The sequence below is a fragment of the Macaca mulatta genome, chromosome 11, assembly GCF_049350105.2.
Source record: "Macaca mulatta isolate MMU2019108-1 chromosome 11, T2T-MMU8v2.0, whole genome shotgun sequence".
Lineage (NCBI taxonomy): Eukaryota > Metazoa > Chordata > Mammalia > Primates > Cercopithecidae > Macaca > Macaca mulatta.
The window spans coordinates 49,603,585-49,675,673 of NC_133416.1; the positions used below are offsets into that span (position 1 = coordinate 49,603,585).

General features: G+C 41.0%; 1 long non-coding RNA gene across 1 annotated transcript; it reads left to right on the forward strand.

Moving 5' to 3' along the window:
- The first annotated feature begins 22,845 nt into the window (after positions 1-22,845).
- LOC144333233 (uncharacterized) lies at positions 22,846-48,112 on the forward strand. The gene is made up of 4 exons (XR_013401744.1): positions 22,846-22,910; positions 24,523-24,622; positions 38,764-38,968; positions 47,469-48,112. It is a non-coding gene; the product is annotated as an uncharacterized LOC144333233 (long non-coding RNA).
- Positions 48,113-72,089: the final 23,977 nt, after the last annotated feature.

Sequence of the window (72,089 nt, forward strand, 5' to 3'; positions counted from 1 at the left end):
CAAATGAATGAAAGGAGCCTGATTACTAACTGGAGAGTTCACCAGGTTACTTTTTTCTTTTTTCTGGTTAAAGATGCATAGCCACAATTTATTGTTACTTGTTACCTGTCTCCATCCTCAGCATTATCTGGTGATCAAGTTGCACTAAGAGATGCTATTTTTGTATAATGCCACAGGACATATGCATAGAAGTTTTTTCACATCTTACGTTATGCAACTGAAAAGCATTAGAGCTAGTTCCAAATGAATCTTTTTGTTTAACCAGTTCCTAAAGAACTCATCTTTTATATGTGCCAGCTGTATTGTACAGTTGAACAATTACAATTCTTAGAGGTCACTGTGTGTCTCATTTACCATATAAATAGCAGTGTGATGGTCTGGAACAGTTCGATTTCTTATTTTCCTTATATGCCTTCTTTCTGGTGTAAAAGCATTAAGGAATTTTGACATAATGATAAGCTGCTATTTAAAGTCCTCACTTGTGAAGGTTGGAATGCAATGCATTCAGAAGAAATTTACAAGCAACGCATTCATACAGAGGTTAGAGCCAACAACACTGAGCATTGTTTGAAGGCAGGAAACAATTTACATTTCAAATTTCTGTTATCTTGATTACTTTGACTATGGAGGTGATTATCAGAAAAATTTAATAAGGTTTTTAAGATTCATATACAGTCTTATAGGAAGCAAAATATCTTCGTGATAACTAAATACTTCGTGATAATTAAATAATTGCTAACCAGATGTTTTGTTTTTGTAATGCCAAACAGCTGGATGTTAAGAAACATTGGATAATTGTGTTTTTGAAGTTTTTTTTTTTTTTTTTTAATGTGAATGTATGCTTGCCATAATGTGGTCATAGTTACACAGTCAACATCAGAACATGGCTGTTTTGTAGTTTTATATCATAATACTAATACACAATCTCAAAAGTATATCTGGAAAAGATTTCCTTGCCATGTAGAATTCTCCCTGATTTCTGAAGAAATTACATCCAGTTGTATAGGGATGTTTATAAGAATAATACAAAGACAAGTGATCATTATCCAATTAAACTGGTATTTTGCAGGAGAGGACCTAACAAAGCCAGGGTTATACATCAAGATGGAACTACAGAAAGCTTAATTTCAACTAAAGAAACTGGAGAATCGGCCAGGCACGGTGGCTCGTGCCTGTAATCCCAGCACTTTGGGAGGCCAAGGTGGGCGGATCACTTGAGGTCAGGAGTTCAAGATCAGCCTGGCCAATATGGCAAAACACCGTCTCTACTAAAAATACGAAAATTAGCCGGGTGTGGTGGCAGATGCCTGTAATCCTGCTACTCAGGAAGCTGAGGCCGGAGAATCGCTTGAACCCGGGAGGCAGAGGTTGCAGTGGGCCAAGATCGTGCCAATGCACTCCAGCCTGGGTGACAAAAGTGAGACTCCATCTCAAGAAAAAAAAAAAAAAAATATGAAACTGGAGAATGAACTGAAGAATTAACTTATAGGATAACTTCATCACCTAAAGTGAGCAAAACAATCTCTTGTGGCAGTTGGACTACTTGGTAATAATGGGCACATTGGATGAAATTTCCACTAAGTGAAATTGCTGCAACAATTAATATTTTAATAATATAATGATTGGATTTAATATATTTAATAATATAATGATTTAATATAATATTGGTTATATATAGAGATCTATCTACGTATGTATCTATCTATATAAAATGAGACTCTACACACACACACACACACACACACACACATAGTTGGAGACAGGGTCTTGCTCTGTCACCCAGGCTGGAGTACTATGGTGCCATCACAGCTAACAGCAACCTCAGCCTCCCGGACTCAAGTGATCCTCCAGCCCGGCTTGCCCAGCTAATTAAAAACAATTTTGTTTGTTTGTTTGTTTGTAGAGACAGAGTCTCCTTATGTTGCTCAGGCTAGTCTTGAACTCCAGGGCTCAAGCTGTTACTAGTGGAAGTTATCCGAGTTTCCAGTAGCGAATCCAGTTCTTGCCTCCTCAGAAGAAAGAATTCGACTGAGGGGCATAAAGCAGAAAAACAGACGGAGGCAAGTTTCAGAGCAGGAATGGAAGTTTATTAAAAAGCTTTAGAGCAGGAACGAAAGAAAAGAAAGTACTCTTGGAAGAGGCCCAAGCGGGCATCTTGGAGGTCAAGTGCGGCATTTGACCTTTGACTTAGGGTGTTATATGTTGGCATACTTCTGGGGTCCTGCATCCCTTTTTCCTTGATTCTTCCTTTAGGGTGACCTGCCAGCATGTGCAGTGGCCTACTGGCCTACTACTGGGAGGTGAGCATGCGTGGTGTGTTTACTGAAGTCTGGCGCATGCTTGCCTGAGGCTTCCTCCCTTTTCCGGTGGAATGCCTCGGGAAGATCATACTGCCGTTTTGGTTCTTAATGCGCATGCTTGAGCCCACTCGCCCAATTCCTGAGATCTTAATTGAGAAGCTGTCAATCGCCAATTTCAGGTGTTTTCTATCTATAGGGAAACTGCTTTTCCCTGGTGCTGGCTGTGTGACAACTGCCTGACCATCACCTGATGGTTGCCTGACTTTCCTGGTGAGGTGTGGTGGGGAACCCTCTCCTGCCCTGGTTATGCCTGACTAGTTACCGACTGTAACAAAGCAATCCTCCCACTTCCGCCTCCCAAAGTGCTGGGATTATAGGTGTGAGCTGCTGCGCCCCATGTATGTCGTTATATTTAAACAAAACTCTGTGTTGATGAGAATAGGAGAACCTTTTCCCCATTTATTTTGTATCCTCCTTTAGTTCTCTGAAGAGCTCTGTATACATTCTGGATACTCAGTTAAATGCTTGTTTATTTTAAAAATGTCCCAAAATTCAACAGCCAAGACTTTGGCGTTGTAATTTATGAGTTACCTATAGAGAAAAACAAAACATCTCCTTTCTGTATGCTAAATACCTCCAGGTACTTTTTCCCAGGCATGTTTTATCTGAATGAAAAAGTAACACAAATGAACAAAAGTCTCCAGAAGTTCTTATTTCAGTTACTCATTTATTTAACATACATTTAGTAAACAGATACCGTATGCAAAGCCTGTTGCTATGCACAGAAGGGGTATGAAAGGAAAAAGGGAAGGGGGGAATATTCCTTCTGGAGGAGATACAATGGCTGAAGCGCTGTGCTAAGCATTTGATATCTGTGGGGCTATCTGAAGACATAGCTACTGCCTTCAACAAGTTTGCAGTCTAGCAAGGAGGGTATGGGGGGTACTGTTCCTATAGCAAGGTAAAATGGGAGCATGTGCCACAAGACAAGTACAAACTGGATTGCACGTGAGAGTGGAGAGGAAGAGACCACTTTCAAATTGGGAGGTCAAGAAATTCCAGCTGAGAATTGGCTAGAATTTCAAGGATTTCAATAGGCGAACGTACTATGTGGCGGCAGAAGTTGGGGAATCTGGAAGTCAGCATAGGTAGATGTGTGATGTAAAGAGTATGGGTAGGAAAGAAGTGGGAACTAGTTGAGCAAAAAGAAATGGAGTTTAGACCAGGTGCAGTGGCTCATGCCTGCCATCCCAGCACTTTGGGAGGCCAAGGTGGGCGGATCTCTTAAACCAAGGAGTTTGAGGCTAGCCTGGGCAACATGATGAAACCTTGTCTCTACCACAAATACAAAAATTAGCTGGGCATGGTGGGAGGATCACCTAACTGAGCCCTGGGAAGTCGAGGCTACAGTGAGCTGTAATGGCACCACTGCACTCCAGTCTGGGTGACAGAGCGAGGTCCTGTCTCAAACAAAACCAAACGACAGAAAGAAATGCAGTTTAGGTGGCAAATAGGGCACATCAGAGCCTCCTGAACATGTCAGACCCAAAGAATTACTTCTGTAAGTGTTCGTATCTGTGGGAATTAAACAAACAAACAGAAAAGATGTCTTAGGCTTCGCCTAAATCTATTGATTCAGAATCTCGGGGGTACATTTTTTGGCAAATGCTTTTCTTTTTAAAGCAAATACTCTGAAGTGATTGCTAACAGGGAAGTTTGGGAAGCCCTGGAATGTGAGGACTGGAATGATAAAGGGAGGCCCTGCACTTGCATTGTATTCAGAAGGCAATCTGTTACGTGCAAGAATTCACACCTCTCTGGTCAATAAGCAAAATATTCCTAAATTGTCTTTGTCTGTATGCCTTTGACTCTTCAGTCACATTCTTTTAGACATTTGGGAACCCAGGTCGCTCAGGTAAATGTGACACAAGGCCAGCCCTACCCATGTTGAAGAACTGAGGAGCCAGAACGTGGATCCACGCAGCCCAAGTGGAGCAGGCAGCTGCCGCTAAGAGCTTCTCTTTCACTGAATTGGGCTATGTTCTCTGTGGCATGTTTAAATAGCCCTTGAAAGGCAGTAAAAATGGGTTTCTATTGCTCAGTCCTTCCTCTGTGGTTGCCCCACTGACAGGACTGAGACATGTATTGAGTGGATGGGAAATGTCAATCTGGCTTGATCTCTTCCATCTCTATTATTTTAGAAGTGAAAGCTCACAAGCTCTTAGGGAATGGATGAACAAAATGAAAAAGCACCGGTGCTAGATCCAACTCTTTTAATTTTTATTAACAGACACTCTCTTGTCTGGACCATAGGGCATGATGGCCTTTGGAATGCCCAAGGAGAGGACCTTCCCTTTTCATTTTGTCCGCTTCTCTTTATTTGTCCCCTTTCTGTTTTATCTTTCTGAACCCAAGTCTTCGTTTCTAAATGCATCTCTTCTTGGCTCTACCTCCCAGACTGGCTCCTTCATGCCTTCCCCTGGGTCTCTGGTCTCCTTAGCTGTCTGTGTCCCCTCTTGCTGCAGCTTCCCACCGCCTCATCATCTGAACTTGTCCTCAGCCTCTCCAGAGCAACGTCATGATCCCTTTACTCTCTCTCAACCTCCTTGCTTTTCACCGTTGCCCATGAACTCCATCAACCCATTTCCAGCTTCCCCTTCCTTGACTTCTTGTCCTTTCCTTTTGGTTCTGCTACTCTATGCCCGATTGTCCAGCTTCATTCCTCCTGTCTCCATGTTTCCTTCAACATCTCTGCCTCTTCCCATCCTGCTCCTGGCTGCCCTTGATCTGCTTAAAGTTACAGTAATATCGCTGAATTCTGCTTTGAGGTAGACTGGAAGAGTGGTTGGGACCAGAAATTAAGAAGAAAGGTGGTCAAGAGCATTCATTGGTTTTTGGGCGCCACTGCCTGGTTTCAAGGTCAGACTGTGTGGTCTTTGTAAGTGCCTCTCTGTGCTTCATCTTCATCTTTCAAATGGGCCTGCTAGCAGTATGCAAATTGTAAGGCTATAGTGAGCATCGAATAAGCTCATATACATCAAGCACTTAGAACAGCGCCTGGCATGCAAATACCATGAGAGTGTCATTTCTCTATTTATTTGGTCTGTGTCCTGTAACTGCTTCCTTTTTGATTCATACTGAATATGTCTGCACATTTCCCAGGTTATAACATTGGTATAGTATTTGCAAACATTTTTAAAAATATTATTTCTTGGCCGGGCACGGTGGCTCACACCTGTGATTCCAGCACTTTGGGAGGCTGAGGTGGGTGGATCATAAGGTCAGGAGTTCGAGACCAGCCTGACCAACATGGTGAAACCCTGTCTCTACTAAAAATGCAAAAAAATTAGCTGGGCGTGGTGGCATGCACCTGTAATACCAGCTACTCAGGAGGCTGAGGCAGGGGACTTGCTTGAACCAGGGAGGTGGAGGTTGCAGTGAGCTGAGATCATGCCACTGTACTCCAGCCTGGGCAACAGAGTGAGAGTCTGTCTCAAAAAAAAAAAAAAAAAAAAAAAAAAAAAGAAAAAGAAAAAGAAAAAAAAAAAAGAAGAAGAAAAAAGAAAAAAAGATTATTCCTTAAGATGAAAATCTTTAATGTTTGCTTTCTATGGTGTATGTGTAAGCTGATGTACAACAGAGAAGATGCAAGCTCCCTTTCCACTGCTTGTCTGCTCAAAAAATGACTAGTCTATTTTTGTGAGCAGAAAGTTCAAAGCCAAAGTTTGGTTGATTCAAGTAATTCCTTCTTGCTAATATACACTGAGAAATGGTGAGCTGTTCTTTTAACTTTTCTTTTTTTGTCTCTAGCTATATTCATTGACCTAAGCTTGACAGTTTGTGTTATGCTCATGGACTAGAAATTGAAATTACAGAAAATAAGGGAGAAGGAATTGAAAGAAGAGACTAGAAAGGGGGCTTTTTATAAATTGTGAAAGATGAATATCAGCACCTTGTTTTAAAACAAGAAATGGATCTCCACAGAGGAAGGACGGATCATTCTTTAGAGTAAAAGGTCTATAAACTGTCATGCATCAGATTCACCTGGAGGATTCTAGCCTCAGGCTTCTGACAATTTCAGAGTTGCATTTTAAACACACTCCCAGGTGATGCTGTGATATAGTTTGGCTGTGTCCCCACCCAAATCTCATCTTGAATGGTAATCCCCATAATCCCCACGTGTCATGAGAGGGACCTGGCGGGAGATAATTGAATCATGGGGGCGGTTTTCCCTCATGCTGTTCTCATGATAGTGAGTGAGTTCTCATGAGATCTGATGGTTTTATAAGCGTCTGGCATTTCCCCTACCGGCATTCATTCGCTCTCCTGCTGCCCTGTGAAGAGGTGCCTTCCACTATGATTGTGTTTCCTGAGGCCTCCCCAGCCATGCAGGACTGTGAGTCAATTAAACCTTTTTTCTTTATAAATTACTCAGTCTTGGGTATTTCTTCATGGCAGCATGAGAATACATGCTGCTATAGTCCAGGGACCATATTTTGAGAAATACTGCCATAGACTTTTCTTCCTGTCCCTTCATAACACTTTATTCTTTCCTTTTGTTCATTAAAATTAGTAGTATCTCCCTTAGTAATAGGGAGGTATTACTGCTCTAAAGTAATTTCTTTCTTCATTGGAGTTAATGCCATTTATTATACTTTCTTTCTATTATCTTTATTTGTAAAGTTGTCCTCATTCATATACAATGAATTCTTCTCTTCCTCCTGAGCCTTCATCCCCAGCCCCACCTGTCTCAGTCCCCAGCACACCCGAATCCCTGCTTCTTACTTGCACATCCTGCCCAAATGACCAATACATAACTGGAATAGAGACTTTCTACCAGGTTAGAGTATGGAAAAGAAGAGTCTTGAGGTTGAGTTAAAGCAAGAGAATTACCACCAAGAGTTTTCCAGGAGTGTGCTCAGCCAAGAGGGAGAGGAAAACAACAGGGTCAGAAACTCAAATGCTAGGTGACAGACATGGTGATGTATGGAGCTGAATACTAGCATGAGGACCATAATAGACACCTATTGCTTTTGCCTTCCTATCCCCCGATGTCTCTCTCTCTCTCTCTCTTTTTGTTTTTGTTTTTTGTTTTTGTTTTTTTTTGGTGGAGCGTCTGACTTTACCTTTAAGGAACTGTTTTTCTTTTATATTTTTGTAGGTCTAATAATTTGAGGCCCTACTTTCCCAGCCCCAGGTATGGGCTCTAGGCTTTTCCATGAGAGTAGCTCATGCTCTGGTCGGGGTGACTTGTGGCTGACTGGACATGTGGCCCCGGGGGGCTAATTCTGAGTCCTTCTTTAAAGCCTGAGATGGAGGGAAAAGGCCACTCTCCTTTGGAAAGTTCAGAAGCTAAGATTATGTGCATTAGGGCTGCCAGGGACTACATAGTCTTCCATTTGGAGGAAAGCATTCCTGAAGATGAAGTCAAGACTAAAGAAATCAGGACAGGGAGAGAGATGGAGAGGGAGAAGAAGAGGGAATTCAGTTATTTGAATCCCTAAATCTAGCTATGCCAGAAGCCAAAGTACTGTTGGAGTTCTCAGTTATGTGAGCCAATTCAGACTCTTTTTTGCTAAAACCACATAAATTGGGTTTCTGTCATTTGCAATAGAAAAAAAAAGTCCAGAAGGTCATTAAAACTGTTGCTTTGGTCTATGGGATATCCAGATCATGTCCCCTTGGTTTTTCCTTTGAAACCTCCCACATCTCCCTGCTCTCAAGCATATGGATAGTGACACTTGGCTTGGCCAATCTGTAACTTCCATCTTCTAGGTTACAGCAATTGGTTCAGGGATGAACACAAGATGTAATCCAGGTCTGGGAGACTCATTTCTGGATTTTTTTTTAAGGAAGTGTTGGAAATGTAAAGCTAATTTTTTTTCCCCTGAAATTGCAATACTAGAGGACATCAGCCTGGAGCTTTTGGGATGATTATATAGGAAGGGCTTGTGTGAAAGCAAAGCCCACAGAGAATGTTTGGATGTAGGGAGATCAAGGCTGATGACATCAAGATTCAGAACAGCTGAGGTTAAGAGGTTCCAGAAGCTTAAAAAACACATTAAAGAGAATTGTTAATCAGCTGCAGAGTGCGCATGTTTAGAATCTCAAGTAAATCGTGGTCAACTTAAGCAGATTTTCCCAATTGGCTTTGTGTTCCAAAAGATTTTAGTTGTAGTGTTAGCCAAAGTTTTCTGTCTTTTGCTCCATAACATATAAGGATAAAAACCATTCTTATTGAAAATTATGATAGAATCAGAGTTTCAGTACTGAAAGGGACCTTAGAGTTTAGCCTTGCGGTTTCCAAGTTATGGGCCACGACATTTTTACAAGTGGTCCCTAAATTCATATGTGTCACAAACGTCATTCTGCAGATTTAAAAAATGCTTATATCTGGGACACATACGTGGATTATCATTTTTCAAATGAATGCAGGTGCTGCCATGATTACATTAGAATTCATTTAATGTTTGGACAGAAAGCCCAGTAGCCATTTATCAGTAAAGTCATTTTCTCAATCAGTAGAAACGTTTACTACCAACCTTTTAGTAGGGCAAGAGTCTGAAAACTGTTGATGTTAACATATTTCACCTAACTGAAAGGATTTTAAAACATATCCCTGGCCTGAAGTGTTGACTTGTAATAAGTGAAGAAGCTAAGAAGTTACATGAGCTGTCTGAACATTTGTAGTGGTTCTGTGCTACTTTTGTCATGGTGCAAGGCTGTGGAAAGGTGGCTACCTAGGGGGCATGGTACCTACGTGGTACATGGAGAAGAGGTGAGGAGTCTTGTGTCATTGTATCTCTGTCACCTGTAATCCTCACTGCAGTCCCCAGCTCCTGGGTATCTGCCCCTCCATCCTTTTGTGCCCTTTCCCCTGGCTTACTGCACTCTTGTCACGTGACTTCCTTCCAGTGTTTTGGAAAGGCTCTGCTTTTCTCATTCCCTGGATTTGGCACATGTGATTGCCTGTCTAGAATGCTCTCAGCCCCATTCCTTTGATTGAGTTAATGCCTCCTTTGTCCTTACCTCTCAGCTCAAGAGTCACTTCCTCAGAGGAGGGCCACCCTGATTACACTCATCCCAGCCCCTGTCCAAGACAAGTCCTTTGGTTGTGTGTCTTTTGCAGACAGCATTGCTTTCCTTGGGCGCACTTCTCTCGGTGTGGAACTCTGCTTTTGTGCTGGCATTTGACGAGGTCTGATTTCCCCACCTGAGAAAGCTGAGTCCTGAGAGCCGAGACAGTGTTGATTTTTGTAAATAATTGTCTTCCCCGGTGACTGGCATGTAATCAAATGTGTTGCACAGATGAAGTAGAGGCTTCTAAGGTGCCTTAAATTCCTGCTCTCTATGCTCCTCCACCTCTGTTATGCCAGATTTCACATTCTCATGCTTCATTTTTACCTTTTCTGTCCCTGTAACTAGTCTTGGAATTCTTCAAGGGCAGAAACTGTATTGTATTTATCTTTATATCTATGTATCTATTTTTATCTAAAATGTGAGGAGAAGGCCCACCTGCAAGCTTGTGACATAACCAGGAAACTATGTCCCATATACAGCCCTCCTAAAAATAGCCCAGCACGTGCTCTGGTATAATCTGACTCAGATGCTTTATGTAGTAGAATTTCAGGAATATGCCTGTCTTTATAGACGCATTAAACTCCCTGAATTTTGTCTTTTAAAAGTGTATTTAAGCAACTGGTATGATAAGATGAATGTATCATCCCGGGTTTAATGAGAAGCAGAGGCTCCATGAGCTGTGAGCATTCTGTTGCTCTACTTAACCTGAAGTAAAAGCTAAAGGGTTGAAGGATGTGTGGGCTGGGAAGACCACCCAAGAATAATGTCGTATTTACTGTAATGTATAAGCACAAACGTTTAGGGTTATACACCATGGGTTTGAACCTTAGCTTTGCTACTAACTACCTGTGGGGCCTTAGCAGGACTGTCTCTCTCTGAGCTTTATTTTCTTTGCAGCTCAGTAGAGAGAATAACAGTACCTGCTTTATAAGGCTGCGGGGAGCATCGTGGAAAGCAAGCATGTGAAGTGCTCTGCACAGGCCAGACTTGAGGGCTCAGGGCCATAACCACTGCTTCCCCTCCCTCCGTGGGAGGCAGGTGGGTGCGTGGAGCAGGAACATCTTGGATGAGACAGTGCTGCCTCTTCTTTCTCTACAGCCAGAGTGGTAAATGAGAAAGGATTAAAAAGGTCCTGGGAAATAGAGAACAAACTTGTCCAAGCCATGATCAACCATTTGTTCTTTGGTGGCAAGGAGCTGGGGGTGGGGGTTGGGATATGAGTGACTTGAAGATAAAGGTGGGACATCTGACTGACATTGGTTATAACGGTAAGTTTGTTTCAGTAAGAATAAAATATCAGGCTGGGCATGGTGGCTATGCCTGTATCTCAGCACTTTGGGAGGCTGAAGTGGGAGGATCGCTTGAGTCCAGGAGTTTGAGATCAACCTGGACAACAGGACGAAAACCTAGCTCTACAAAAAATACAAAAAATTAGCCAACCGTGTTGGTATGTGCCTGTAGTCCCAGCTACCTGGGAGGCTGATGCTGAGGGTGTGAGGATCACCTGAGCCCAGGAAGTCGAGGCTACAGTGAGCTGAGAATGCACCACTGCACTCTAGCCTGGGCGACAGAGGGAAACCCTGCTTTGAAGAAGTAAAAAAGAATAAAATATCAAAAGACCTTGAGGAAGAAAGACAAAACAGATACACTTAAAATACAGCTCAATGGCAGATCCTGGGATAAAACATTGTCTTAGAGCTTCCTGGCAGCTGTGGACTCTGACAGTATTTCCATTGTAGATTTTAAGTGCTTTTTTTTTTCTTTGCAAAATGCCTAATTTACATGCTGATTTCTCCTGAAACCTGATGTTGAGTCATTGCTTTTTTTTAAATGGAAAGGATTTAGATTAGATCATGGAGTGAAATAATACTGTAGTTTATAAAGTGCAACACAAATGTAAAGAATAATCGTTAAAACATTCTAACTCCAAAGAACTATCCTCTGCTTAGTTCCTTCTAATCCACTCTCCAGACTTGACCAGAGGGTTATTCCTAAAACATAATCTGGTCACATGTTTCCTTTACTTATAGTCTCTGTCCTCCATACTTACAGCAGTAATTGTCATTTTCTTTATATTAAGTTTTTGTTAAATGGTCTAAAATCACACGGTATTAAAAGTAGCAAATCTTTATTCTTTCCTTCCCCAGTTCTGTTCCTCAGAGCAGTTTTTACAACTACCTCACTATTGAAGTGCTCATAACACTCAAGTGCATTGGTAGGGTTTCTAGGACTTAAAAAATTATTTTAAAAATGTAACTGTATCATAACCACTTACAGTAAGTTGGGAAACTACCAAAAAAAGAAAAAAACTGTGCCTTAGATTATATTGCCCTGATGGTACCATAGTTTAACCATTATCATATTGTTGGCTGGCCCCCAAATTATGTTTAATTGCCTTAACTTGGGGCCATTTAAATTATTTCCAGTTCTTATTGCTATAATCTATGGAAAATATCGTTTTCAAAATTATTTTGTTTATATTAAAATATAAACATATATTTCAAAATTGTTTCCTTAATGTTGATAGTCCAAATGGCAAAATCTGGGCCAAATAGTACAAATATTTTTATGGATCATGAAACTCAAACTATTTTCAAAAATGATTTGCCAATATCCAGTGCATCCAGAAATATATTCAAGTACTCTTTTCACCTCACACTTGCTATTCCTTTTTTGATTTTGGCTAATGTCTTATTGTTTTGAAATCTTGGTTGGGAACATTAAGACATAAAATATAAAACTCTACTTGTAAACTTGAATTTCTTTCCTTTTTTGAGACAGGGACTCACACTGTCACCCAGGCTGGAGTGCAGTGGCGCCATCTTGGCTCACTGCAACCTCCACCTCCTAGGCTCAAGCGGTCTTCCTATTTCAGCCTCCCAAATAGCTGGGACCACAAGCATGTACCACCATGCCCAGCTAATTTTTTTTTGTTTTGTGTTTTTAGTAGAGACAGAGTTTCACCATTTTGCCCAGTTTGAAACTTAGATTTCTTTTAAGGTTTAAAATACTGAAACTTTATTGTTTTCAAACTCTTAATTATCAGATTACCAGATATGATGAGTTCTAGCATTATGTTCTCATACATTTATAATTTCTACCTTGTTTTATTCCCTGCAGCTTGTTGCTGTAGGAAAAGGTATGGTGAATCACATGCCATTTTGTGTTGTCCAAGAAAATAACTCCATCTCTGTAGTTGTCTGGCACATCTTGACAAAATAAACGGTGCAGTTTATGTGTTTCAAAGCCTTCTTGCTCCAAAATTTGGGGGGAAAAGCTATCCATTGCATGCATATGTAAGCATAAAATGATTCACTTGGTATTAATGCCTTTAGGTTCTTTAATTGACTAGGGTATATGAGAGAACTAAGAGAAAGGAACACTCATTTAAAAGCAAATAAAGACTTGATATTTTTTCTTCTTTATTCACTGGATAAGATTGATAGTATGGTAATCAGAAATTCCAAACTGCCTCTCAGGCATTGTATCTACAGGATGCCAACTTTTGTAAGTGAACTGTAAATTTTGTTCTCAAACCATTGCTTCATGCTATTTTTTACCAGGGCAAATAAGCAGATTGATCTCAGGAACCAGAGGTTGCATGGATGGCTGGTCCAATTGATCCACCTGTCTTAATAGATCATTGTGTAACGGGGTGGAAAAACAGGAAACTTGATTTAGGCACCATTTTGATCAGAGACTGAAGTCAGATGATGTGAGTGTTCAGGTCATTATGATTCCTTTAGTTAACTCCATCCTATAGAGTAGGGAGCTCTGCTGATCTCACCTCAGTCATGCTTATGACAAATAGAATTGTTTTTCAGGGGGTCAGTATTTGGTAGTTTTGAGAGATGGTTCAGTTTTACTAGAGGAATGTTATGAATGCATTAGTTTTATACTGATAATTTCCATGTAACTTTTGAAGAGGAAGAACATACATGGTTTTCTCAAGAGTGAAAAACGATTCTCAGCAAACAATTTGTTGTGAAGAAAAATGCCCTTTAATTTTATAGATATTTGTGTCTGTCCAATCCTCGCTGCTTCTCAGTTTCTCAGAACCCTCATCCATCCCACCCACCCCATCCCAGAATTTGTATAACCCCTGGCAAAACACAGAAGTCCTCTCCCCACTAATGAGAGGGTTTTGGGAAACATATTCTCTTGTGTGTTATTCCCCAAATAGTTGTTTCATACCATTCTTCAGAAGCAAATAAATGAGCTGTGCTAAGGAATCAGTTTCATGGGTGTTTAGAAAAAATGAATCCATCTGCCTTAATGGATAATTGTGTAACAGTTAAACAATAACAATAACAAACACAATTAACCCTCAAGCTTTGGGGCTGCAGTGCCTGGAGATCAGCCAGATCTTTCCTGTTCAGTGACAATAAACATGTGGTAGTGTCCTGAACCAAAGCTCATCTTGGGATGAATTCAAGATTGGGGGTAGGGTGTGGAGGTACAGAGAGGGAACCTGCTGTTTGGTACCTTTCTGCTAAAATCATAGTCTTAGCCTTTCAGCTGTTTTCTTTCTGAGCCCCTCCTTAACATTCCCTCAAGCCCCCACTCCCTTGCACATGCAGAATGAGTGTGCTTCCTCCAACCACCAATCTCTCTTTCTTCCCTGAATCCCCTATGCAGAGGAAGAGCCCAACCCTGTGCCCTGCCATGTTGCCTTATCCATAATAATCAGGTCTCTTGGAGCTGGGCGTCTTTTCACACCACCTTAGCTTTGTATTCATCTGACTTTTGCACGTAGAGATTTATTATGCCCTGGGACTGTTTCTTCAGCTCAGAAGCCTTGAGGTGGGTGGCAGAGCTTTGCCATTCTTCCTCGTGAGGGCTGCACCTCTGCCATGATATTTCTCTTCTTGCTGCTGCTTTTTCACAAGGTTGTTCTCTTGTCCCTTTCCCCATGCTGGGCAATCCGTCCTGAGCTGTGGTTGGGTCAGCCTATTTCTCGGAAGGTATTTTTTACATTTGCTTCAGTTGTTTTGATTCTAAGGCAGGGTATACCCTCTCTGTGGTCTACATGTGAAAATGCACATTTGCAAAACAAAGCCAATATAAATATGGATTATGCTGTTGACTTAATAAGAACAAAATTTTTTAGCAACAGGGAATAGAAATGTAAATTTAGTTTTTGGTGATTCATTACTTAATAGGATATATTCCAATTCAACATTTGTAAATAAAGTAAAAGTGCAATTTACTTATTCATCTGTTTAGTCAGCATATATTATTTGAGCATCTATTATGAGTCAGATTTCACACTAATGAAGACACAAAGAAGAAGGAAACAGTTCCCAACCACATTGGGAAATCTGACAGTCTAAGGGAAGAGACACATACAAAAAGAGGCCATTTGAAAATAATGTGATATTCTAGTAACAGGATTTACACAGAGGATTAAGGGAGTATGAATAAATGAATAATTGAATGAAGTTTTCTATTTCCTTTAATGTAATAGAAAACATGTAGTTCAATGGCTACTTACTGGATGTAGAGGGTTGAAAATAAATCTGTACTTACAAAAAAAAACAAAGAAAAAGCCAAAAAAAACCCCCAAAAACTCCTCCTATAAAGGCGTGGGTTTGCTTTCTTTCTCCTGAAGCTGGGCACATGTTTTCACTATTTCCCAACAGTGTGTGATGAAAGTGATGCTGTGTGAATTCCAAAGTGAAGACAAAAGGTGATGCTAATACTGCCTTGCTGGAGCTCCAACCACCATGTTGTGAGGAAGCCCAAGGTAGCCTGTGTAAGGACACTACCTGGATAAGCCCTGAGCATACATGAATAAAATAGAGAGCTGCCTGGCATCCCCCATCTGCTCCAACCCACCTACTGTTCCATCTCCAGCCACTATCTGACAGCAACCACATGAGAGACCCTAAGCCAGAATGACCTGGTAGAGCCTTTTTTTTTTTTTTTTTTTAAATTTGAGATGGAGTCTCGTTCTATTGCCCAGGTTGGAGTGCAGTGGTGCCATCTCAGCTCAATGCAACCTCCACCTCCTGGGTTCAACTGATTCTTCTGCCTCAGCCTCCTGAATAGCTGGGACTATAGGCATGCATCACCATGCCTGGCTAATTTTTTTTTTTTTTTTAAATTTTTAGTAGACAGGGTTTCACTGTGTTGTTCAGGCTGGTCTTGAACTCCTGACCTTAAGTAATCTGCCTGCCTCTGCCTCCCAAAGTGCTGGGATTAGTGAGTCACTGAACCCCACCCTGGTAGAATCTTTCTCAGACTCCTGACCCACAGAAACAACAAGAGAATAAAATGTTTGTTCTTGCTTCAAGACCTTAAGTTCAGATTGATTTGATACATATCAGAAAAATGGAACAGACTCTGTTACTTTGTAGTTGGTTACTGCTAGAACAAAAGATGAAAACAATTTGGGGTCGGGCATCAGGGAGATGCTGGAAGAGCCTTGAAGATATTGTCAGCAGAAGCCTGTTGGGCCCTGAAGAATCTGTTTTAAAGGTTTCAAGGAATGAGGAAAACTTTATTGAAAACCGGAAGAAAGGAGGCCTTTGGTAGGTCGTGGTAGAAAGTTTAGCCAAATTGTCCCCTCTAGTAGTATGGAAAAGAGAAAATGTACCCAATGAACTGATGGATCTGTCTGAGAAAATTTGTAGGCAGAATGTTGAAAAGGCCAACTGGTTTCTTTTAGACATGCTAAGACACAAGTAGAGAGATAAGCCAAAATGCAACTGTTCAGTTTTTAATAAAAACATAGAGGAAATAGTAAGATGTCAAGACTGTTTTGAAAATAAATGTTTCTTATTTTACCAGAAAACAAAAAATCTCAAATTAAGTACTAGTTTCAGGGCAGAGATCAAATCCAGGGTGGTCTTGAACGATCCTTTGTTAAGATCTCAAAGATGTTAGGTGGGGCCTGACATCTTTTCAAACAGACAAAAATGTTCTAAGAATCTGAAGGGTGTGCATCACAGACCCTTTGTGTTAATAGGATTTTTAAAATGTGTTGTTTTTGTTTTTAAGACTGTTTTGGGTTTTTCTGAGACAGGGTTTTACTCTCTCTCCCAGGCTAGAGTGCAGTGGCTCGCTGTTGGCTCAAGGGATGTAACCTCCACATCCCAGGCTCAAGGGATCCAACCTCCACATCCCAGGCTCAAGGGATCCTCCCACCTCAGCCTGCCAAGTAGCTAGGACCACATGTGTGAGCCTCAAAGCCTAGCTAATTTTTGTATTTTGGTAGAGATAGGGTTTCAACATGTTGCCCAGGTGAGTCTCAAACTTCTGGGCTAAAGCCATCCTCCCACTTTGGCCTCTCTAAGTGCTGGGATTTATAGGCATGAGCCACTGTGCCCAGCCAGGACTTTTAAGACACTTAAGGGAATTTTCCAAAGGCAACCTCACAGGGAGTGAAAACGTACTTTAAAGAGTTTTGTCTAACTTTCATTTAACGGAGTAGATTACAAATTAAGATACAAAAATTTCACAAAAAAATTTTAAAGGAATTGTATCAGCTTGAACTGAAAAGGACAGACAGAGCAAAATAGGCCTTTGTTTTCCAGAACACATGTGGGCAGGAAGGATCCTGAAATATCTGCTTAGCTGCATTTCCAATGCTAGGTCATAAATGGCAATACAACTTCTGCCTTGTTTGCCGGAACACTTGCAATGGAGCACTGTTTTGGCAGGTAAGCCATCTGACTGTCCTAGGGGCACCACGCTGTGAAGAAGTCCAGTTGGTCTACCTAGAGAGACCATATAAAGAAGCACTGCAACAGCATGCTGGGTGGGGGCGGGGAGAGAGAGAGAGAAGAGGGAGAAATATATCAGTCCCTGGCTAACCCCTAGCTTCTCCAGATCTCCATTTTTTTTTTTTTTTTTTTTTTTTTTTTCCCTGCTCTGGCCACCATCTGACTGGGTGAGAAGTCCCAAGCCAGACCTACCCAATGGAGCCCTTCTCAAATTCCTGACTTACAGGAACTGTGAATCATAGTGAAGTAATATTTGTTTTAAGTCATTACATTTTCGGTGATTTGTTATATAGTCCTAGAAAACCAGAACACTGGCCATGTAAATTTGAACAGTATGTAACTTTTTATGCTTCCGAATGGGAAAATAAACATTATTCATTGACTTACTCTTTGATTTATGTCAGATACCTTGCAAGCAACTTTGAATGAATGAATGGATGAATGAACATCTCCATTTTGAGGTGAGAACATTCAAAGGTGAGCCATACAGGATTTATGTAACTCACCTAAGGATTCAAGGCAAGTAAATGTCACGAGTGGACTTGAATCATCCCAAAGCCATTAAAGTTCCATTCATTCAACACTTATTTTATTGTGTGTTAACTATGTGCCAGGCACGGTGCTAGGCAATGGGGGTATGGTGTTAAACAAGACATTCATTGTTTCTGCCCTAACAGTGCTAATATTCTAGTGGAAACGGACAATAAACAAGAAGTAATTATACATTTTGACCAACATGGAGAAGAAATATAAAAGTGCCATGGTGGATTATGGGAGAGGATGCTCCTCCTTTAAAGAATGTATTTAGGAACATTCTCTCCAAGGAGGAGACATGTGAACTAGAACTTGAAGGTTGAGAAGTAGTCAGCTATGTGAAGAGGAGACACAGCTTTTTTTTTGTGAGAGGATTAGATGACGTGTGTGTGTTTTTTGCACAGTAGTAAAGCATGTAACTTCTCTTTACAGAGCCTCAGATGAGTGGGACTGGCAGTGAAAAAGCTTTGGGCACCCTGAGAGTGAGGGCCCTCTTGAATTTTGCAGCTTTAGCCCCTCTCTTGTCTCATCCTAGTCCTGACCCTGAACGTAGACTTACAAATTTTAGATTTGTTGCATTATTGCCTATCACATTTAAGATCCATCTAGTAAAAGAATCACCATAGACACAGGTGTACACACATACATAGGGAAAAAAGCCAAGGGATTGATCAAAATTAAGTGTTTAAAAATATTCATGTAACTGATGGGAATTTTATGATAAGTAGCAAGGAAATTGGCTCTTACATTTCAGCACAGGGCTTGCTGAGATACAAGTCTGGAGTTACTCAGTGGGGTAAGCAGGCTCATTAAGCTCATAATGTTTTAGTACCTGTTGGGGGATGAACTAATCAGCTCCAAATGGGCAACAGGCAGTGAAGTGTGTGTGTGTGTGTGTGTGTGTGTGTGTGTGTGTGTGTGTGAGAGAGAGAGAGAGAGAGAGAGAGAGAGAGATGTGGGAGTAGGGGGATGGGGTGTGGGAAGGCAGTATTCAGCCAATGGATGCTGTTCCAGCAGGGTTCATTTGGGAAAGTTTAATATTCATAAAGTCTTTTCTATAACATAAATATTTGTTTTGGTCAAATTCTTAGAAACTCTTTCTGAGATTCAAAGAATATGTACTATTGCACTTGGATTCAGAACTTGGCCAAATTGAACCAAGAATTCCCCTTCATTAGTAAAATCATGTTGCCCTTACAGGTTCTAAATCATTCCTGGGACAATGCAGACATTAGCGGAGGTGAAACTATGTGACTTGCAGACATGCCTGGGGAGATGGGGCTGAGCAGCAGACCTGAAACCAATTCCCGGCTTTGGAAAGAGATACTGTGTCTTCTCACTTCATGTGTTATCTTCCAAGGATTCTTTTGGTATAAGCAGTTTTGCTTATCCTTCCATTGTTCATTTTGCTCTCATTTTCTTTGAGGGATTATTTTTCCAGAGGAAAATGTGGTTTAAGGTCATTTCTAATTCCCTACATTTATTACTGTTGGGTTATTGATGTCTTTCTACTCTGATTATGCATGCCTGTCATAAAGTTTTCTCTTTAAGAACTTTAACTTTTCTTCTTTTCATACACTTCTTATTACTGGCATCACTGCAGCCTAATTGGGCCCTGGACTCAGGAGAGGAAAAAAGCATGGATTCTACTCATCTGAAAAGTCAGTTTAATGCAAGTTTATTTTCATTTATTCTTTTTGTGTAGAGACAGGATCTTGCCATGTTGCCTGGGCTGGTCTCAAATTCCTGGCCTCAAGCTATCCTCCCTCCTTGGGCCTCCCAAAGTGCTGGGAGCCACCATGCCTGGCTTAACACAAGTTTATTGAGTAGCTGCTTGAGTTGGGCATTGTCTCCTGGGTGCTGGGGATCTAGAGTTTAGTGAGTTCCTGGAAGAACTCACAATCTAGTATAATTACCTATTTGCATAACCATGTGCAGTAAATAGGTAATTACGACACTAGTTTATAAACATCAAAGAAAGTAGACAGTATTTGCTGAAGGTGGGCTGCTCAGAATTGGGATGATATAGAGCATTCTTCTGCAGGACACTTCAGAGTTTTAGTCCAGATAAGATTTATTAGCTCATTAGCTTGTTAGGTTTTTATTCATTCATTCATCAAACATTTATCAAGCACCTATCATGTGTCAGAAATATGCTAGGTGTAGGTAGTGGCAATACAAAATGAAAAAGAAGGATCCCTGCTCTTAGGGAGGTCACGATAGACATGAAAACATATGCCTGCAATGTTTTCAAATGCTGTAATAGAAGTCTGCATGGCATGGTTGGATTACAAAGGGAAAACAAGTTCCTTCCTGGGGAGGCTTCAGGAAAAATGTCAGAAGTAAGGTGAGGACAGAATTCTAAGACAAGTGACTGTTTACTGGGCTTTTATTAAAAAGAATACATGCAAGAAAGAATATTCCAGACTGAGGATGCACAGAGGCCAGGAGGCTTGAAACTACCTAGCACATTTTGGGGAAACTGCAAGACATCCAGCCTGGTTGGCACTTTACATGCTTAGGGCAGGGCCTAGAGGGAGAGAATCCAAAGAGGTGGTAAGCAGGGTGTTCCTGGAGGACCACACGCTGGCAGAAATCTGAGACACAATGCAGGGTATTTAGGGAACCACAGTGATGTGGCCTGTTTGAGGCACAGGAAAGAGAAGGAACTAGAGAGGCAGGGAAAGACCAAAACAGGAAGGGCTTTGAATGGTAGTCTAAAGCAAATTGAGTTTTGTCAGTCACGGGAAGCCACGGAGGGATATTAGACATAATTGTTTTTAATTTTTTATTGCTAAAAAATTAAGACAGTAAAATTTGCTTTCATTGGCGTACAGTTCTACCAGTTTTGACAAGTGCATAAGTCATATTGCAACCCCTTTAGACAAATATAGAGTAGTTCCATCATACCAAAAGAGTCCCCCAGGCTCTCCCTTTGAAGTCAGCTCTCCTCTGTCCTGGGCAACCAGTGATCTGTTTTCTGTTCCTGTGGCATTGCCTTTTCTAAACTGTCACAGGAACACAATAATATATACAGCTTTTTGATTCTGACTTCTTTCACTTAGCATAATCTATTTAAGATTTAAAGTATGTATACCAGTAGTCTGTTCTGTTTTATTACTGAGTGGTATTCATGGCATGGATATACCACAGGCTTTTAATCCATTCAACAGAGGACATTTGGTTTACTTTCACTTTTTGGTAATTATGAAGAAAGCCGCTATGAACATTCAGGTACAGGCTTTTTATGAACATAACTTTTTCATTCCCCTTGGGTAAATGTCTAGGAGTAGAATTACTGGGTCACTGGAGAGTATATGTTTAACTTTATAAAAACCTGCTAAACTGCTTTCCAAAGGTACTTGTACCCTTTTCCAATCCTATTAGCAACATGTGAGAGTTCCAGTTACTCTGTATCCTTGTCAGCACTTGATGTTGTCAGTTAAAAAAAAATGGAGCCATTTTCATAGATATGAAATGACATCTCACTGTGGTTTTACTGTGTGTGTGTGTGTGTGTGTGTGTGTGTGTGGTTTTTTTTTTTAACCAAATGACTGGTGATGTTGAACATGTTTTGTGTGTGTGTGTGTTTGCCATCCATATATCTCTTTGTTGAAGTGTGTGTTCAAAATTATTGCCCAATTTTATTTTTCCTTATTGTTGAATTTTGTGAGTTCTTTATATATTCAGCATACAAGTCCCTTATCTGTGGTTTATCTTTTTTTTTTTTTTTTTTTGAGACAGAGTCTTGATCTGTCGCCCAGGCTGGAGTGCAGTGGTGCGATCTCGGCTCACTGCAAGCTCTGCCTCCCAGATTCATGCCATTCTCCTGCCTCAGCCTCCTGAGTAGCTGGGACTACAGGCATCTGCCACCATGCCTGGCTAATTTATTTGTATTTTTAGTGGAGACAGGGTTTCACCGTGTTAGCCAGGATGGTCTGGATCTCCTGACCTCATGATTCGCCCGCCTTGGCCTCCCAAAGTGCTGGGATTACAGGAGTGAACCACCGCGCCCAGCTGGTTTATCTTTTTACTCTCTCAACAGTGTCTTGTAGAAGCTTTTCATGTTGATGAGTCCAGTTTATAACTTTTTTCTTTTGTGGTCCAGCTTTTGGTATATTTTCTTTTTTGTTTGTTTTTTGAGATGGAGTCTCACTCTGTCGCCCAGGCTCACTACAACCTCTTAGTATATTTTCTAAGAAATCTTCACCTAAGCAAGGCTGTAAATATTTTCTTCTAAATTTTCTTTTAGAAATTTGTGTATAGTTTAGGTTTTGCATTTAGGTCTGTGATCCATTTTGAGTTAATTTTTGGATAAGGTGAAAGGTATGGATCGAAGTTCACTTCTTTTCACTTAAGTGTGTCTTAGAAAGCTAGCAACAATGTTGAGAGGGGATTGGAGAGACAAGAAAGTTGAATGTTTCTAAATTTATCTCTTGTTGTTCTAGAACTTTGCGCATCAGTAGATAAATGGAAAAATCATTCCCAACACAGGGATTGCTGGCATTTATGAATCAATCACATTGATTTGGCCAATATGAATGGTAAAATATTTTTAAAATACATAACAAGTAGCCTGTTGGACGTATGACTTGGTGATTTGGCTGTATAGACATAGCTTGAACCCTTCTTTTGACCCTAAATTTACTCCCTTATTTATGACTTGGGAGTTATAAGGAATTTAAAAGGAAGAATGTTTTATGTTCTATGATTGTACATCTGAGTGAGATAATTAGTATTACGCTTTGCTAATACTCCTGGTGGTGTCATGATATTAAGGGAAGATGAATTTACTTTGACTAATGGGTAAGAAAATAATCTGTTTTAAGAAAATCCAGGTGTTGGCTTATGAAAGATGAAATTCCAGAGATTCCTCATTTATGTTGTAGACAACAAAAATAATACATAAGCAAATGGAATTGAGGCAGGAGAATAGGGTCTGCAGTTGGGGAACCTAAGGCCATTTCACACTGACTTCCTAGGACTAAATTGAATGGAAAACCCTAACTTTGCACATCTAAGTAACAAAAGGACCAGAGGCTACTCCCTTTGCAAACCCCCACTGCATGACAGATGGGAAATTGAAAGTACCTCTGATCCGTTGGTTTTTGCATAGGAGTGCAACTTTGTAACTTCACTTCAGCCTCTGATTTGTTGCAGACAGCAACCAATCAGACTGATTGCCGGCCAAGTCTTCATTTGCATAGACGTTCAACTTTGTAACTTCACCTTAGTCTCTGATTGAGGGCCACCACTTCATTTACATGAGGTGAACACAAAGTGGCCAATGGGAAATCTCTAGGGGGTATTTGGACCTGAGAAGATTCTGTATCCAGGCCCTTGAGCTGCTGCCGCTGCTGGCTCCCACACTGTGGAGTGTACTTTCACTTTTCATAAATCTCTGCTTTTGTTGTGTCATTCTTTCCTTGCTCTGCTGTGTGTTTTGTCCAATTCTTTGTTCAAAACGCCAAAAACCTGGACAACTTGCAGTCAAGACCCTCTACTGGTAACAGAACTACTTCTTCTACCCATTCTACAACTTCATTTTCAATGAATAGTCTATGCTATTCTTGAATTTCATTTAAATTAATTTAAATTAATTCATTTAAACTATCAAGTGGAAAGTAGAGAATAGCGGTTTAGGCTGCGGAATCCAAATACTCAGGTTCAAATCCCAGTGTCTCTAACTGCATGACGGGAAAGCTCCTTAAATGCGGTGATCTCATTTCCTCCTCTATAAAGTGTGAAAGATGATACTAATATATATGGCTCTTGTGAAAGTTAATTGAAATAATGCTTTAAATGCTTAACTGAGACTGATAAGTAGTATGTGATCAATAAATATCAGCTATTCTAAATATTAATAAAATTGAGAGCTTGCTTTAAGCTATTCTATGCATTGTGAAAGGATATAACCATGGAATAACACAGGGCTTCCTTCCTCAGGGAGTCTGCAATTTGCGACTCATTTAGGGATGCATGTGTAAAGAATGACCACTTAAAATTCAACCAGAGGCTGCTCTGCCTACCGAGTGGCCATTCTTTATTCCTTTACTTTCCTAATAAACCTGATTTCACTTCAAAATAAATTAAAAAAAAAAAAAAAAAAAAAAAAACAACTCAACCAGAATGAAACAAGTGTTGTATTATATTTGTTAGATGAGGTGCGGCTAGAGTGATTATCAACCCCTGGGTGGATTAGAGGATGTTTCAGCCAAGGACAGTGTTTAATTTGGACCTTGGAGGAGGAGTAGGGGTCCCATAAATGGAGAAGCAGAAGAGAATGACTCAGACATGGGTCCAGAAAGGGTTTGGAGAAGAATTCTCTTGGGCTGAAGAAGGAAGGATAGGGGGTGGTGGGAAAGAAGTGATAGAAAAAGCAAGCAAAGAACAGATCTTAAAGGAACCAGAATGCCAAGAGGAGAGGTTGGGCTTGGGTTTTTCTTTACCATATTTTATATATTTTTCATATTAGTTCTCGGAAAAAGCCAGCCTGGAAGACTACTCATGAAAGGTTTTATTTCTCTTCCTTTCAAAAAAAAATATGAAACAAAAAAAAAAAAACCACCCTTGTAAATCATTAATGGCCCATTTTAAAAAGGAGATTACAGCCTGGGAGTTACTATTTTTCTGTTAGAGAAATAAAAAGGAATATATTGAATTATATGAAATACAAATTGGCCTCTGTGCTCCAGTACCTATCTGGGACAGATTTATAAATACTGAAATGATATAAATGATGGTTATTCAGCCCATTTAACATTAGAGAACTTTTAATGGCAAAGCAAGGACACTGAAAGAAAAAGTTCTAGGGAAAAATAGTTGTAGTCTGGAAATCTAAGTTATTCTTTATTCTTCCATATTGATTTATATCTATTTAGAACTTGAAGACTTTTAGTGTTTTGCCTACTCTGCCAATTCTTGGAACATTTGCGGAACTGAGAATTTCTTCATTTATTACTTCCTAACTACATTTTAAAGGTAATAGTGAAATCTTAAATTGTTCATTCTCTTTTCATTGTGCAATGTCATTGAGGTAGAACTAATATTCAGAGAATTAATTTCCAAGATTTTTAATTCTGAAAATGATACAGATTATTTTTGTCAAGTTTAATCTGATGTCTCCTAGAATAATACTGGGGAATCGTGCTGGGAACAGAAGATAAAAAATTGTTCATATTCTAGATTCAACAAGCTATACTTTAATTAACAGGCTGCAGTTGAAGAAACGACTCCAAGAATTAAATGTGAAAACCATCTATTAATTCTCTTAGAAGAGTTTATCTATGTCACAAATGGGAGTGATTTAAATTGTCTGTGGCACCTTTACGTTATTATTGAAAATGGAAAAAAAGAAAAATGCCCACCCTCACAGGCTTTTTGAGGCAAAGTTTGGTGGCACCCACGATTTTAACTTCAGCATTGACAGAGTCTCTCCCCATCTTAGTTGGCATTGGCTTTCAGGGTTTCTACCAAGGCATTTCTCTAGGCTTACTCTCTAAAAAGATGTTCTTGTTTCATCAGAGCTAACCTAGTTAGTGTACAATTTCCACAGGACTCTGATAAATGACTAGAATTTCTGATAAAATAATTTCAGGGTCTAGTGTTTATCCATTCGTTAATTCATTTGGTGTTTATTGGTTGTTATTAGATAAACCTATTTTCACTTGAAAGGAAGTGTGAGAATAACATAGGCTTTAGAGTCTGAAGTTCTGAGTTCAAATTGTGAGTCTATCCTTAACCTCCCAAAGGTCTCTGCTGAACTCATATAACTTTTCTGAATTTCAGGCCTTTCATTTATAGAGTAGTGTGAGAATAACAACCACACAGGGTGATGTGACTACCCTGAAGGGGAATTGCCAGGTGTAAAGTGCTATTTGAAATTTTTTTAAATTAATAAATCCTGTTGAGGGAACACTTTATCATCACAGATTGCTTCTTTTATGGTGTTAGTTTCAGGCATAGGAAGGTGGATATAGAATACTACTTGGGATGTGTAGCAGGTTATATGTTCTGAAGATGACTGTAGTGTTCTCTTGTCCCACACGCTCTTTTTGCAATGTGATCTTGACAGTCCCCACATTGGGAGGTCTGTTTCCTCCCCTTGGACCTAAGTGATGTTTTCTCCTGTCTTTGCTTTCTTGGGACACTCACACTTAAAACCTAGCCTTAATGCTGTGAGGAAGCCCTGTTCCACTTACGTGGAGGAGAGGCCACGTGTAGGTTGGCTGGCGGCCTACCCGAGGTCTTAGCTGACAGCCAGCATCACCCAACACTGGATGGAGATGCTTTCACACTTTGAGTGTCCCCAGCTCAGGCCCCGGATGACATGGAGCAGGGATATGCCATCTATGAAGTATCCCCTTCAAATTCCTAACCTACCAGTGAGGCAGGAGAATAGGGTCTAGATGCAGGAAACTTAAGGCCATTTCACGCTGACTTCCTAGAACTGAATTGAAAGGAAAACCCTAACTTTCCAGGCCTAAGTAACAAAAGGACTGGAGGCTACTCCCCAACCTTTTCTGCTACAGATGGGAAATTGAAAGTACATCTGACTGGTTTGCTTTTTGCAACCAATCAGACATTTGCATAGGAGTGTAACTTTGTAACTTCACTTTAGCCTCTGACTGGTTGCTTCCCACAACCAATCAGACATTTGCATAGGAGTGTGACCTTTGTAACTTCACTTCAGCCCCTGATTGGTTGCTTCCCACAACCAATCAGACTGATTGTGTGCCACCACTTCATTTACTTGAGGTGAACACCTAGTGGTCAATGGGAAACCTCTAGGAGGTATTTGGACCCGAGAAGATTCTGATCAGGGGCCCTTGAGCCCTGCTAGGGGCTGCTCCCACACTTTCACTTTCTGTTTCTTTCACTTTTCTATCTCTGCTTTGGTTGCTTCATTCTTTCCTTGCTTTGCTGTGTGTTCTGTCTAATTCTTTGTTCCAAATGCTAAGAACCTGCACAACTTGCTGTGAAGATCCTCTGCTGATAAAACCAGAATCCACGAGAATAATAAAGTAATTGTTTCATGCCATCAAGTTTGGGAATGGTTTGTTACACAGCAACAGCTAACCAGAACAAGATGAGAGGATTTATCTACACAAAACCTGTTTTTAACATTTTAGTAAGGTTGTAAAGAAAATGTGAATAGTATTTCTATTGTTTCGATAGCTTTAAATCATGATGGCAAGCTATAGTTATTTGCTTAATGAAACTTCAGAGTAAAATAGATTAAGAATTATTGGAAATTAGGCTGGGCACGGTGGCTCACGCCTGTAATCCCAGCACTCTGGGAGGCTGAGGTGGGCAGATCACGAGGTCAGGAGATCGAGACCATCCTGGCTAACATGGTGAAACCCTGTCTCTACTAAAAATACAAAGAATGAGCTGGGCCTGGTGGCGGGCACCTGTAGTCCCAGCTACTCCAGAGGCTGAGGCAGGAGAATGGCGTGAAACCAGGAGGCGGAGCTTGCAGTGAGCCAAGACTGCACCACTGCACTCCAGCCTGGCCGACAGAGCAAGACTCCATCTCAAAAAAAAAAAAAAAAAAAAAAAAAAAAGTATACTTTTTCGCATAGGATCAAATATCATGAGGCGAATTGTCATAACTGTCATTTTCATTCCCACATCATCTCCTTAGATTTTGAGTACAGGGGCTAGCTGTATTCCTGTTGGCTTCTACTTCTGCAAGGAATGAGAAGTGAGCTTCTCCTTTCTTAATGTCTTCAGAGTGGGATCCCACACATGAACTGTTCTAGCAACTCCTCTCCCTGGCATTCAATCTTTCAGAATCGGCAGGCAGAAAGCAGATGCTCTGTGGATAATCTGGGAAGAGACAGTGGAAGATTTTATCACTTTGCAGCTCTAAAAGATACTTCAGACTATTGGCTTTTTCTGAACCCAGATGTTTCAGCTCTGTGGTTTATCTCCTTGTCTGTTCAAGAAGATTGTTAAATCTCTCATGAGCTTTCTCTCTTGAAACCTCGGGGCCTTTGCTCGAATGGTTTATTTTACCCAGAATGGCTCCTTTCAATCCCTAGCCTTCTAAGTCCAGTAGAAATTCCATCTCCTTCATGAAAGTTTCGTGAGTTAGCAGCAGCACTTAGAACTTCTTAGCACTTTGTTGGCACTTCTTTTAGAATTCTTAATGCCGCCAATGCCTGTTTCCCTGATGAGATCGTGATGCCATTCTTGGCAGGGTCTCCATCTTGTTCTCCTTCCTGACCCCTACTGTGGTTTCTCAGGAAATGCTTGTTGAATTCCATAAGACGGCCCGGGGGAGTGCCAAAATTGTGCAATCAGAGTCGAGACACTTGGCTCCTAGTTTGAGGTCTGAGCCAGGTCTGTCAAGAGGAGATTCTGAAAATGGTCTTGTGACCCCAGAAGATTCTTCATGCTCTGGGCCTCCTCAGTTTGCTCCTCTGTAAAGGGAGACATTTAGAGCAGGGCAGTGGTTCTTAACTAGGTACACTTTTTCAACACCACGGTGCCCAGAGGGTCTAATACATCCTTGGTTGTGCATCTTTGGCTGGATATACGATTTATAAGATACCTTCCCGTTCCAGAAATATATGTGGGCTGTTGAATATTACTGTAGCCTGTGGAGGTAGGTGGAAGGAAGTAAGCAGATTGGAATTACAGGTTAGGACTTCAGAGATATAACAAAAAAACCCTCTGAATAATAATAGCTAATATTTATGAAGCGGGGCTTGGAATGCATTATTTCACTTATTAAGGCACAATGCCCTTATGGGGCAGGCACTACTGTTATCCCATTTTATAGATAAACTGGTTTAGTGAAGTCAAATAACGACCCAAGTTGCTGAACTAGGTTGCTGGGCACTGGAACTGAGATCCAACCCAGGCTCTCTGACTTCAGAACCTGTATTCCTAACCACTCCCTGGCTGCCTTTCTCTTAGTTTTTGCTTTTATTATGTGGAACTGATCATATGGTTAAGAAGTATTGACTTTATCAGTCTTTGCAATTCCCCTCTGTGTTCTGTATAATATTTGGTTACTGGTAGTTAGGAAGTGACGTTCACTTATAACAGTCTTTCATAGAGACAGTGCATGGAGGCATGGTTTGGCCATTTAATTTTTGAAAATTGCAGCATACCATACCAGATTCATACAAAGGTGGCATTTTATTCTTTCACACATACAGTCATGAGTAGCTTCATGAAAGGGATACATTCTGAGAAATGCATCACTAGGCAATTTTGTCATTGTGTAAACATCATAGAATGTACTTACACAAACCTAGATGGTATAGCCTATGACACACTTGGACTATATGGTACAGCCTATTGTTCCTTGGCTACAAACCTGTACAGCATGTTACTGAACTGAATACTGTAGGCAGTTGTAACACAATGGTATTTTTGCATGTAAACATACCTAAACAGAAAAGGTACAGTAAAAATGTGGTATAATCTTACAAGGAGAACTGTTGTCTGTATGGTTTGTCATTGGTGGAAAGGAATTTGAAAGGAATTTACTTTCTGAAGGAAATACCTAGAGTTAAAAGAACATCTGGTGTTACAAGGTCATCAAAGACCAGGAAATGTATCAAATCTTCTGGAAACTCACCCAGAGTTCTCATTAGTGATGAGGGAATTGCTATTCTGTAATTGCATAGATGGAACAATGATAACTCATTTCCATTGCAAAATGTTTCACCCCACAGAGTGATTAAGCAATTGGTATTTATTGCACCCAAGATATTGTTCACGTTTCTATTTGTGAACAACTCCCATATCTATTCTTTTACTCCCCATTTCCCTATCATTGGATAATTTCCAGCTGCATCTGTAATGCCTCTGCCTGGTTAAGTGGCTCTTGGCTCCTGCTGAGCATGACTGATGGGCTGAGTTTCCCCTCAGGCTCTTCTAGTGCCCAATTTCCTAGTCTCCGTTGGCAGAACTCCTTTGTCCTATACATACTCTGTCTTAAGGTCAGCTCTGCTCTCAGCTGTGCCCTATCTTCCAGTGGTGGTTCAATCTGGTTCCGTTTGCCTCCATGACATTACTAAAATCTCTTTCCATCTCTTGGATTCAACAGCTCGAAATCACGTTTTTTTTTTTTTTTTTTTTTTCTATAGAATCATGACTTCCTTTCCCCCACCCCCAGAGTTTACTCTTAGACCTCAACCAATTTTATTTTCAGCTCCAGTCAGTTAAAAAAAAAATTCTGCTCTAAAGTGGTCATGTGATGCCTTCCCTTCCAAGGAGAGTGTGGATAGTGTAAATGGGTCTGGTGTGACCAGCATTAGTGCTTAGGGTCACAGGAAGGAAAGGCAATCGGGAAGGATTCCAGTAGAGTAGGTAGAGGAAGGGGCATCAGGCCAGTGGTCAGTGCTTCTGGCCTCCCACAAGTCTGCTGGCAATGCAGAGCACATGGTATAGAGGTCAGAATATTCCAGACCTGGCCGTGAGACAGCTCGAAGACATGGGCAAGTAACTCCCTGCCATCTTAGAGTTCCAGTCTCTATGAGAGTGGCCCCCCTGGTGGCCCATCTCCCTTCCTTATATTATTGGGGGTAACAAAGTGCCTCACTAAAAAGTGTACTTTCCAGTCTCCTGAGAAGTTAGATTTAGCCACATAGGTCTGGCTTAGAAGAACTAAACGAAGTTCTGTGGGGACTTAAGCAGAGGCGGCTACTTAAAAGTAGGAGATAACTGAATGCAGAGCAGTACCCTTTTGGCCTTTTTCCTTTTCTTCCTGCAGCCTGGCATGCAGATGGTGGGATTTCCACAGCCGACTTGCACCATGAGGTGCTTGGTAATAGAAGTACAGTGTATTAGTGCATAGTGCCTAATAGGGTATTTGTGCACAGCGCCTACAGGGCATTAGTGCACAGCACCTATAGTATATTAGTTTTCTGTTGCTACATAAGAAATTACCAGAAATTTAGTGGCTTAAAACAACACATTTATCATCTTACAGTTTCTGTGGATTTGGAGTCTGAGGATGGATTCTCTGCTCAAGGTCTCGCGAGGCTGAAATGGGCTGTGCTCTCATCTGGAGCTTGGGCCCCTTTTCCAAGCTCATTCAGATTTTGGCAGCATTCACTTCCTGGCAGTGGTGGAGCTGAAGTCCTGGTTTCTTCTGGGCTGTTGGATGGGGGTCCACGCAGCTCCCTGGGGCTGCTCTCACATCCTAGCCTCGTGGCCCCTCCCACATGGCTGCTTTCTTCTTAAAGGCCAACTGGAGAATCTCTCTTAGAGAGGCTCGAAAGTCACCTTGTAATTTCTTTAGGATGAGCCCAATGCCTTTTAAGGGCTCACCTGGTTATCAGGCCCACTCAGGATATTCTCCTTTTTAATTAAGTTAAAGTCAACTGATCTGGGTCTTTAATTACATCTGCAACGCCTCTGCAACTTTGTCATGTAATGTAACCTAATCATGGTAGTGAGATCCATCTTATTTACCATTCTGCCTGTGATTGAGGGGAGGGGACTATTCTGAACACCAGGGGCAGGAATCTTGGGACCATCTGAGTTCTGCCTCCTACAAATAAGATGGTGCAGTAGAAATATAGAGCCAGGCTCTCAGGAAGTGTGGCACTTCCTCAGCACCTATGAGCTGTTTAACTCTGAATTTTTTTTTGTTTTTTTGATGGAGCGATCTCAGCTCACTGCAAGCTCTGCCTCCTGGGTTCACGCCATTCTCCCGCCTCAGCCTCCCAAGTAGCTAGGACTACAGGCGCCCGCCACCACACCCGGCTAATTTTTTGTATTTTTAGTAGAGACGGGGTTTCACTGTGTTAACCGCGATGGTCTCGATCTCCTGACCTCGTGATCTGCCAAATGAGAGACATGTTCTTGGTTTACTGAAGCCATATTCAGGCCTCTTTTACTGGCAGCTGAAAACATACCTAATTGATTCAACACTGAGGTTGGAGAAGCTATTTCTTATTTTATTTTGAGACGGTCTCACTTTGTCGCCCAGGCTGGAGTACGGTGGTGTGACCACAGCCCAATGTAACCTTTAATTCCTGGGTTCAAGGGATTCTCCCACCTCAGCCTCCTGAGTAGCTAGGAAAACAGGCATGTGCCAACATGCCTGGCTAATTTTTAAATTTTTTGTAGGAATGGGGTCTCACTATGTTGCCCTTGCTGGCCTTGAATGCAGAAGCTATTTCTAAGATTTAATCTTTCCCTTTCTTTGGGGGGCATTCTCTTTGCTGTGTGTATACTGGCTGATGCCATGTTTGAAATTCAAAACTCTCTTGCTTGCCAGTCATAGCTCTATGCATCCCAGGTGTACCTCGTAATTCTCCAGTGGCGATTCTGTTTGTTGTAGAGAAGAAGGCGTGGAATTTGAAGTTAGAAGACCTTGCTCCCAGGGTGGGCTTCTTCACTGATCAGCTTTGTAATCTTGAGCAAGTTACTTCATATAGTTAAACCTGAATGCCCTTTAAGAAAATAAAGATAATAATCTTACCTCTCTTGCCTACTCTATAGGATTGATGTGAGGAACAAATGAGAGAGAAATATGTGAAGGTGTTTTGAGCCCTGTAATGTTTGCTTGAGCAAATATTAATGACATGCCATGACTATCCATGCATTCATCTGTTCATTCTACAAACTTAATCTGAGTGCATTATTTGTTAAGCATTGAACTGGTGCTGAGAATTCTAAGGTTAGTAAGAGAGAGTTCCTGCCCTCACAGGGTCATAGTTTTTTGGGGTGGAGGGAGGGACAGACACATAAACAGAGTATGAGATGTGCTAGGATAGAAGAATATATGGATTAGTCGTAATCTAGACCTAAGGGGTCATCAGAATCTTTCTAGAGGCTTGGGCAAATAAGAGATAGTCTGGTGAATAAGTATTAATAACAATAATTACTATGCATAGAGTATTTGCTATGTATCAGGAACTGTTCTAAGTATGTTTTATGTAGTCCTATGATGTAGGTACTGTTATTCTAGCCTTCATTTTGCCGATAAGGAAACCGAGGCACAGGATAATTAAATAATATGCCCAAAATAACACAGTAAGCTGGTGGAGCCCATCTAGGCTGATCCCATAACTGTTCACTCCAGAGCCTGATTTCAGGCTCACTCCAGAGCCTGATGCTATACCTGTTATGCACTGAACCAGGTGGGGTGGCCTGTGCAGACAGATGTAACAGAAAGCCTGTTCTGTGGAGAAACTGCAAGTAGTTCATCAGGGTCCCAGCAACTTACCAAAAAGTAAGGATGGGAGAAAGAGGGAGTTAAGGGTAAAAGAGCATAGAGAGGTAGGACAGAAGCTGGACAGCTCTGACATTCTACCAGCAAGCTTTTATATTACGCAGAAGGAAGTCAGGTAAGGGTCTTGGCCAGGCTTGTTCTTTGTAAAGATCACTGTGGCACAGATGGATAATGGGTTGGAGGAGTAATATTGGACACAGGGAAAATAGTAAGGAAGTGCTGGCAGCTGGGTTTAGGGGAATAGTGAGTCTGGGAACAAAGTCGTGGATATGCAACACATGAAAAAGTTAGGATGATTTGGGTGGTGCTTGACAGAAAAGGAAGAATCAAGAATGAGTTGCAGTATCTGGTTTTACCTGAGAGAAGGGTCGTTTGCAGAGATGAATGCTGGAGGAACAAAAGGAGGAAAGGTGATGAGATTTGAATATATGGATTGCGAGGTGCTTTTGATTCGTGTAAATAGGCAGTGAATACAGCTGTGAATCTGAGAGATCTGGAATGTGAAGATAGGCTTGGGAATCGTCAATATGTGGATTATAATAGAGGTCATGGGGATGGCTGAAATTGGCAAGGGAGAGTAATGTGGAGAGATAAGGACCAAGGACAGAAGTGCAGGGAGCACCCATCCTTGAAGTGTGAGCTGGGGGAGACGAGGTGTGCAGAGAGACAGGAGGAGCTCTAGTGCAGGGAAGTTAAAGATGCAGAAGCACTAAGTGCCTGGTGTTATGCAGAAAGGAGACTCGATGCACATTAAACAAATAGGACAAGTAAGCGAAGGAGTGAAAAATACTCGTTGGACTTGGCCGCAAAAAGATAAGAGCAATTCCAGTGATTGCTCTGCATGGACATCAGGTTGCAGAGGGTTGAAAAATAAATGGAAGCTGCAAAGGTAGAGCTAATAAGTACACAAACAAATGAACAAAACCAAAAAATAAGAAACAAGCTTTTTCTAGGACTTTGTGACAGAAGGAGGAAGTCCATCGGATAGGTGAAGAGGGTATGGGATCCAAGGAGAGTTTTTTTTTTCTCTTTTCCTGTAAGATGGGGACATATGAGCAAGTTTTTAGTGTGAAGGAAAAGAACCACTGGAAAGAGCCTACCTGCGTGGGCAACATAGTGAGAGCCCGTCTCTACAAAAAAATTAAAAACATTAGCAGGCTATGGTAGTATGTGTCTGTAGTCCCAGCTACTTGGGAGGCTGAGGTGGGAGGATCAATTGAGTCTGGGGGTGGAGGCTGAAGTGAGCTGTGATTGTGCCATTCCAGCCTGAGTGACAGAGTGAGACTCTGTCTCAAAAAAACACAAAAAACAAAACAAACAAACAAAAATAGAGTGGCTAATATAAAGAAAGAAGGATGATAAAGTGAGGTTTCCTGGGGAGGCTGAGGGAACAAGGTTCAGCAGCTGGGTAAGAGGATTCATCATAGGGAGAACGTTTTCTTCCTTTAGATGGAGAGAGAGGAAGCTCTCCCTAGGCTCCCACCCACCACCCACCTGACTCTGCCAGGTCCAGGACACTGACTTGCCACACCAACCTCTGCCTTGTGCTGTTGTCATTCAGACGCGTGCCAGCATGCATCCATTCAGCAAATACTGGTTGAGTACCTACTAGGAGCCAGCCCCTCTTTGAAGTGCTGGAGATACATTAGTGTTCACAGCAGACAAAAATCCCAGCTCTTGAGTTTACCTATTCTGGTGGGAGGGCAGAGGCAATAAAATAACTGAGTAAATTATGTAGCAGATTAGAAGTGATAATCCCTAGGCAGAAAAACAGAAACAGGAGAAAGAGAGGAATGAAGAAGGGTCTGCCTGAGAAGGTGAGACTTGAGCAAAGACATGAAGGAGGCAAGAGAGGAAGTCCTCCCTATGTTTGGAGGAAGAATATTCCAGGCAGAGGCAACAGCAAATGCCAAGGTCCCAAGGCAGGAGTAGGCCTGTCATCTCTGAGGAGCTGAGTGAGTGAGTGGTGAGGGCTGAGAGGTAATGACTGGTTGGAGTGGCAGGCCACTTAGGACCTCATGGGTCATTTAAAGGATGTTGGCTTTTATTCTGAGATGGGAGACCATTGGAAAGCTGTGAGCAGAAAACTGATGTAGGCTTTCTTATGGTTTAAAGGATCGCTCTGGCTGCTATGTTGAGGATTGACCGTGAGGATTGAGGAGGTTGGGGACAAGTGTGAAAGGTGGGAAGCCAGTGAGGAGGCCATTGCAACAATCCAGGTATTGAATGATGTGGCTTGGGAGAGTTGCTTTAGAGGAAATTATGAGCAGTGGCTAGACTTTGTATATATCTTGAAGGTTGAAACGGAAGGGTTTATTGACAGTTTATGAGGAAGACTCCAGAACTTTTGTCTTGAATAATCAGAAAGCCTCTTATCTGTTCCTTGTGAAAAAGAAGCTGGTTTTAATTTTCTTTGTATGTTTCGTAGTTCCAATTGCAGTTCTGGGTGAATTTCAAGTTTTTGGTAAAAACTATTTAAATTTAATTGAAAGATTTGTAGCCCTCTAAACTCATGCCCTGTGGGATGATTAAAGTAGCTAATTTGTTGTTTTAAATATACCTTTTCCCTACACTCAACACTAAATCTCTCAAAGTAACATCTACTTTCTGGAAGCAAATGGGACTCGTATGGTATGACTCATAGAACAGGTAGGGATTGCTCAGGAATTTTGTGTGGAGGAGAGAAAGAAAAGAGTTGGCCCAAGGGGGCACCACATTGGAAACTGGAGCAGCTGAGAGCTGTCAGCTGACAGGTGACTGGCAAAGTAAGGGTGGGAATCTGAAAAGCAAGGAAGAAAACCCAGATTTTTTCCCTAACACCTTCAGTGTCTGACAATGTACATGCCTCTGTATGGCTTGCAAACAGCAAGGACTTCGTTGCATCTTAAGTTCTTGAATTACAAGCAGAAGGAAGACAACATTTGGAAATGTGTCCTACTTTTGTGTTCTCTTAAAAAAAAAAAGCATCAATTTTTTTCTTTCCCCCCATGATTCTAGAACTAATGTGCCAGTCACCTGTGTGTTTGCCCTCAGATCCATCCCCACTCTTATCTTTGACTGCTCTGAACCGCGGGTGGCTTCCACTGCAGACTTCACTTCCCAGCTCCCTTCCCCACTGGCTCCAGGCTTAGTGGGTGTGAAGCTCTGCAGGGGATTGCAGGGTGTGAAGTGCTGTACTGAAGAACCAGGGTATTTCTTCCCTTCCCTTTTCTTCAAGTGATGTTCCAAAAGTAGCTATATTTTCTCTCCTAAAAGTCACAGATTCCACCGAATGGCTTGGACTACTGGCTCTGTTAATATCACCTCTTCTCTTTACTCTCCCACTACTACTTCTTGATTCTGCTAATTGCTGGACTGCCCTACTGCTTCCTGTTACCTCATTGTTTCCTGTTACCTCTCACAAAAGCTTTGTAACTTGGTCTCCATATTAAATTCCTAATATTGAGCTACCTGGTATGTGCTGTTTTCTTAGTTGGAACTTGACGGACACATGTATTTGTTGTTGAAATTTGGCAAAATGAGAGTTTTGTAGAGCATACAAAGAAGAATATAAAATCACCACTAATCCTACCATCCAAAGGTAGCTGTAGTTAGTGTTTTGGTGTGTATCGTTCCAGTTTATTTTCATGTGCATATAAGCATTTTTTTTGTTGTTGTTCACAACTTTGGAGACATACTGTACTCTTTGCTTTGTAATCTTTTTTTCCCATTTGATATATTGAAAAAATTTCTACATCATCTGGTATTCTTGTATAACATGATTTTTAAAAATGGTTACTTCTGTGACTTCAAATGGATATACTATAATTTATTTAACCAGTGGACCACTGCTGGTTATTCAAATCGTTTCCAATATTTTGCTATTATAATACTATATGCAAGTTTGGGGATATATTTCTGATTGTTTCCTTAGAGTAGATTCAAAAGGTAACTTCTGCAAGAGCAGAGGTGTTATCTGGCCTGCCCACTGATGAATTCTCAGTGCCTAAAGCAGTGTGGGAAGGGATACATACAGTCTAGGGACCTCATACATCTTGACCTGCCTCTCATTTGGGGGCCGGGGCTGATTCATCATACAGAAAGCAGTCGGGTCAGAACTGGCTGGCTGCCTGATGTATTGTACAGGATGGAGCCTCCAGGCTACCACAGCTGCTAGGATTCATTCAGCTGGTGGAATTTGCCTTGTTGTAACTGAGAGCCAGCTGGACTGAGAGTGAAGGCCAGAGCCTTGTGGATTCCTGTGAAGTCCACTCCTGTTCCCCCAGGACATCCATTGGCTGTTCTCCTGAGGCTCTCATAACCATGCCATGCCAAAGCCCAGGCCCTGCCCCAGCTGGACGAAGCCTGCAGGGGTGGGTACTTCTGGTCTCAGATCTTTCTGATGGAATTTTCAGGCCTCTTTGACTCTGAACTCTTAAAAACTGAGATTTTCTTAATTTTAGGCTTTCAACTACACTCTGAAATACACTATTTTGAGGGTTAATTCCAGTCTCAAAGAAAAGCTTGACCACCAAGTAGATAGTAATTCTGTCCTTTTTGGTAAAGGAAGTTTAACTTAACCTTTACCAAGTTAACCAGCTCGCAAGTTTTTTTTTTCTTCTTCAGCAAATGAGTCACCACAGGAAGCTGGAACCGGGTATCAACATTTATCTTTGGTTTGCCTAAGACCAAATAAATGACTTTATGCCTCAGGCTAAATAACAACATGCCAACAAAATAAAAACCACAAAGGCAAAGTGGAATGTGGAGGACAAGAAGGTTTCATGCTAGGGATTAAACTAGAACATGAAGATGTATCTGGAGATCTCCAGTTCTGAATACCCTGGTCACTGTTAACAAGTTCCAAATGATTTAAAGTACTAATTGAATTTGATAATTGTTTATTGATCACGTAGTATATACTCCATGTCCGAAGCTGCTCTAAGTAGTTTCACCTTAAGCAGAGGGGATTGAGGTACAAATTCACGTCTCGGTAAACACTAAAGGGCTTGGTTAGGAGCCCAGGATTGCGTTGCCTAGGTTCTAATCCTAGCTCCACCATTACTCGCTGTGTGATCTTGGGGAAGTTATCAGCTCTTCCTTGGCTTCAGTTTCCTACTCTATAAAAAGGATGTAATATCCCACAGAGTTATTGGGATAATTAAATGAATGAACATATATAATGTATTTGGAACACTGCCTGGGACATGGCATATCTGCTTTGTTGCTCCACAGCTTCTCTCCAATGCCAAGTTTTCCTCTGGGTTGGGGTGGGGTGTGACTGGGGGAATTTTGCCCAGCCATTTATTTGGTGTGTGTCCCCTGCATCTGCAGGGACTTCCTAGCTTCCACCTCTTTGTGGCTACCTAACCTTGCACTTAAATACATGACCTTTGGTCAACCCCCAGCTTGCCCCTCAGTGAGTGGTTAATGTAACACACTAGGCTAGGGAACATAGAAGATAGGGAATTGTAAGGAGTGGTCTTTCCTTGACGTACTCAGCCTGTGAGGGTCTAACATACCTGGTCCATGAGGAGATACCTTAGAGAAGGATGCTGGCATTGGTATGGGGTTCCTTAAAATCATTGAAAGGAGGCCTAGTCCCTGAGAATGATTCTTAGCAACTGGATAACCTGCCAATATGAGGACAATGTACTCAAGACAATCTAGCCTTTCACCCAAATTCAGGAATCTTTGGACACTATCCCTTGGGAGAAGATCATTTAATTTCTGCTCTAACATTTTATTCATTTGTTTACTCACTCACTGGGTTAGGCCAGTCATGGGGACTTCACCACGTTGTCCTATCAGAGCATAGTAAATTCTCCCAAATGACTTCCAGCGGGTCGTTCTTATTCTGGTTTTCATACAACAAGTCAAATCTCTATTTTATATATTTAATGGCATACATTATCTTCCTGAATCTTTTCCTCTTCAGACTCGTTTGTTCTAATTCAGGTCATTCAACAAATACGGCATGATTTCCACACGCTCTGACATTCTGATTGCATTCTTGGGAAGATTCTCATCTGAGAATCTCCTTAAAATAAAGCACAGATGATGGCTGAATAGGAACAGCTCCGGTCTGCAGCTCCCAGTGAGATCAACGCAGAAGGCGGGTGATTTCTGCATTTCCAACTGAGGTACCCAGCTTATCTCATTGGATCTGGTTAGATAGTGGGTACAGCCCACAGAGGGTGAGCCGAAGCAGGGTGGGGTGTCACCTCACTCAAGAAGTGCAAGGGGTTGGGGAACTCCCTCCCCTAGCCAAGGGAAGTCATAAGGGATTGTACCGCGAGGAACAGTGCATTCCAGCCCAGATACTACGCTTTTCCCACAGTCTTTGCAACCTGCAGACCAGGAGATTCTCTTGGGTGCCTACACCACTAGGGCCGTGGTTTTCAAGTACAAAACTGGGTGGATGTTTGGGCAGAAACTGAGCTAGCTGCAGAAGTTTTTTTTCATACCGCAGTGGTGCCTGAAATGCCAGCAAGACAGAACCATTCACTCTCCTGGAAAGAGGGCTGAAGCCAGGGAGCCAAGTGGTCTAGCTCAGCAGATCCCACCCCCACAGAGCCCAGCAAGCTAAGATCCATTGGCTTGAAATTCTTGCTGCCAGCATAGCAGTCTGAAGTTGACCTGGGATGCTCGAGTTTGGTGCCGGGGAGGGGCATCCACCATTACTGAGGCTTGAATAGGCAGTTTTCCCCTCACGGTGTAAACAAAGCTGCGTGGAAGTTCCAACTGGGCGGATCCCACCGCAGCTTGGCAAAGCCACTGTAGCCAGACTGCCTCTCTAGATTCCTCCTCTATGGGGAGGGCATCTCTGAAAGAAAGGCAGCAGCCTTAGTCAGGAGCTTATAGGTAAAACTTCCATTTCCCTGGGACAGAGCCCCTGGGGGAAGGGGCAGCTGTGGGCATAGCTTCAGCAGACTTAAATATTCATGCCTGCCAGCTCTGAAGACAGCAGTGGCTCTCCCAGCACAGTGTTCAAGCTCTGCTAGGGGACAGACTGCCTCCTCAAGTGGGTCCCTGACCCCAGTGCCTCCTGACTGGGAGACACCTCCCAGCAGGGGTCAGCAGACACCTCATACAGGAGAGCTCCGGCTGGCATCTGGCAGGTGCCCCTCTGGGACAAGGCTTCCAGAGGAAGGAGCAGGCAGCAATCTTTGCTGTTCTGCAGCCTCTGCTGGTGATACCCAGGCAAACAGGGTCTGGAGTGGACCTCCAGCAGACCTGCAACAGAGGGGCCTGACTGTTAGAAGGAAAACTAACAAACAGAAAGGAATAGCATGAATATTAACAAAAAGGATGTCCACACAGAAACCCCACCTCAAGGTCACCAACAAGATAAAAGGTAGATAAATCCACAAAGATGAGGAAAAACCAGTGCCAAAAGGCTGAAAATTAAAAAACCAGAATGCCTCTTCTCCTCTAAAGGATCACAACGTCTCACCAGCAAGGGAACAAAACTGGATGGAGAATGAGTTTGACGAGTTGACAGAAGTAGGATTCAGAAGGTGGGTGATAACAAACTCCTCTGAGCTAAAGGATCATGTTCTAACCCAATGCAAGGAAGCTAAGAACCTTGAATAAAGGTTAGAGGAATTGCTTACTAGAATAATCAGTTTAGAGGAGAACATAAATGACCTGATGGAGCTGAAAAACACAGCACGAGAACTTCATGAAGCACACACAAGTATCAATAGCTGAATTGATCAAGTGGAAGAAAGGGTATCAGATTGAAGATCAACTTAATAAAGCGTGAAGACAAGATTAGAGAAAAAAGAACGAAATGAAACAAAGCCTCCAAGAAATATGGGACTATGTGAAAAGACCTATGTTTGATTGTTATACCGGGAAGTGACGGGGAGAATGGAACCAAGTTGGAAAACACTCTTCAGGATATTATCCAGGAGAACTTCCCCAACCTAGTAAGACAGGCCAACATTCAAATTCAGGAAATACAGAGAACACCACAAAGATACTCCTCGAGAAGAGCAACCCTAAGACACATAATTGTCAGATTCACCAAAGTTGAAATGAAGGAAAAAATGTTAAGGACAGCCAAAGAGAAAGGTCGGGTTACCCACAAAAAGAAGCCCATCAAATTAATAGTGGATCTCTCTGCAGAAACCCTACAAGCCAGAAGAGAGTGGGGGCCAATATTGAACATTGTCAAAGAAAAGAATTTTCAACCCAGAATTTCATATCCAGCCAAACTAAGCTCATAAGTGAAGGAGAAATAACATTATTTTACGGACAAGCAAATGCTGAGAGATTTTGTCACCACCAGGCCTGCTTTATAAGAGCTCCTGAAGGAAGCACTAAACATGGAAAGGAGAAACTGGCACCAGCCACTGCAAAAACATACCAAATTGTAAAGACCATCAACACTATGAAGAAACTGCATCAACTAATGGGCAAAATAACCAGCTAGCGTAATAATGGACATGATCTAATTCACACATAACAATATTAACCTTAAATGTAAATGGGCTAAATGCCCCAATTAAAAGACACAGACTGGCAAATTGGATAAAGAGTCAAGACTCATTGGTGTGCTGTATTAAGGAGACCCATCTCATGTGCAAAGACACACATAGGAAGTTTACCTTAACCTTTACCAAGTTAACCAGCTCACAAGTTGGTTGTGATGGAAGAATATTTACCAAGCCAATGGAAAGCAAAAAACAAGGGTTGCAATCCTAGTCTCTGATAAAACAGACTTTAAACCAACAAAGATCAAAAAAGACATAGAAGGGCATTACCTAATGGTAAAGGGATCAATACAACGAGAAGAGCTAACTATCCTAAATATATATGCAACCCATACAGGAACACCCAGATTTACAAAGCAAATTCTTAGAGACCTACAAAAATACTTAGACTCCCAGACAATAAGAGTGGGAGACTTTAACACCGCACTTAACACCCAGATTTGTAAAGCAAGTTCTTAGAGACCTACAAAAAGATTTAGACTCCCACACAGTAACAGTGGAAGATTTTGACATCCCACTTTCAATATTAGGTAGATCAACAAGTCAGAAAATTAACAAGGATATTCAGGACTTGAACTCAGCTCTGGACCAAGCAGACCTAATAGACATCTACTGAACTCTCTGCCCCAAATCAACAATATACATTCTTCTTAGCACCACATCGCACTTATTCTAAAATTGACCACATAATTGGAAGTAAAACATTCCTCAGCAAATGCAAAAGAACAGAAATCACAACAGACAGTCTCTCAGACCACAGTGCATTCAAATTAGAACTCAGGATAACAAAACTCACTTAGAACTGTACAACTACATGGAAACTGAACAACCTGCTCCTGAATGACTCCTGGGTAAATAACAAAATTAAGGCAGAAATAAATAAGTTCTTCAAAACCAGTGAAAACAAAGACACAATGTACCAGAATCTCTGGGTCAAAGATAAAGCAGTGTTCAAAGGGAAATTTATAGCACTAAATGTCCATAGGAGAAAGCGAGAAAGATCTAAAATTGACACCCTAACATCACAATTAAAAGAAGCAGAGAAGCAAGAGCAAACAAATTCAAAAGCTAGCAGAGGACAAGAAATAACTAAGATCAGAGCAGAACTGAAGGACGTAGAGACACAAAAAACCCTTCAAAAAATCAATGAATCCAGGAGCTGTTTTTTTTTTTTTTGAAAAGATTAACAAAAATAGACGACTAGCCAGACTAATGAAGAAAAGAGAGAAGAATCAAATAGATACAACAAAAATGATAAAGGGGATATCACCACTGATCCCACAGAAATAAACTATCATCAGAGAATACTATAAACACCTCTATGCAAATAAACTAGAAAATCTAGAAGAACTGGATAAATTCCTGGATACATAAACCCTCCCAAGACTAAACCAGGAAGAAGTTGAATCCCTGAATAGACCAATAACAAGTTCTGAAATTGAGGTAATGATTAATAGCCTACCAACCAAAAAAAAAAAAAAAAAAAAAAAAAGGCCTGGGACCAGATGGATTCACAGCCAAATTCTACCAGAGGTACAAAGAGGAGCTGGTACCATTCCTTCTGAAACTATTCCAAACAATAGAAAAAGAGGGACTCTTCCCTAACTCATTTTATGAGGCCAGCATTATCCTGATACCACAACCTGGCAGAGGTACAAAAAAAAATTTCAGGCCAATCTTTCTGATGAACATCAATGTGAAAATCCTCAATAAAATACTGGCAAACAGAATCCAGCAGCACATCAAAAAGCTTATCCACTACAATCAAGTTGGCTTCATCCCTGGGATGCAAGGCTGGTTCAACATACATAAATCAGTAAATGTAATCCATCACATAGACAGAACCAATGTCAAAAACCACATGATTATCTCAATAGATGCAGAAAAAGCCTTCGATAAAATTCAGCACCACTCCAAGCTAAAAACTCTCAAACTAGGTATTGATAGAATGTATCTCAAAATAATAGCTATTTATGACAAACCCACAGCCAGTATCATACTGACTGGGCAAAAGCTGGAAGCATTCCCTTTGAAAACTGGCAGAAGACAAGGATATCCTCTCTCACCATTCCTGTTCAACATAGTATTGGAAGTTCTGGCCAGGGCAATCAGGCAAGAGAAAGAAATAAAGGTATTCAAATAGGAAGAGAGGAAGTCAAATTGTCTCTGTTTGCAGATAACATGATTGTATATTTAGAAAACCCCATTGTCTCAGCTCAAAATCTCCTTAAGCTGTAAGTAACTTCAGCAAAGTCTCAGGATACAAAATCAATGTGCAAAAATCACAAGCATTCCTATACACTAATAACAGACAAACAGATAAATTATGAGTGAAATCCCATTCACAATTTCTACAAAGAGAATAAAATAAGTAGGAATACAAGTTACAAGGGATATGAAGGACCTCTTCAAGGAAAGCTACAAACCACTGGTCAAGGAAATGAAAGAAGATGCAAACAAATGGAAAAACATTCCATGCTCATGGATAGGAAGAAGAATCAATATCATGAAAATGGCCATACTGTCCAAAGTAGATTCAATGCTATCCCCATCAGACTACCACTGACTTTCTTCACAGAATTAGAAAAAAACTACTTTAAATTTCGTGTGGAACCAAAAAAGAGCCTATATAGCCAAGACAATCCTAAGCAAAAAGAAAAAAGCTGGAGGCATCATGCTACCTGACTTCAAACTATACTACAAGGCTACAGTAACCAAAACAGCATGGTACTGGTACCAAAACAGATATATAGACCAATGGAACAGAACAGTGTCCTCAGAAATAACACCACACATTTACAACCATCTGATCTTTGACAAACCCGGCAAAAACAACCATTGGGGAAAGGATTCCCTATTTAATAAATGTTGTTGGGAAAACTGGCTAGCCATATGCAGAAAACTGAAACTGGACCCCTTCCTTACACCTTACACAAAAATTAACTCAAGATGGATTAAAGACTTAAACGTGAGACCTATAACCATAAAAATCCTAGAAGAAAACCTAGGCAATACCATTCAGGATATAGGCATGGTCAAAGACTTCATGACTAAAACACCAAAAGCAATAGCAACAAAAGCCAAAATTGACAAATGGGATCTAATTAAAGAGCTTCTGCACAGTAAAAGAAACTATCATCAGAGTGAACAGACAACCTACAGAATGGGGGAAAATTTTTGCAATCTATCCATCTGATGAAAGGCTAATATCCAGAATCTGCAAAGCACTTCAATTTACAAGAAAAGATCCTATCAAAAAGTGGGTGAAGGATATAAACAGACACTTCTCAAAAGAAGACATGTGGCCAACAAATATATGAAAAAAGCTCATCACTGGTCATAAAGAAATGCAAATCGAAACCACAATGAGATACCATCCCACACCAGTTAGAATGGCAATCATTAAAAAGTCAGGAAACAACAGATGCTGGAGAGGATGTGGAGAAATAGGAATGCTTTTACGCTGTTGGTGGGAGTGTAAATTAGTTCACCCATTGTGGAAGACAGTGTGGTGATTCCTCAAGGATTTAGAACCAGAAATAACATTTGACCCAGCAATCCCATTACTGGGTATATACCCAAAGGGTTATAAATCATTCTACTATAAAGACACATGCATATGTATGTTTATTGCAGCACTGTTCACAATAGCAAAGACGTGCAACCAACCCAAATGCCCATCAATGATAGACTGGATAGAGAAAATGTGGCATATATGTACCATGGAATACTATGCAGCCATAAAAAGGATGAGTTCGTGTCCTTTGCAGGGACATGGATGAAGCTGGAAACTATCATCCTCAGCAAACTAACACAGGAACAGAAAACCAAACACTGCATGTTCTCACTCATAACTGGGAGTTGAACAATGAGAACACATGGACACAGGGAGGGGAATATCACACACTGGGACCTGTCAATGGGTAGGGGTTTAGGAGACCGATAGCATTAGGAGAAATACCTAATGTAGGTGATGGGTTAATGGGTGCAGTAAACCACCATGGCATGTGTATACCTATGTAACAAATCTGCTTGTTCTGCACATGTGTCCCAAAACTTAAAGTATAATTTAAAAAATGCAGCACAGAGATTTAGTCTCAACACTCCATATGCAGAATAAGAGTCTCCTTGGTGGATCTACTAATAGAGCCTAAGACTGTTTTAGCTTTTAAAGGAAAATTTTAAATGAGTCATTATTTGCCCAATTTTCTTCCACACGATAGCTATGTAATTGACTTTGTAAATCTACATGTAACAGTTTAATTTCACTGCAGCTCACTTATCCTCTGATGTAATTTTGAATTTGCCAGTTAGAGGTATTTCTGGTGCCCATAATTTTGATAAGGATGAGGCTGAATTAGAAAGGCAAGGACGGCATACTCCAGCAGCCCAGTACAAATTTTGCTCTGAGATGAATACCCATCTACTAATCAACACTCTTTGACTTTGGATTCAACTGGTTAATTCTTCCCACAAGTCAGTCTATAGTTGCTACTCATGTTTCTGATTCAGTTTGGGTTGCTGTAACAGAATACTATGGACTAGGTGATTTAAACCACAGAAATGTGTTTCTAATAGTTCTGGAGGCTGGGGTAGTCCAAGGTCAAGGCACTGGCAGGTGTCTGGTGACATCCTCTTTCTGGCTGGCAGTTGGCCATTTTCTTTTCTATCCTCACATGGGGATAGAGCAGAAAGAGAGGAAGCTGTCTCATGTCTCTTTGTATGTATATATGGGCACTGATTTCATCGTGACACCTCAACCCTCATGACCTAATTGTTTCCTGAAGGCCTCATCTCCACAGACCCTCACATTAGAGATTTAGGCTTCAAAATGCAAATTTTGGGGAGATGTAAACGTTCAGTTCGAAGCACCAATTTTTAAGTTCTTCGCTTATCAGTAGGGTGACATTGGGAAAGTTATGTATCATAACTTCTTTGAACCTCACTATCATCTGTAAAGTGGAGGTACCTTGAAGTGAGGGCTAAGATAAATTATAGCAAAGGTTTATCACAGTGTCAATCATTTAATAAATGTCAGTTATTTAATATGTTATTTCTCCATCTTGTCCACTAGATACCACAAAATTGATCTGATAATTCACAGTTTCAATATTTTCCTGTCTTTTTTTTTTTTTTTTTTTTTTGAGATGAAGTCTTTCTCTGTCTCCCAGCTAGAGTGCAGTGGCACGATCTCAGCTCGCTGCAAACTCTGCCTCCTGAGTTCACACCCTTCTCCTGTCTCGGCCTCCTGAGTAGTTGGGACTACAGGTGCCTGCCACCATGCCCAGCTAATTTTTTATATTTTTAGTAGAGACGGAGTTTCATCGTATTAGCCAGGATGGTCTGGATCTCCTAACCTCATGATCTGCCCACCTCGGCCTCCCAAAGTGCTGGGATTAGAGACGTGAGCTACCATGCCTGGCCGAGCTTTTCCTATTTTAAATGACTTTTAAAAGATTAATTGGCAATGATCTTGATATGAGCCTAGAGATTTGTTTAGCAACTAAGAGCAATTATGACTTCCTATAGAGCACTAGATTAGCCTAGTGACTAATACAAATAATATCATTAATTTGGGTGCTGGGGAGAGGAGCTCCACAAGAGCTGAGAATCAAACCTGGAAGTCAGACAGTAGCTTTTTTTTTTTTTTTTTTTTTTTTTAAATGTGGTATGCAGAAATGGAAGACCATGCAGGATAATTTCTATTAGATTTTATTACAGAACATTCAGCAGGAGTGTTACTGCTCAGATTGGCGTGGGGGATTGCTGCATTTACTTGGACATTGTTTATCTGATAGTATCATGATGATTAGGAGGTTCTGGGATCAGACTGCCCTGGCTCCATCATTTGCCAGTTTGTGTAAGGTCACAGCTGGAACCTTGACTGAGTCTCAGTTTGCTCATCACTTAAATGGTATCTAGAATATAAGACGGTTTGAGGATCATGGGGGAATGTGTGTCTGAAGCGCTTATCCTGGTTCCTAGTCCATAGCAATGGACTCAGTAAACGGTAGCCGTGATTTTAACTATGGTAAGAGAAAATTTCACAAAGGAACTGGCCACCGAACACCACTAAAAATTTAATCATTGCCTTTTTTACAGCAGGCAGATTATGTGAATACTTGCTTCCTTTTCTCTCAAGGATGTAACACTGTGACGAAAAGAGAGTGTTTTCTGTCAGTGACTCGCCGACTTCCCTTTCACTAGAATCCAGCTTATTAGCTGCATGGTTAACTCTCGGAGCCAGGAAAATGTCCTGCACATGACACCGCCATCAAGCAGAGGAGACGTGTTTCTCAGCCTCCCCTCTCTGAGACTTAATAGCTTGTGAAGGCTAGCCTTTACTGACTCATGAAGCTGTGTCTGCCTGGGGTCAGTGCTGGAGACACTGTGTTAACCCCAGCAAGCGAGCCATCACCGGAGTTTTGCACAGGGAGACACACCACGTAGCGAGAAAGGCAGGTGAGGCAACACACACACCATCCCCAGACGGCCATGGGTCCCCAGCGACAGGAAAAATACATGTTTTCTTAAAGAATTAGGAAATAAAACCTCTTGCTTTTTTCTGTGTGGCTCATTGGTAGGAGATCTCAAATTCTAACCCTTGTTTTCTCTTTTACCTCTCTGTCTGCTGAAAAGCAGTGCTTAGATCCAGTATCTAGGATGGTGAACCTCCTGGATGCAGTGCTGCAGTGGCTACGCTGGGATGAAAAACAAAACAAAAACCGCTGGGAAAGGAGGAAAATGATGTTTTTCTCTCTTTCAATAAAGCATGTGAAATATCTAGTTCTATTTTCTCCTTTCTCTCTCTGGTGTCCCATGTTTGCATTGATGAGAAAGGAAGTCCTCCCATCTGGTGTTTGTGACTGAATTATTCCTAATCAATGTTTATGCTGCTCTATCAGTAGTAGTTCCACAGGTGCAGGTCACCTTCCTCTCTCAGGACTCCCTTTGCTCCGGGCTGTTTCTGGGATAGGTGTTCATGGTTGGGGAGAAACTGTACTCTCAACATTATCAGAGAACATTTACTGAGTGATTGTAAATTGGTCCCTAGAGAGATCCTGGGACATTTTCTTAGTAAGCCAATGCTGACTTCTGGAGAGCATTCCTTAGTAGGTGTCAGGATCAGCTTCATAATCACCTGTTCTATAACTTTGTTAAGCTCAAGCTTTACGATAATTTGTGTCCATTTGTAATTATCACCTCTAATAATCATCTGGAAATGTAGATTTCAATTTGTGTGCAAAGGTGCCCACTGCGTTGGTTTTCTAGTCTGTTTTATGTAGTCTATTCTGTGCTTTATAAGTTGACATACATTTTCTTTGGTAGACAAGGAATGGGTCCCCTGTTAGTAATGAAGAGAATGGTCAAAAAAGGCTGGGGATATGGTAGGGTTAGATTTGTGCCATCCACATATGGTGGGTGGCAACTATATAGGACGGTGTAGATATAGAACATTTCCATGATCACAGAAAGCTCTACTGGGCTTGTCAGATCTGTGTTAGATGACCAAAAGAGTAGGACCACCTCCTGCTGGCCTGGAAGTCTCCATTAGTAGAAGCCAAGAGAGTGCTGTAGAATTCTTCAGACTCCTATAAAGACCACTGTCACTTATGTCTTCTCTACCTCTGCTGCTGGAGACCACAGGGCTACTCTCATCATGTCACTTATCACATGAAGCCCAGGACTGCCTGGCCATTTTCATGCCAAGACTCCTCCATGACTTTGTACTTCTCTTAAAGGATTTCACTGGCCCTTTGGAATTTTAAGGTCAACTGTCAGCATAATCTCCCAAATCCTCAACTCTTCACTGAATCTTCTCCTCACTTCCTTGCTCTTCCCAAGACACTGCTTCCCTTGCAGCTCTCTTGAAAGATGGACATTCTCTCTCCCATCCTTCTTGTGCTGCTGGACCTGGAGGTGGGTGAATTATTTTGCCATAATTTCTGCCAGCACAGTGGCTCACACCTGTAATCCCAGCACTTTGGGAGGTGAAGGTGGGTGGATCTCTTGAGCCCAGGAGTTGGAGGCCAGCCAGGGCAACATAATGAAACCACTTCTCTACTAAAAATACAAAAATTAGCTGGACGTGGTGGCGCGTGCCTGTAGTCCCAGCTACTTGAGAGTCTGAGGTGGGAGGATCAGTTGAGCTCAGGAGGTGGAGGTTGCAATGAGCTATGATCGTGCCACTATACTCCAGCCTGGGCAACAGAGTGAGACCCCTCAAACCAACAAACACTTCTGCCTCTAGACCTTTATCTCTCTCCTCCTTAAAATCTGTTATAAATCTCATGTTATCAATTTAGATCACCCTATATCCCTGCTCCCTTGCTGTAGTCCGTGAGGATGCCTTGGGTCACTGCCTGATTTCTTGACCTTTTAGCTTGTGTCTCACTGCCGTTCCCTCATCATTATTTCTTTCTTAATTGTTCGTAATTTAAATAGACATGTAGAGGATTCTTGACTTTTTCTCCTCTGGTTATCTTGTCCTCTGTCTTACCTTAGTAACTTTCTTTCATAGTTGTCAGCCTAAATAACAGAGGTCTCTAAGAAATATGTTTGTTTGCAAATAGAGCACTGCCTTGTGAATATGTGTGCCATGATAAACTATGTGCATATCCAGGGAGGTGAAGGAAGACAAAGGTTTATTTTTTATGTTTTAATTTTTTTATTTTTATTTTTAGAGACAGGGTCTCACTATGTTGCCCCGGCTGGCCTCGACTTCCTGGGCTCAAGTGAGCCTGTCATGTCAGCCTCCTTAGTAGCTGGAATTACAGACATGTGCCACTGCAGGTAAAGGTTTTTAAAGGAAAAAATGAGGAATACATACTCATTTTGAAATAATTATCCTTGGCTACAAAGATCAATAACAACAGTGACACCAGTTCAAGGTTGGACAAGCAGTTGCTGGGCCAATGTCCTTGCAGAAGTATTTCTTTTTGTGTGAGGTTGCGATGGCCTTTGTGCAAGGTTGTAGTTTTTGCAGTTTTTCATGATAGTTTTTACTGTCAGGCATCCTAGCCAGGAGAACCCTCACTCTTGGCCTTCCCTGGCTCTGTAAGGGTCTTTAAATTTGTTTTCTTACATTGAGCATTTTTTATTAATGTGTGGTTGTTTATAACACAACATGGTAAATAGAGATTTATGTTTTAAATATTTAAACCTACATGCAATCTTTATATGTTTCCATATTCAGCCTTTATATACATTTGGCAAGACTTTGGAAAAGCTGTCATTAGATAAGGATGTTGAGTGCACAGGTTGCTGTTAATTCCAGTGGAAACAAAGCCTCTTAACTGATTTTTTCTACTTTGCTGATTTTCTAAACAATAGCCATCTTTTCAAATTTCAAAATTATAATTTTGTTGACATTCAGAAATATTGACAATGCATTTAAAGGTATGCACAATGCATAGAATATATTACAGCATGGAATGAAATTGCATATTAGTCTACATTAATCTAATTATGAATTGCATATTTAAAAATATATAAATTGCGTTGAACAATAAAATACATTTTTAATTTTATCTTTTTTATTTTAAATAAGCTCTATTTTTATTTTACATGTGGATTACATTCTGTACCACACCTGGATTCTTCATTAAATTTTCTGTCATATTTAAAGGATCAGTTTGTGCAGCAGAGTAACAGCAGCTGTTTTGCAGATCCACTTAAACCCCTGTCTTCATGCAGTGCATAACTTCACAAAAACATGCGTCCCCGACACAGAGTCCTAGAACATGTTTTGGGAAATTGAAAATAGTTCCTTAAGGCTAAGGTGTTCAGTGAGGAGGAAAGAAGGGCAAGGGATAAAACTTCATAGAAAATATCCACACTTGCTGTCTTTACTTTCTTTGGTTCCGTGCCTTAGTGAGCCAGGCTTTTGGACTCTAAACTTTGAATGGAAAGATCTAAGGCTGGGTATGCTTACGTTTCAGACAAATCATCTGTCTTTGCTCCTTATGGTTCACACTTGGCATCTGTCAGCAGGGCCGCCTCCTTGGGATGCTGACTGGTGGTCACAAAAGAGAAGCCCCACAGCCTTTCATGAAACAACTGTATATCCCTGCACCACAGATCACAGAGAACCAAAATGTATAGTTTAGGAAATGTCAAGCACGTTCAGGAATCTTAGACTTAATTCATTTGCCATTAGTTGACATTTGATTGGTATTTCTTTGCCCACAATTGGCTCCTTGAAAACCAAATCCCAACTGTTAGAGCAGTGCCTGCACAATCTTTCCATAAGGATGAATTAATATGGGTGATGCAGCCACAAATTAGGCCTCTCAAATTTTTCAGCTGATTTTTCCTCCAGAGGGTGTCTGTAGACTGTACAGAAGGGCATCTGCTCAATTTCTGGCAAGGCCTCAGGGAGCTTACAATCATGGTGGAAGGTGAAGGCAGGAGCCAGGGCATCACATGGTGAGAGAGGGAGCAAAAGAGATTTTTTTCTTTTAAACACTAGTAACTCCATTTTGGTTCTGAAAATTTTCACATGGTCTTACACCAGTAGATCTTGTGCTTACTCTTAACTTGAACCTTGCCAGAAACTTAATTTCAAACATTCAGCTCCTAGATCCTGTTTTTCATCTTAATAGCCCACTTTTTGCAGCAGCCTAGCTCCAACAATCTTTCAACACACCCAGGATGTTCAGTCTAGTGTCTCCACTAGTCAAACAGCAGAGGCAACCCCTCTGGGTGGATGAATTAAGAAAAGGTGTCTTCTCTGAGCATGAGACACAGACTAGATTTTGGCCCTCTTTTACCCCTTTCAGACACAGCTTAAAAAAAAAAAACAACTGTGCTGCCCGTTCACTCTTCGAATTCAGGATCATTAACCTCAAGTGAACCATGATTCCTCCCATCAGTTCGACTGTATTTCCTTTGCATATTATTTTCTGTTTGCCTAGACAATGATTTAATTTCCTCTTTCTTCTCTTCAGACCTTTAGCATCTCCTCCCTCACTGAGTTTCAACTGATGACCTTGCTTCCCAATCCACCAAGGAAATTGGAGCTATGACAAGAAAACCTCCACAAGTTCTTCTCAGCACACCTAATCACCCATGTACATGTCTGTCCACATGCTCTGCCTTCTCTTTGGCTTGTGTTGCTCTACTTGGGCACTGGATCTCGTTGCTTTTGCCTACTCAAGGGTACTGCTGCCAGAATTCTCTCTTCTCCTTTTTATCACCAAATAATGTCTTTACATTGGATCATTCCTACCAGAATCTAGGCATTATTTCCTTCCTCTTCAACATAGGTCTCTTTAGACCTTATTTCCCTCTTCAGTTGCTCTGTTTTTCTATTTTCTTTCATAGAAAAATTTCTCAAATGTATTGTCTGCACTTGAGGGCTCCATGACTGTGGTCAGTCTTTCACCTCTCCACTCTACTGCTCTTGTTAAGGTCACCAGTGACAACCACATTCTCAAATACAGTGATCAAATTATCAATCTTCCTCTCCTTGGCCTATTAGAGGCATTTAACATAGTAGGTTGGTCTCTCTTCCTTGGAATATTTTTCCATTTAGCTTCATGGACACCACAGTCTTCTGGTTTCCATTAACCTTTTTTCAAAGTGATTTCTCTTCTACTGGTTCTTCCTTAACTCTAACCTCTAAATATTGGAACACCCCAGCGTTCGTTCTTAGTCTTCTCTTTCTGTTTCTCCCTAAATGATCTTATCCAGTCTCATGGCTTCAAGTAACATTTTCATGTTGATAATTCCCAAATTTATATCTATCTTCATGCTGGACACTCCATAGAATTTCAGACTTGTACTTCATATCCCCATTGCCTAATCAGAATTTTTACTTGGCTATCAAATGGGCATCACAAATTGAACAAGATCAAACTGAACAACTGATATCCATCTCTCCTCTCAAAGAAAGTGCTACTCCCATGGTCTTCTTTATCTCTAAAATGGCAATTCCATTCTTTTAGTTGATTAGCCCCAAATCTTGGAGTTAATTCATCTTTTGTCTCACACTATCAACAAATCCTATTGACTCTAGCTTTAAGATATGTCCCGAATCAAGTCACTCATCTCCTCCATGGCTACCATCTTAGGTGAACCACCATCATCTCTCATTGGATACTTGTAATATCCTCCTAACTGGTCTCCCTGCTTTCACCTTTGCTCTGTTTTCTGTTTTCCACACAGCAGCCAAGGTAATCTTTCCAAAACAGGCCATATCATGTTATTTCTCTACTCATAATACTGCAATGTTTTTCCAGATTGCTCAGATAAAAGCCAATGCCCTATGCATGACCTACAAAGCCTTACATGATCTGGCTCCCTGTTACTTCTATCCAAAGTTACTCTCTGACCTCCTCTTCCATCACGTTTCCTCCCTCTGTTTTAGTCACACTGCTTTCCTGAATTCACCAGATAGGCTTTCGCCTCAGGACATTTACACCTGCCATTCCCATGCTCAAAATGTCCTTTGTCCAGATACCCATGTGGCTCAAGTCCTCACTCCTTTGAGGTGTTTATTCAAAAGCTTTAGTGAGGACTTTTGCAGATAACTTCTCTAAAATTTCATTCTCCTATGCATACTTTGTTTCCTTCTCTGCTTTTTCTCCTTAGCACTACTTATCACTATCTAATGTACTTTATATTTTATACCATCTTGTTTTTCATCTGACTGTCTCACCAGAATTTAAGTTCCATGGCAGCAGGATGTTTCAGTTGTCTGTATTGTTCGTTTTGCTCTCTGTTGTGTCTCCAGTGCTTAAAAACGTGCGGGGCTCCCAGCAGGTGGTTAAGAAATGTTTGTTGAATGACTAATTGAAGTTAAAGAGGTATCAGCCAATACTGCCTCTTTCTGCAAGGCATTATAACCTACTGTTTAAGAACATGGGCTCAAAATCCTGCCTGTGTAACATTAGGTAGGTTATTTAATCTGTCTTCCCCTGTGCAAAATGGGGTAATAAAATTTCCTACTGCAGGCCGGGCGCGGTGGCTTACGCCTGTAATCCCAGCACTTTGGGAGGCCAAGGCGGGCAGATCACGAGGTCAGGAGATCAAGACCATTCTGGCAAACATGGTGAAACCCCGTCTCTACTAAAAATACAAAAAAAAAAAAAAAAAAAAAAAAATTAGCCGGGCATGGTCGCGGGCACCTGTAGTCCCACCTACTCGGGAGGCTGAGGCAGGAGAATGGCATGAACCCAGGGTGAGGAGCTTGCAGTGAGCCGAGATTGCACCACTGTCCTCCAACCTGGGTGACAAAGCAAGACTCCGTTTCCAAAAAAAAAAAATTTCCTACTGCATAGGGTTATTGGGAACATAGAGAAAACATACATGGAGAAATAACTGTAGAGATGAACTATTTAGACTAAGTGCACGATAAGTTTTTGTTTGGTTGGTTTTTTTAGAGACAGGGTCTTACTCTATCACCCAGACTGTAGTGCAATGGTATGATCATGGCTCACTGTGGTCTTAAACTCTGGAGTTCAAGTGATCCTCCCACTTCAGCCTCCTGAACAGTTGGGACTTTAGGCATGGGTCACCACACCTGGCTAATTTTTAAATTTTTAGTAGAGATGGGGTCTTGCTATGTTGCCCAAACTGGTCTCAAACTGGTCCCATGAGCGTTCCTCCTGCTTCAGCCTCCCAAAGTGCTGGGATTAAAGTTGTAAGCCATCGCAGGCAGCCAAGGAGTCTTAATTTTCATTATTATTGTTGTCCTCTCTTAATATTATGTCATCTTCCCGTCTGTTCATTACATCATCCTTACAAGTTGTTTATACACTATAAACCTATTTATAGGAATTTCAGCTCTGCTGCTCATTAGGTGCGTGATTTAAGGCAATGTGCCTAATCTTTCTGAACCTCGGTTGTCTTATCTTTAGATTAGAGATAACAGTACTTACTTTGCAGAGTCATGGTGAGGATTAAAAGATATTTAAAAGCAGTTAACAACTTGCCCTGACTCATAGTAAATGCTCGGTAAGTAAAAGCTCTTAGCTGTGTTGTGAGGGTGCAAGATACGGAGGAGGCATTCTGGCTAGGCAAGCGCGAGCCAGGCTGCCGAGCCAGGCTGTGGAGCTGGTTGGACTGCTTGTGTTCAAGTTCTTCTAAAATTGAAACTCATAAACAAGCAGCCTGTGCAATCACTGTCTTTAATTCAGTTCTTTACCTAAAGATCGCTCAGGAATTTTTTTTAGTAGAGATTGTAATTTTTAGACTTTCTGGAGATGTATTTCTTTTTATAGTTGCATCTTCCATAGGCTCTTGTCTCTGATTTTAAAATATTCTATCTAGAGTCTAAGAGAACACACATGTATCTATTCTCCCTTTCTTTGTTTTTGTTCAACTTGAAGATAACACTATCTCTTCCAAGGTTTTAGTAGCTTCCATATCACCAGTTCTTCCTTGTTGATTGGAATCACACACCGAGTAGCAAATTCACTTGTCTCCCCTCTACCCTTTGAGCATCCAGCAAGGAGATGGACATTATTTTTATGTTACAGAGCAACTACGTGAAGTTGTCTAAACTGACCTGTTTCAACCTAATATTCCCTCAAGCCAGACCTAACCAGCTTTTGTACAAGCCTGAGAATACCTAACAAGCTGATTATTCAATACCACCCACTTCACCCACATACATTCTTAGGTATTGTTGCCCAAACTCATCTTCTGTCCTGATTTCAGAAGGAACTCCATGAATGGAAGAATCCCTGAGGGGACAGAAGTGAAGGTTAAATCCTACACTAAATACATGAGCTCATCTTTTTAGAATCCTGCAGAGCCGAGAGTGGAATTATGCCAACATTTCACATTGACCAGGCAAACTGTCAACATTGTCTATTTCCTTTTTATTTTACACAGCGTAAATATCTTTGAAATAACCTACTAAAAAACTACAGAGTGAGAAAGACCACCCTTATCCTAGTCATGATTCGGATTTTAAGTGGGTGTGCACAATGAAGTAAAATGATTAGACACAGAGAACACATTTTAAATATAATTTTAAAATAATTTTTCCTGTAAGTAAAAGTGTTGAGTTTGGGTGGTAACAGAATTCTTGGAGCTAAGGGACTTTCCAATTGTGGAATATGACATATTTTGTTATGAGCCATAGTATGGTACAGTTTTGGAAGGAAGTGAACATGATTGCTAATTAGCTTGAATTTATTTAATGCATGAAATAAATCCTCTTCAGTATTTTGATTACATATGGCGGTGTACTACCTCCTGCAGAAATGAAATAAATACTAATTGAACTGACAGTTTTTCTTCTAATGAAGTAAGAACTTGTTAACTTCTCCCCCTCAAATCTGTCATCTTCTCTTTATGTAATTCCTAAGTATCCATCTGATTCCGTGTCTCCCACATTCATCCAGCCCTTGAAAGCAAGCTTAAAAAAAAAGAAATGGAATTTTCAAAGTTGTTTTGCATTCTCATTTAGGTTTTTAAAGAATGTCATCAACGAGTTTCTCCGGAAACACCATTAGCTGTGCCTCCGTTGGGTGGGTCATGCCATGGGAAGAGCTCAAACTTCTGAAATCAGGATACATTTTTTTCTTTTCCATTTTTTCCCCTTTTCTTTTTATTGAATGCATTTTTTTTTTTTTTTTTGCATGCAGAAAAGTACTTACCCTAGGTGTCCACTCAATGCATAATCATGAAAATCATATACATTAGGGACTTGCCCAAGGTCACAAAGCTTGTGACAAACAGGGACTACAGCTTCCTTATTCTTCATCCACTACTTTTTTATGCCCCATTCTACTCAAAACCCCTTTAAACTGTGTGTCTCATCCATGAAGTTATTCTTTAGAGCTGACCACAATGGTCTAACAAAAGATCCTGGGTGGAAAGTAAGGCTCACCATGACCTCAGTGGGCTCCTAAAAATGTTTGCCTCTCCTTGAGATTTACAGAATCTTTACCCCTGTGCTGTCTTACAAAATCCATACCAGGATATAATTTTTTCTGAGATGTTGAGAATATCAATAGTACTGGTAGGTAACTCACTGCTCAGTCAAGTGGCGTGATATACAGGGGATGCTTTTTTAGTTCTAGTTTTCTGGTCCAGTAGGGGAATGGCCTTTCTCCTCTTATTTTCAAGCTAAAGAGTGAACTGTAGCCCCAGAACCCATCTAGACTTCTCCTTGTGTGCATTCCCAAAGTACTCTTGCATTCCTATGTCATTTTAACCCTTGAATATGCCTTGCACTGTTTTGTAAGGGTTTACTGTCTTATCTGCCCAACGAGATTGTCTCATCTCACTACGCAAGAAGAGAGTAAGTCTTAAATGCCATCTCAGGAAATGGACACTTCAAAGAGCATTTCTCAATGTGTAGTCCTCAACATCCTAATCAGAAACATCTGGAACAGCGCAACAAAAATGCAGATTCTTAGCCCCTACCCATGTTGCTTATAATCCAGTATTGGCTGTGGTGAGAACCATGAAGAGTTTCACAGTGTCCACAGGTGATTCCTATGCACACTAAACTTTGAGAAACACAGGCTTATATGCATGAGGCAGATACTTGATGATTGGCCTGAACAGCCTCCCACTGTTTCCCCATGAATACCTTCAGCAGAGTATCTCGAAGCTCACACAGGCCAGCATGGCTAGGCCTATGAGTAGAATTCATGCATACATTCACTTAACATACATTAACTATGAGTTTACTCTGCCCAATGTAGGTATATGATGGGCCATATGGTTTGGCAGTGTCCCCACCCAAGTCTCATCTTGAATAGTTCCCATAATTGCCACATGTCATGGGAGGGAACTAGTGGGAGGTAATCTAATCATGGGGGCAGTTACCCTCATGCTGTTCTTGTGACAGTGAGTTCTCACGAGAGCTGAAGGTTTTATAAGGGTCTTTTCTCCCTTTTGCTGGCACTTCCTCTTGCTGCTGCCACTTGATGAAGGACTTGTTTGCTTCCCCTTCTGCCATGATTGTAATTTTCCTGAGGCCTCCTCAGCCACGCTGAACTGTGAGCCAATTAAACCTCTTTCCTTCATAAATTACCCAGTTTTGGGTATATCTTTAGTAGCATGAGAAGGGACTAATACAGTGGGGAACTAGAGAGAGAGACACAGTTCCCTTGTGGATCATACAGTCTAATTATATAATGTAAGAGACTGGAAATAGTTCCTTTTTCCATCAGCATCTTCTCTTTGTTTTCCTTTTATATTCCTCAGGTATTTTATGAATACCTTCCATTAGCCAGATTCTTTTCTATGATGAACAAGACAGATAAGGGCCCCTTTCCTCTCATGGGGTTTACCCTTCAGTGAGGAGAAAAAGAAAATAAGTAAACCCAAAGCCCCAAGTTAATTATAGATTGTGACAATTGCACTGAAGTAAATAAACAAAATAATGTGTGGAGAGACTGACTTCAAAGGGTGAAGGTTAGGCAAAGTCACTTATGAGGTGCCATCTGATGAGAAGTGATGGATGGAGGCCTTTGGGTCATGACTAGAACTGGGGCAGACTGTGAGTCATTTGAGGCACACATGCCTTTGGTGGAATACTACCTCTACTACTAACACCACCAGCTATTATTTATTGAACACTTCCTGTGTACCAGACTGTGTGTTAAACATTTTGCATACTTTATTCAATCTTTGCAGGAAACCTAGGAAATGGATATTATTACTTCTATTTTCAGATGAGGAAACTGAGGAAGCTCAGAGAGGTCAGGTGATTTGTTCAGGGACACACAATAAGTGGCAGAGTGGGCAATTAAATTTGGCTCTGTGTGGTGGCAAAGCCTGCAGTCTTTGACACCACAAGATTTCCACCTTTGGTGATACAAGGCTGTGCTGCTGACTGCAGAGGAAGCATGACAAAATAGTAAGTACACAGCCTTGCTATGATAAGGATGGTTAATATTAAAAAGAGTAATAGTAATGATTTAACCCTATTGAGCACCTACCCTATTCAAGGTTCATGCAAAGCACCTTAACATTCATTAGTTCATATGATCTTCAAAATAATCCTATGAAATACAGATGGGGAAAGTGGGATTTAAAAAGGTTAAGCAACTGGGCCACGGCCACTAAACTAGTAAGTGGTAGGACCAGATTCACACCACGAGGTCTGGTTCTGAATCTTGGACTCCCTGCCCTTCTGCTTCCCTACTAAAAGGAGTTAATGCCTGTGCAATGGTCTTAGACGTAGACAGAGTAAAGCTTGAAATAACTCACCTCCCTCGTTCCTGCCATAGCTCTTTTTTTTTTTTTTTTTTTTTTTCCTGGCCTGGTTCCTGATTTGTGTGACCTTGTCTTCTTGACTTGTGGGACGCTTGCTACAGAATTGCTATGCTCTCTTTCCCCATTCTGATTTATGAGGGTTGACAGTTATTGGCAAGTACCTGGTCATGTCACAGGATAATTTGCCACTTTTTTTCTATCTTTAGAATGCTGTCAACCCAGCATTAAATCACCTTCAATCATTAATAAGCTGGTACGTGTTATCTGTCATCATCTTTCCATAGACGGGGGGTTGCAGCAAGCAGGACACAGAGCAGCTAAGCTGGGATGCTAAGGAGGATGCCTGGCCAGGTTCAGGGCCTGTGGCAGGCTCGGGAGCAAAGCCTTAGCAGGGACTCTGAAAAGCCAGGGTGGAAATGAAGATGGAGACTCCCAGGGATTGTGATCCCTCCAGGAAGGAAAGAGGCTCCTTGAAATGCAGGAAGGATAGAGAAACAAAGCAAACTTCAGTTTTGCCCAGTGCAGCCTTTCCATGTTCACATTCATGCTGAGTCCACGCTGGTGCCACAATGGTACCAGTCAATATCATATTGCTCTATCACAGCAATGATGGCATCAGATGGCAGTGAATACTGGGTGAATACCGGCTTCACATCTCCATGTTGCTCTTCAGCTGTGGCTAAAATCGAGCCTTACCCTGTTTTTGGCAAATCTACTTTTGGAATGTTTGACCTGTTCTGCTTGGGCTAGTCCATGGCTTGGATTGGATGACATGTCAGGGGAAGACCTGGCAGCATTCCCTTCACCCTCGGGATTGATTTGTTTTGGGGTTAGTGGGATATGGCCTCATTCTCTGTGATTTGGGGCTGAGCTGCACTGGGTTTGGGAGAAAAACAAAAACGAGGTTCATTCTCTATCCGCCAACCCTAGATTTTCAGGTCTATACCACCATGGTTTCAATACCTGCCATGTGGCTGCACTGTTTGAAATTCCTTTTATTTTTAAAAACTTAAATCTGAAAAAATGGTGAGAAGTTGTATATTCAAAGAGTGGCTTTATGCCTCACCTTCATCTTGGATTTTTGTGTGAAGAAGTATTTTGGCATCAGTGTTCCATGTTCTTTTCAGGCTAGCTGTATATAATAACCAGGTATCCATGCTAGACACATGAAAACTGTTAATTGGTTCACTGTTGAAAAAGGATTAGAACTGGGCCTGTGAAATGTTTTACAGAATAGTTTTATGTGGAAGAAGTTCTCAGTAAAAGCTAGAACAATATCAGCATCATCTCTAATGTTTGAAGGTTGATCAGCACAGTAGGCCGGAAGTCAGTGGATTCTGCTTTTTGCTTTGGCCTTGACTAGCTGTGTGACAGTGCCAAATCTCCTGGCTCTTTAAGTCTTATTTCCTCAAAGTAAGGTTTGGGGGTGGAGGGTGGAGGACAGGAGGCTGCAGTAGCTGAGTCCTATGCACCCTTCTAACCATGATTACTTTTTAATGAAAGTGAATCTAGACTTCTACCAACTGTCTTTTTGAGTCACTGTCAGAGGCAGCAACTTGACTTTGAAAGCTCTTGTGTTTTCACATTCTAACATATAGTTTCTATCTGTATTTTAAAATCATGATGGCAATCTTTGCCATGAATTCGGGGTTCAGCATTCTATTTCAGGCTGTGATAGTTGTGTGATAACGGGGTGAAAAGATTTTCACTGAATCTTTTAAATGGTAGGATATCTTCTCTTTGGGTTTTCAAATTGTAACTTTGAACATAATCTTTTCTCATTAGCAGAGGCTTTGTTGAAGCTTTAGACACAGATATCAAAAATCAGTCAGCTTTATGGACTTAAAAAAAAAAATTTTTTTGGCAAGCTTCAATGTGTTGGAACAACCATGATACATAAAGGGACTACTTTGCCCGTTAATAGAAGTGCTAAAGACCAGGCTAACAGGTTTGCTGCTGTGCTAATACAGAATAATCTCTGATAACTATAATTAACTTGAACGCTCCTGTCATAGGTTGACTCACCAGAACACTCACACCCTTCTGGATTGATATTCATTCCTCTTTCAGATACGAGCAGATGCTTCCAACAACTGTCTACAGCCACGGTGCCTTAGCCTTGGTTTGTATGCATTTATCCCTGGCAGGCGCACTATCTATTTTAGGAAGGTATTTTGACACTTTACCTCTTGGCTACAGTGTCTCCAAAAATGCACTCAGTGGACAGAACATTCTCTCTCCTTGCAGGCGTGCAGGCGACAGTCAGCCCCAGCATGTTCTGTGGCAGAGTCAGCTGGCCCAAGACCAAAGCAGCTCCTCAGCATTGGGTCTGTTCTAGGGCTCAAGGAAGATGCCCTGCCATTCACTGACAGCTTTTCCCTGGGCTTTCTCTCCTCGCAGGCATTCTTATTCTGTGAAAGGGCTACACAGCTATGCTTGGGAATTCTAATCAAGGTGTCATTGGATAAGGATGATCGTGTTGTGGGGCTTCAAGTTTGGACTCTTCTGACTACTCTCTAGTTTTTCCTGGCAATCCTGTAAACTGACTGGCTTTTCAGGGAAAGCTGTTCTTTCTCTGCATGAGTTTAGGAGAGAGTTGGGGAGACTATCTGCTGCTTCCTTTTGGGGCAAAGGTAGGAATCATGATGATGAAGCATTTAGCAAATAAGGCAAATAACGAATGCCTCTCTGACATGCAAATAAATGTGCATAGAAATAAAAATCAAGGGATTTATATGAAACATGGTCATAGTTTATTTTCTAGATCTGGGCAAGATAAGTTATATCAAAAAAGACAAATCTAACCCAATGAGAATACATTAGTGAAGTTTCACTAGGAAGTAGTAGTGAGGAGGTACTTCAATGACGCTTCTTAATGGAGTGGGCTTCAGGAATGATGTGATGGTCATATTTTCTGAACAATTTTTGGTTTGCTAGAAATCCGTCTTCTCCATATTCTCAAACCCTAACCTCATAGCACGTAAACCACACTGTCAAGTGAACCTGCTGATTGGTGCTAATGACATTTACCAAAAACACAAAGTGCTTTTAGAGGAAAAAGAAGTCTATTCTTAATGCTGTTTATAATAAATATTTAAAAAATTACAGAGTAGCAGCTGTCAAGTTTTCTGGCATGAAACATAGTTTTATTTGTTTTCGGACATCTTGGGAAAGTCTTAACTTGTTCTTTATTACATTTTCCTTAATTTTTTTCTTAGGCTTACGCGTCCCCTCTAATGGATTTTTGTAAGTCAGTCATTAGAAGGGGTAAGGATTCATACATTTCTTTAACATTATCCTGCGAGAAGGAAAATCTCCTTACATTATGTGTCCTGAATAAGAAAAGCTATACAAATTGTTGAGAATAATATCTATGTGAGCAATCACATTGGCAAAAAACCCAGAAACAACTATTAGACGGGGCATGTATTCTTTTGGAGTTATCAAATGTAACTGATGAGATTTGCTGTGAATCTCCATTGGTGCCAGCAAGACTGGAGGAGAAAACAGAGTTTTCCCAGATCTGGAAAACTTGGGCAATGTCTCCCAAACAACTGCGTAAAGACCTCCATGCATTGACAGCTCCAAGATTCTAAGAGAGATAATCTGTTCCAAGATTTAGAAAACAGTGATTGAGAATCAGGACATTTCCTGAGGATAAATGACCAGTTGGAAGGAATTAATTCACAGCATTAAGTTCAACTAAGTGCCATTAACCCACCTGTTCCTGGTATTGCTCTGGACTGGTCATCATTTCTGCGGGACACATGTGCTGCTTTCCATCCAGGTGAACTGGAGATAGCAGAACAATTGTTCCTGGATAAGATGTCCCATAATACTATTCTTGTGAGTTTGAAAGTTTCCTTAAATGGCAGGGGCCATTAGCAGGGAAGTTTAATGCTGTTATTGGCAACTGAGCCTGGAAAGGTGGATCTAGCAGGCAGCAGGGCGGAGAACTGGCATGGTGCCTCTAGTCTGTTGGTTGTGCCAACAATCTCCAAATTCCACGTGCCTAGGGGTGTTCAACAAATCCATAATCTTGTAAATCTGAGCACTGGAACCTATCTCAGGGCAACTTTTTGAAAGTTAAATAAGTTTGAGAGGAGGTAAAAGGAGTGATTGAATTAAATTAGAGGAAAAGAGAAATAACTGCCTGGGAGTATTCATAAAAGTATTGTTATTACTTTTTAGGCCTTTGCAATTATACTTCAAAGTCAGGGAGCATCTTCGAAATTTCTCTATTTTCTTTTAGTCATTAATGATATCCTCTATTTGTTATTCTTTTACAGTACAGCATTTTTCAAAGTGAGTGAATAATAATTTTTATTAAGCAGATAAGCAGAGCAGTAAAGTAAAGAAGTCGGTGCAATTTCTAGATGGGAGAATCTCTTGTTACTTTAATTACAATATTTGCAGTTAAATTTTGATTATTAGTCTACTGAAATATACAGTACAGTTTACATTTTGCTTCATTTTGAGAGCTTAAACAAAGCATGTTTCAAATGATAGCAAAAATCACATTTGAACATTTTTACCTTTAGAAATTCACATTTTAGTTTTCTACTGATTAAATGCGTTCTCAAAAAAAAAAAAACAAAAAAAAGTGTATCTGAGTATAAAAGGGAATATCTGAAATACAATTATTTAAAATATTCCACTTTGCATTTATAATACATTTCAGAATGCAGAATGAATATTTTATGCAGAATCCATTTTTGACTTGAAGATGGTTTTATGTTGAAAAGTCTCTACTCAAATGTGTTCTCAAAAAGAATTCATTCAGCTACCCCTTGTTTTCATGTTGAAGCTATTGTCAGAAGGGAGTATTCAATGATAGTCTAAGAGTAATTTTTTTTCCATTTGTAGAAAAAAATTATTGGGGCTTTTATGTTAATGTGGTATATTTAGCTGACCTTTGATTCTCTGCAAGGTCAAGTAAGCAGATAGTGACATTTTTAGGTTTTCATCTGAAAATGAAAGCATGCCACTTCTCTGCAGACTTTAAGGTAGGAGATTCAGATTGAAATACCATTTATTGAATTCCAAGATTATGCTACGAACTCCCCTTACATTGTCTTTGTTTTCACAGAAAATAGGTGAATGTGAGTAACATAGATAAAGACAGAAATGGCTTGATGTTTTAGGTGACATCTGTCTCCTCATGTGGCCCATCCTGGGCCCTGCTCTTTAGTCCCATCTCCTTGTGCTCTGCAACTGGGGATCCGGCTCTCTGAGTTCTTTCTTTCCATGCTCTGTTGGTGGGAAGGTTTATGATCCCTGCCTAGGGTAACTGAGCTGAAACCTGTCCTCTGTTGAGCAAAAGACTGAAAGCTCTAACATTTTCTGTGAACAGCCACAAGAAGCCTCCGGCCAACACCTGACTGTAGCAGCCAAAAGGCGTTAGTTACTGTTTAGCCATATCATATTCTATATAGCATGAGCTACAAATATACACGAACAAGTTAAGCTTACAAATTTGCAGAAAGCTGGGTCCAGAAGAAGCCTTTGAGCTCATTTAGTGCAGTGAGTTTCAGACTTTCCCCGTGGTGTGGGGGTTAGGGAAGGGGACAGGAAGGAAGGCTCAGCCCCTCTCAGCAAGAACAGGTCAGCATTTGTTTTATATATTGTGGTTCTGAGTAGGATTTCCTTAGGGAAAAAGCATTCTGCCATTGCTTTCCACTAAAATATTTGAGAACCTCTGGTCCTGTCTTTTTACAGATGAGGAGATAGAACCCCAGAGAGATGTGCCTTTATTCAATGTTGCTTGCAAATACAGAGATTTCCCTGAGGCCTAAATTTCTGGCTTAGTATGTAATGTGTTACCCTTTTCTCGAAACTTCTTGGCTGGAAAGACATGAGCAGAGCATCTGTGTGGCCTGTCTCTGTGCAGTTGCTTCAATCTTGCAAGCGTACCACCTCAGCGTGTGTCAACATGTGTGTGCGTTACACTCATGCTTGCTTGCACGAGGCTGTGTGCGCCCATGAAGGCTACAAGCCTGTAGAATTTGGGGATCAAGTGGACTGCCTCAGTAGCTGAGGGAACAGTGCTCGTGACACTTCCCTGAGTTTTCCATGATATGGCAGGTGCTACTTGCTGTAGGAAGCAGATGATAAATACAGTCTCAAACTCCTTGGCTCCTATCACCACCAACATGGTTCTGAAATTGGTGTTGATTGGAGAACTCTGGATGGATTGGGGGCAGCCATTAGTTTAATAAGAGTATTCTGTCCTGGGTGTGGTATGCAGGCCCTTTAGTGCAAGCTTGTCAGATAGGGGGAAAGGGCAACGAGACACTACCACTCCTTTGCTGCCAGTGCAGCCAAGGATCCCATACCCATGGTGGCAATCTGATCAGAAATTGCTGATTTCCAACTTTGTTTCTGAAGATCATGAAATGGGCATCTAATTTCCCTCTTCTGTATTGTAATCTGTTCAGTTTGGTCCAGCAAACATTTCTGCAAGCCTCCTCTGTGCCAGGCATAAGCTATAAACCACGTGTGAAGAGAACACTCCTCTGAGTTAACATAGGCCACGATGTTCATATTTCTTCCTAAAAGATTATTTTAAAACCGTTTTTACATTGTTTGTGGGAATGCAAAATGGTGCAGCTTCTATGGAAAACAGTATGGAGATTCCTAATAAAATTAAAGATAAAACTACCATATAATTCAGCTAATCCCAGTTTTGGGTGTTTATTCAAAAGAATCAAAAGCAGCATCTTGAAGAGAGGTTAGCACTCCTATGTTCATTGCTGCACTATTCACAATAATGATAATGTGTTCACCAACAAATAAAGGGATAAAGAAAATGTGGCCTATACGTGTACAATGGAACACTATTCAGCCTTAAAAAAGAAGAAAATTCTTTAATAGTAGACATCATGAATGAGCTGTGAGGACATTATACTGAGTGAAATAAGCCAACAGAAGGACAAATAGTGCATGATGATTCCCCTTATAGGAGGCATCTAATAATAGTTAAAGTTTTAAAGTGAGGAGCTGAGGAAGCCCATCTAAGGGGCTAGCCATTTCTGGTCAATTGTTAGCATGTAAAATCATGGTGTTATTGTTGCCATATCTTATGATTCAAATCCAGATTTTAAAAAATGTTTCATATCTCATTTTGTAAATGTTGGCAATGAAGTAAAAAAAAAAAGAAAAAAAATTGCAAAGCCCACATCTGTGAGCTGCATCTAGTTCACAGAAAGCCCGATTTTCCACCAACGCTTTACAGTAACCTTTGAATGTGATCGCAGCATTTGTAGTTGACTGTCCTGCTATGTAAAACATATTGTCTCTGAGTCCATGATGCTGGAAGGCTTGCGCTGCACATATGGTTTTGTAGACATATTGTGAGCAGCCAGTGAATATTAATCATTAGCAGCAGTTTTATCACCACCACTATGCAAGTTTGGGAAAGGTACCATAGAGCAGTTAGTAGCAAACCTGCAACAGTAATCATGGGACTACTTTGGAAAGTGATGATCTAGAATTAGATTTCACTCACACACTTAAAAGCAATTATAAGTAGTAAGAAAGATATATGATTATACCATGGTCAAAAGGCCAGGATGTTTTAAACTAGTTTTTAAGTTTCTATAGATTGAAGAATCAAGCAACTTGCACTCCATGAAGCCCTAGTACAGTTTGATTCTAAAAATATATATTTTGGCTACTCGGTTTTATAGAAAGAGTGGTGTTTATTTGCTCAATTGGCTATGGCTGCTGCAGCTGTTGCTGCCCTATTATATACAATCATAAGCACTTGCTTTCTAGATTTTATAATTGTATAATAGTGACAAAGTTTAACAGGCTATTTCCTGAAAATAAAGAAATATATTTTTATGAAAATGAGTTGAGGTGATAATGTGTATATTACTTTAACAAGATTAAAAGATTGCAAGTTGTGATTAAGATTAAAATTCACAACTTCAAATCTGCATTTATACAAAGTCGAATCAGTATTTAGAGCCAGGAGAAATCTTAGAGATCATCTACTTCAACTCTAGTCTTTCTGATGGGTAAACCAAAGCACAGAGAGGTTAAGTGATCAATCCAGTGCCACACAGCTATATAGCACTAGAATTCAAGCCTTCAGCACTGAGTGTACAAACTTGTGACATTTATAGATTTAACACTGTGGTCTCAATTACATGCCAATGACCTAAAATCCATGAACTGTAGTACTTATAATTTTGCTCAACCAGGGATTTGAATGCACGTGTAGTGATGCTGATACACTGAGATGAGTCACTTCCCTGGTGAATGAACCCAGCTGACTACTTGGTATTTAATCTCAACCCAGCTGTCTTGTTTTCTGCTCCAAAGAGGTCACTTAAATTGTTTGATTATATTTTATTGCCTGGCTTATGTAGCAGGCTTGCAATAAAATGTTTCTTAAATAAAGCAGGGAATAAAAGACTGCATTTTATAAAGCGTTTTTTGCTGCAGAGGCATTTGAAAATATGAGCATTCAAAATTTCTCATGATGTCAGTCTTCGTGAATGTTAAGGGTCAGCTGTAGTTTCTATGAATAGAAAAGATCCTTGGGTACGGAGGTAGAGTCCCTAGTGGTTTCTCCAAAGGGAATTTGCTCCAGACTCATAATTTTGTGGGGCTAAAAGGTAAGACTAAAACGGAGACTTAAAATTGTTGAATCAAATTCTTTCAGTTCTAAAACTAGTCCCTGAGATTAAGTTACGGACTTTTGAAAACTCCAGCCCTTTCCAGTCTTCTGTGTCCTGTTCAATAAATTATTGCTTCAGGGATAAAAAATTTCATGCCTAGATGCTGTATGGTGTAATATGATCAGGATTCCCCTTCTAAATGTATGTATTTGACTTGGGCAAGGCACGTAGCCTCTCTACTTATTGGTTTCCTCATCGGTAAAATTGACAATGATGCCTGCTGCTAGAAAGGTTCTTGGAAGTTCACAGGAGCCCCCTGGGAAGTCCGGGTTGGGCACTCTCCAGGGTTCCTTCCCATCGGCCTCTCCTTCCTCTATGCACAACATTGCAGTTGTCCCTTGTTTGTGTGTGACATTTCACATCAAGCTGTTAGCTCTGGGAGGAGTGGGAGAATGTCTTGCTCTCTTTTCTGTCCAGCTCAGTAAATATTTATTGAATGAATAAAATTTTGCAATGCGAATGTAAGCAATTGTTGTAATTTCATCTAGGAAGTCTGGTTCCTCAATTTGATGGTGTTAGTACTTCCTTGACTCTGGGCATGCTCTGACTTCCTGTATTTAGTTTGCTCACCCCCAAAAAGGCTAATGGAGAATCCTTACAACCCAGAGAGAGGGGATTTTGGCACATGATTTCACTGTGCCAGAATGTTTATTGGGTTGGCATATTCTGAGCAGGCCTTGGGGTTAGCCTACCGTTGATGAAATCTGTTCTTTTTTGTACTTTTCTAATGGTATACACTGATCCAGTCTCTCACGCAGGGTTAAATAACAAACCTATAGAATAAACATTAAATAATATAGCCATGGGAAGGACCGGCACAGTCTATGGCTCATAGTGAGTTTCATGAATGCTGGTTTTACTGCCCCCCTTGCAAACCTTCCAAACCCAGTTTAGTATTTCTGCTACTGATGATTTTCCTATCTGACTTAGATGAAGATATTTATGACTTGAGCAGCCTTCTCTCTATAGTAGTCATAAAGGAGATTCACCTTGGCCTCACCCTTCTAAATTTTGTGTTGGCTTTAGTCCACCCAATGGTGGATTGAAAACCAGTGGTGACTCAGGGCAATGCTGGATCTGAAGGTTGATTTTTGTAAGTTCCCTGGATGGGGTCCTCACAGTGGGTGGGGCTGACAGCCTTTTGTAGGTGTCTCCCTTTCTGATAGGGTATGGGAATGTGTTCTCTGGCTCCTGGCAATGCCCACTTGCTTGTCTCTCTTGCCACGTGATAGCCTCTTCCTGGGCTCCACAAAGACCACACACTCCCTTCCTACTCAAAAACTTGCCCCTGTTAGCCAAAGCAATGTACTCAGCTCAGTGGAGAAAGTAGGGGAGGCTGTGTCGTGTGTGTGTGTGTGTGTGTGTGTGTACATAGTATACATCAAAGAGGGGGCTGTCATTGGATTTTGTATTAGGTCCCATTTTGCTGCATTATGTCACTGCCCCTACACTGTAATAAGGATCATTGTTTTGAAGACTGGCTTCTAAGGGCCTTTGTTAAGCTAAAAATAATAAAGATTATAAGAAATTATTGAAGTAGAATTGGGAAAGTCCACGACTCTGAGACTGCTTTTAATGCAATAAAGCATTCACTTGCTATAATATTTTATTGTTTTGTTCTCCCCAAAGAACAATTTACAATAGTTTTGTTAAAGGGTTTCAAGTCATTTTGGTAAGTGATCTTTTGTTTATGTGCCTTGTAATTACCCGGATCAGTTTTTCCTTGACTTCAACTCATCTTAAAAATTTTCAAAGGCTGTGCCAGGATAGCTTAGGGGGCACCAGGTTTCTTGCTAAAAAGCCAGAAAACCACTATATATTTGTTCTGGGGAATTGTAAAAAATTAAAAGGTGTAAGGGAGTGGTTTTTGTAATCATATGTTCTTCTTGGGCCCTAAACCAGTTGCATGCTCTCTCCTAAGCCTAAACCCAAGGCTATCTTTGGCACTGGAATGGAAAAGCATCATGCCAGAGAAAATTGTGCTGAAGTCTTTCTTGGGGACTTGACACAACCAGGCTGACACTTCGTGAGGAAAGCCTTGTGGTTCTGGAGCCTTTGCCTAGGGCTGTTTACACAGCCTTCTTTTAAAGACACAGGCCCTTCTAGGAGAAATTGTCAGTGTGTCCTTGGAACTCCTCAAACCTTTTCACTGTAAGCAAGTTGCAGGCTTTCTTATGGGCATGGAGTCAAGTAAATACACACTTTAAAATGAATTTCTGATGTCCATTCATGAATGTTTCATGTCTGCAAGACATAACATTTTTTTGGAGAGCAGAGGTCTGGTGTAACCACATTTTCGAGGTTGCTTCATTATTGTAAAACTCAATCTGCAATCCTATGACACGTGTCCCCAGGGGGAAAAAAACAATGAACACCCATTGTTCCATCAATCATGGATAATCGAGTCCAGTTGCACAATGAGTGCATTGTGCAGGAGAGGAAGCAGCAGCCTAGACAGTGTACGTGTCTTGCTCAGGATCCCCCAGAGCTTTGATCTCTCCCCTCTATTGTCTTCTCTAGCTGTTCCCCACCCCCTGCAAGCCCAGCCCTGTCTTAGTCTCTAGGACTAAACCCCACCTTAGATACATTAAGGAGCTCCACCCCAGACCCTGAGGCTCAGAGTCAAGTCACTGTTTCTGCTGGATTGGCTTTGAGTCTGACTTAGACTTTGCACTCCAGCTATGAAAAGTGACCTTCTGAGACTCTGCCATTGTTTCTCATCCAGTCCCTGTATTTGTGTTCCATCTTGTTCCCATGTGCCTAACTCCTCACCAAGGTCACCCAGGGCCCTACTTTCTCCACAACGGGTCCTTTCCTGATCCTGCCAGTTTCCTTTCTAGTGCCTGGAGCCTTTTACTGAGCACAGGCAGGTGACAGAAGTTCTGATTTAAAATAACAATGAAAAAGACAGTAGTTAACATTTATGAGGTACTTACTATGTGCTGGGCACTACACTTTGCATATGTCATCCTATTTAATCTTCACAGATATGCTGTAAAGTATATATTACTGACATCTCCACCTTTCATTGTATAAACTGAGGTTCAAAAAGGTTGAATACTTTTCTAATCATGACTGTGCTTTTCAGTATGGAGCCCCTTGCTGAGATGAGAATGCAGCCTTTACTCTAAGACATTGCACTCTTGTGCTGTGTGAGGACAGACTTACGCTCAATGCCTGTCCAGATTGCCAAGTGCCACCCCCTCCTGAGGCCCCTGTAGCTCTGCTCTATCTCCTGTTGGGGCACCTAGACTCCATGTCAGGTCTGTCTGGTGAGGCATCCTGATGCTGATGAAACCACGTTTGCAAAATTATATCAAGAAATCTGACATGGTTGACCCCATCTTGCTTCTGACTGCTAGGCTGTCCTCGGTCATTCCTGAGCATATGCCAAACTAACTTTGGGAGGAATTTAGTTTATAGTTTGTCCTTAAAGCAAGGATGATAATAGCCCCTCCCCAAACTAAAATGTCTTTGGAAAACTGAGAGGCCACAAGGTTAGGATTATGAGAGGTGTCTGAATTCTGCTGAGATATAGATGTAGTATCTATAATCCTTTACTGCTCAGGAGTCATGAGGCCAGAGGTCGCAAGATTTGTGACTTCCCCAGTTGCTCCTATGGATAACATCATTGTAGAATCTAAGATTGGTCTTTTGAGACTTTTTTAGACTTTTTGGCAACTGACTGACCCTGCCTGGACGTGTAACTCATGACTCAACCAGTCCTGTAGCCTCACCCAACGGTGAGGACTCAGTTGACAAGGACTTTTTCCACACTCCCGTGACTTCATTCCCCAACCAATCAGCAGCACACATTCCCTAGCCCACCACATTGTCCATAAAAACTCTAACCTCCAAGCCTTCAGGGAGACTGATTTGCAATTTGAGTG